This window comes from Mytilus galloprovincialis, chromosome 13 (assembly GCF_965363235.1).
Source record: "Mytilus galloprovincialis chromosome 13, xbMytGall1.hap1.1, whole genome shotgun sequence".
Classification (NCBI taxonomy): Eukaryota; Metazoa; Mollusca; class Bivalvia; order Mytilida; family Mytilidae; genus Mytilus; species Mytilus galloprovincialis.
In genome coordinates, this window is record NC_134850.1 from 47,623,754 (window position 1) to 47,695,842 (window position 72,089).

Consider the following 72,089-nt stretch of genomic DNA (forward strand, 5'->3'; position numbering starts at 1 on the left):
AATACGTTGTGCCTGCTATTTTGCCTTTTATCAGTAGACTCCAGTACTAATTGTTCCACTTTCTCTATCTTCAATTGCGCAATGTAGCTGATTTTAAATCTACCTTTAATATCATGAAATATATCAATTATTATAGAAGGAAGACGCAGACAACCAAAAAGAAATAGAAATTCATAAGCAGAACAAAAATTCACAATGCCATGGCAAACACCAAAAAAAGATCAAAAGACAAAAACCAGTACACAAAGCAAAACACAGAAAATAAACGACTGTATGGAGTTTATGAACTAGACAACCGCTAAATATGTTTTTACGTAACATAACAATGTACTCATGAGATTGTAATACTTATTTGATTATGTAATACACAAACATGATGACATTATAATCTATACATAACAAAAATAAAGGCAACAGTAGTATACCGCTGTTCGAAATTAATAAATCAATGAGAAAAAGGCAAATCGGGGTCACAAACTTAACTTAAACTAAGGGAAACACATCAAATATAAGAGGAGAACTACAGAAACACAACACTAAAATGTAACACACACAGAAAGTTTAAACCCGTCTGTCAAATCAAAAGTTAAGATCAAGCATGAAGACAACAATAAAACATTGTCAAAACCAAAAGACAAATAACGAAGACAGCAAGGCTTGACATCATATAGCTTGTGTTTGACAGAAATAATTGAACTTGTGCAATCCGGATTTTGACATATAAATGAATTTCCAGTACCAAGTGTTAATAATGATTATTTCAAACTAAGCTACATGAAATCCTTTCCTCTGTGTGTCATTTTCTTTATGTAAAAGCTTTAGATCGCAGAGTTGGGGACATTTATAACATTTGTTTTCTGTTTATGAACTTTATTCCTATTTATCAATTACTTATAATGGTAACTGTTGTGTTCCGGTGCCAACTAGAGTGACTGGGGAATAGAAGAATGGTTACCTGGTCTTCTTCCGAACGGCAGTAAAACTCTTACCAAAGTGGGGCATTCGTTTGTCTGTGTGGGATGTACAGGTAACTTGGCCTCGTCCTCAACATGCATGTAATATTTGCCACTGGACGTTAAGCAACAAACAATAAATCAATGTTTGTTTTAGCCTGAATTAAAGCTATAAGCATTTAAGTCATAACATGATTTCAGTTTGAAATAGATATTCTTTTTAAATGAAAACACTTTGTAAGTAAGGTGCATCGGAAACTCTCTCTTATCTATCATCGGTTAGAACACTCTACCGTCCACTCTCGGGCCCCTCAAGCAAAAGATCTCAAATAATTGAGAAGCTATACTACAAACCTTTACCTTAACTACTAGTCAAATCCATCTTTGCTTGGGGGAGCTTGTTTTATTTACAAGTCGCATTCATAGACAATAAACCTTATTAGTTTGGCTTCAAAAAGGGAGAGAAAGATACAAGAGGGACAGTCAAACTCATAGATTGACAGTAGACTGACAACGCCATTGCTAAACAATACAAAGACAAACAGACAAAAAATAGTACACAAGACACAACATAGAAATTTAAAGACTAAGCAACACCAACACCTCCAAAAAATGTTTGATTTAATGATGATTATAAGATAATACTAGAAGCAGTGATATACCAGTGATACTCTCATTTTAAACTTGATATACAGTATATTAAGAAAAAGAAACGTAAATGTAAAGCACAAATTATAAGCTTGTAACCTTAATGAATATAAAGTAAAATAACTATAAAAAAAAAGAATTTTAAATGGAAAGTCCCTCAGCAAATGGCAAATATCAAAAGCTCAACACATCAAACAAATGGATAACAACTGTCATATTTACCTTAACCAGATTACAATATCATTTTTTTTAAATAAATTCCTGCAGAAGGAATTGTAGCACAAACTGATCTTAGGCATACGTGGTCAAAGTGTCAGTTATTTGATAGATCATTTTTATGTGTTTTACAATTTTCCTTATTTTAACCACTGTTTTATTCTACATTATCATAGGATAATTATAATATATATCAGACATATATACCTATCTTCTATCAATTGTATGGATATCTTATTATATCACAAATTGTCGACCGAAAAACAAATATCATACTGCTGACCATTCAGTTATACATAATTGTATACCAGTGCAAAGTTCCGTTGTCGAACATAATTGGTACTAAAATGGTTTTATACGAATGTAAAATAATCTTACAATAAATAACTCACCGTTCTAAAGTCCTTTTACCAAACATTTAAAGTCAGTGTGCGTGTTCAACTTGGCTAAATGTCATTGTTTGCTTCCATGGAAACATTTTCACACGGAATATTAATATAAACAGACAGGTCAAATCGAATTAACACTTTGATTTTTTTGGTATCTTTTATAAAGGCGTGGATTAACTTTTAAGACCTATTAATAGACGTCAAAACAATAACAGTTCATATAATCCATTAGATATTAACCAAAATGACTATCAAAATTAGAGATCTATAATTGATGAAAGACAGAAGTAGTTTCTATATTAAATCTTTTATGAGATATGCACACCTATTTTAGAACTTTGGGTGGCATGATTTCACATCTACTGGTTAAGCACTCCGGCAATTTTAAAATGGAATAGTTTAACAGTTCGAGGTGTTCATGTTCAAAGAAAAAATCATGATCATTTGTTATTAATTTTAATAAGTATAATGTAGTTAACAAATAATTTGATTGTTTCTATTAATTTCAATTACAGTTTTCATCGATTTCACCAAATAACTTACTTTAATATACGATTGAACTTTGTATTTCTTTTATGACGTTATGATATGCTTTGGAACCAAAGCCATGTTTTAATACTAATGAAACCTTAGCTGCACATGTAGGTGATTGTTGTCTCAATTTAAATTGAAAAGACAGATGTATTTTGAACAGTGCCGAATTTCAAAAAAGACATTTGATTGGGGACTGATCACTAGGGAATATAATTAAGAATAAAAAAATTGCATCCATCTGCTTTTTTGATTGTATAGCTGCTGATATTTCATCAAGTGTCGGTTACATTAAATCACAATGGCTTCCTATCAGAATCGAAATAATTATATCATGTCATTCTCTATGTTCATTCGAACATTGATATAGACATAGATAATAGCATCACAGGGTAAATAATATAATTACTCGTATCTTGAATGTCTTGTTCACCATCTTACATGTCTTAGTAGTCAATATTTCTGTGTTGACGTGAATTATCATTGGTAAGGTCATAGTTATAAATAAAGAGTATACACAGCTTTGAATGTTTCTAAATACTAAGGATTTTTTACCTCTCGTATATTTTACCTTCGCTGTATGAGACACTCCTTTCGGAATTTCGGGTCATAAATGCTCTACAAATTTGAACTTTGTATTACCTGTATTTAGCTTTTGATTTTGTCATTTGCTTAGGGATATGTTTTTTGGATTTCAGTATTTTTGTGATGTTACTTTTTTACTGTATAAGTCGCTTATGTATACTCACCACTGTGTTTATAATCAATGGAAATGCATTATGAAATAACATAGGTTTTTTTCTTGCTTGAATCTTCTATAATATGTTTTATAAAACGAAATTTCGTGTTATACGAAGTCTTTTATCCTCCAGTTTCAACATCTTTATGAATTAGAAAAAAAAAAACTGTTTAAATTATGTAACTTCATCACTAAGTCGACGGTATTGTGTTTTTATTTTATTGCTTGTACTTTACTCGGACTCATTCATTTTTTCCCAGCTATGTAACATTCATTGTTAAACCGATAATTATAAGTTCCTCATTCTTTCTAGTATATATCATGGAATCATCATTGCATCGAATTGTTTGAAGCAAAACTAATAAGTTTTATAAGTTTTATAATTTGTGTGGGGATTTATCTGTAAACATTCATGTTAGAAAAACCCGTATATAACATTTGAATACAAAGTGTCTCAGTTGAAAATAGATTTCGCAATACTAAAATTCATCGAGACATTACTGTAGATGTTTGACATAACGGTTAGCAAAAACAAACCTACTTTCAAGCGAGTGAATATCAGTTGTGATAAACAACAATTGTGAAAAAAACACAGACTGAGTTCAATGAAAAACTTTAACTGAGACAACAACAAATAATTTTCTATTTGTTGTCTCCTTGTTGACATTTCTTGAGACTAAGATTAAACTAAAAAAACACTGATTGTGTATACTGGTTTACCGACCTGTATTTGTATGGCGAAAACAACAAGGGTAACGTAGGATTGTGTACACTGCAAGTGATAGAGTCAGCCATGTTGATTTTGGGTTCCGAAATTCAACGTGTTGGGGTGCGTTTTGATATTTTTGTTTATATTAACTATATTCAGGTCAATATAAAAAGTAGACGATATAGTATGATTGCTAAATGAGAAAAATCTCCACTGGAGACCAAATGATGTAGAAGATAGTAACTATAACACAACAAACATGGCATATGGCTGTCGGCAATAAAACTAACCTTCACCGTATTGAAACATTTAAACGGCCATAAAATGAAATTCATCAGTCAGGATTGTACGTCGTCAAAATTATCTCCCCGTACGCCGTCTCAAGATTACAATCGTAAGGATTGAAGCCACTGAAAGGAAACGCGCGGTAAATTTAACTCATAAAACCAGATAAATTTATTCATTTTTATGTCAGTAAACTATGCCTTTTTATGATCTATTGCCGAATATATACCTTTAGTAAAAATTCGTTTTTAGAACTTACTTACTTTGCTGTTGTTATGACTTTTGAGAAAGGTATTTTAATTGACCCACAAATTCCATTTTTTAGTACTATGAATTTTCAATATTGTAGCCTAAGAATCGGAGGCGAAGTGAAGTTTCAAATATTTAGGCTTCCTACATTTTCAAGATATAATAGTCCACTCTAACACGCCTGCACATCACAACGTGTTAAAGACTCTCTTTGCGATGAAACAATAGCCCATTTTTTCGGCAGAATTTATGCTTATGCACAAAAAAAAAAAAAAAAAAAATCCTTATGTATTGGCACTAACCACAATCATTTTTTTAGTGAAAATTGTTAACAAATATTTCGACGATCAAAATAATAATTTAAGTAAAAAGCAATAAAATTAGAAATTTCACACCTTCATGTATCGTTTCAAACCATAGAAACAGATGCGAACAATTCGTATATACCAACTTGGCCTTTTTCACCTTCTCAAATAAAAAATTCCATTTCGTTTGTATAATTTTAACAAGGGAACCGCCTGTTATAAAGCAGTTCGGCGAAAGGATTACCGGTTTAGTTCATGAACAAAACATGTAAAGACAATCAAATAGTGTATACAGACACAAATAACGACCACTGAGTTAACGGCCAGTGAATTGCCGCGAAAAAAAAGTACCTAACCTTGAATTGTAGTGTAACAATATACCTTAATAACAGCAATTTTCAACTAGAGAGGGATAGAACACAGTAGAGTAGATGATATTAAAAAGGTGTGCTGTTGGTAATCATAAACCGTACACAGTCAAACAAGTGGGAGGTATAACCAGTTATAAACCATATTTAAACCACAATTTTCTTCAAAATTACCTGAACCAAGTCAGGACTATGGCAGTTGTTTTACGCTTGTTGATTGTTAGTTTTCATGGCCCCCTAACCTTTTTTTAATTGCCATGGAGTTTGGTATTTTATTTATATTTTGTTCGCTCTCTTCAATACATAATTAGTTATCAAAGGTACCAGGATTAAAATTTAGTACGTCAGACGCGCGTTTCGTCTACATAAGACTCATCAGTGACGCTCATATCAAAATATTTATAAAGCCAAACAAGTACAAAGTTGAAGAGCATTGAGGATCCAAAATTCCAAAAAGTTGTGCCAAATACTGCTAAGGTAATCTAAGCCTGGGATAAGAAAATCCTTAATTTTTCGTAAAATTCAAAGTTTTGTAACAGGAAATTTATTAAAATGACCACATTATTGATATTCATGTCAACACCGAAGTGTTGACTACTGGGCTGGTGATACCCTCGGGGACGAAACGTCCACCAGCAGTGGCATCGACCCAGTGGTGTAAATAGTTATCAAAGGTACCAGGATTATAATTTAGTACGCCAGACGCGCGTTTCGTTGAAAGATAAGAATACTTTTGGCCAACCTATATCATGTATATCCTTCTTTCAACTAAGTATTTTATAAAAGCTTTATAATTTCCATTGAAAAAATTGTACAAACATAACTGATTTCACCTTGACATACTACGTCGGAATAATGACCCAGGGATGGTATTGCCTTTGTTAATTGCATGGTACGAATCAGCTGTCAATATATATAATGTCATACAAATAGATAAATATATTATATTGACCTTTTTGTATTTGATGTGAGATAAAACCAATGTTTTATGATTTATGTACATGATGTAATATGGAATTCTAGAGTATACATTTAAAGATTGCAAACTTCATTTTGCATGTTTTGAAACGAGTTTGAAAACATAAAAACAACCGTGCGACCATTATAAAAATAATCAACGCAAAAGAGTATCTGATCATAGTGCATCTGTCCTTTGTACGATATGTTATAAAACATAAATGTTTTGGAAAAGATCCTGACGTTGTTTTTACGAAAAAGAAGGTTTGATTACCTCGACAGTTTAAATATAAAATGAACATGTTTTGTCTGAATTTGTTATGTATTAGATAAAATGCAAAGGTAACAAAGAAACAGGCCGGTAACAACCGTTGCCGGATAGTTTTTCTGCACGAGTAGTCAGGTCAAGGTCCGAGGCGATAGCCGAGGACCTTGACCTGACTACTCGTGCAGAAAAACTATTCGGCTGGTTGTTACCGGCCTGTTTCTTTTGTTACTTTTGTTTTTTATCTGACTTGTACGACGTTTCAAGAAAGTAATAATATATTTTGCAAGACTAAACATTTGAGAAACTTAGGTAGCCATAAAGCAGTAAATGTAAGTTACAGTATAAACTCCTTTATTTTTTCATTTCCGTTCAACTGAGATTTTTTTTCAAGAAAAAAAATCAGGAATCTTAGAATTTGATAAAAAAAAAAAGAACCATTTCAAGTAAAAGATGAATGTTGTACACATTTAAGACTTTTTAGAATGCAACTTCGTAAAAAAGTAATATATTAAAGAAATATTTTAGTGGTAAGTAGGATAACGTTTAATTTTTATGGATGAAACGGAAAGCGGGGAAAGGGGGGGGGGGGGCTAATTGATTTTAAAATAAACAGGCTGTGATCTTTATTTTTGATGAAAAAATGCAGAATGTGCCATTACATCCCCCCACCCCCCTTAAAAAAAATCGTCAAAATCGCGCATTTGTTGCCAAATACATGAATTTAACATTCAGTGGTGGGGGTTCCCGGGGGTTGGATCCGCAACTGATATAAATTCGATAACAATATAAATGTATCAAAAGAATGAATTTCCTACTTCATTAGTGAATGAAATGTTTATGAAAAAAATGGATTTTGTCTTAATATTATATAAATTCAGGCATATACTTTATTTTTTTTTTAAATTCATGCTCGTCTCTAGATCTGCAAGTTTTGATCGGGATTAAACACGTGTTACATTATGATCCAATCGCAGCTTACCGCCCAAAATTGATGACATAAGTTGAATGATTTTCTTCTAGATTTGCTGCTTATTTGGACGTGTATTACATGAACACCTTTTGTTTATAGGATCAATCGTGCATTGGTGAGTTGATAGGGATTTTATCTTTTGATAAGATTTGATTTTTATTTATTTATTTCCTGTCTTATCTTTATTGAAATATACACGTCAGTATCATCATTTCTTTACTCTCAGTGTTGTCCAAAATACTATTCATGTCCATATATTTGAAGAAAACAGTTATTGACCGAATATTTTGCTTCATAAAGGGGGCGGTATGTTCTTTTTTGAGTATATTAACAATATACTTTTCAACTCCAGCACCCAAATGATTTTGTTTAAATTAGCACTATTTACGGTTTTCGGAAAATCAGGAATCATTCAAAACATTAATTTGTCATCTGCTTGACCATAATAATTTTTTTCTCCTAAAATTTGGGATCAAAATATCATTTTAGGAGAAACCATACCCCCCCCCTTTTTTTGAAGTTAAATGTCTAATAAATCCCTTAGTGTACTGATATGAATAGTATTTTATTGGAAATGTTTGAAAAAAGATATTGATGCTAACGTAAAAAATTTGTTCAATAAAAAGACAGGAAATAAGTCGGTGAACCAAAAAATTCAAATCTAATTGAAAGTTAAAGTGCCCGTGAACTCACTGATCATGCACGAATGATTCTATTCATAAAAAGTGTCCGTGTAACAACTAAAAAGAGTCCGTGTATCATCTTAAAAGAGTCCGTGAAACACCCGTTAATGTACTGTTTTTCTATAGCTCTGCGGGGGGCAAAGTCGTACAACATCACATAAACCAAGCTTAAAACATTGTACGCCAGACGTGAGTTTCGTTTTTAAAACCTCATCAGTTACAGTCGAACAAAAAAAGTTTAAAAGGTGAAATAGAGTACAAAGTTTGAGAGGATTGAGAGTAGGAACTTTGAAAGGTAATATCTTCCTGGGAAATAGATTTTGTCTTCATATTCTGAAAATTATAAATGCTCTGTTGTTTTTACCAAATCTTAACATTCGGAAGTTCCTCCGGTTCCCTTTGATTTCTTCATTTTCAATTATTTCATAAGAAACAGATAAAAGAAAATAATCCATATACAAATATTTAAAAGTTTAAATTTGGTTTCTGCATGCATTATATATTAGCACGTTTAAAATGGAAAAACAAAACATAATAGAGTTAGAAGTTAAGACAAAAAAATTGTATGATTGTCAGTAAGACGACTTTCAACTAGAGAACAATGTGATCACTGTTTTCTGAGTCTAACATATTTTATTAGCATATACCAAACAGTTTGAGTGTCACGTCTAATCTAACACACTGAGAACAGAAGAACTTTTTTATCTATTTTTACTTCTATTTTCTAAGTCCAAGCGACGAAATTCAACCAACATTTTATTAACGGAACAACATTAAAACTCAAACTGGATGCATCCATTGCACGCAAATGTTTCAAAATTCAATATCAGATTGCAGGTACACAATTCATCCGGTTTCGCATCTTTAATGAATATGTCGGTTCAATGATCGCACAACGTAGCGTTAATATTGGTATATATGTATTACACGAATGTCCTCTCCTCTAAATCGTCTTGTAAATAGTACAGGTTGGATGTTAAGTTATGTAGAAAGATTGAGAGCCTTGGGCCTTCCAACACTTGAATACAGAAGAGATCGTTATGATATGATACAAGTATATAAAGCTTTACATGGGATAGATGATATTAAATGGCAAAATATGTTTGAGTTGTCTACAAATTCTACAAGAGGACATACTTGGAAGTTAATTAAAAAGAGGTGTAATTCAACTCAACGTCTTCATTTGTTTTTCCAAAGGATCATTGATCTATTGAATAGTCTTTCAACAGTAACAGTTTGTGCAGAATCTGTTAATATTTTAAAAAATCGTATTAATGATGAACATTGAATTGGGAAGAAGTTTAATCCTACATGACATGAGATGACATAATATAAATGCAGCAATATTTAAATGTAACAAGTATTTAAAATATTGTGGAAACCATCGTACAACATGTATACCAGTACAGGAAAATTAAAATATTCGTTCTATTTATGCGCACAGCTCATAGTTAAATCATAAGTAGTTTAATATAAAGTAAACTACGAGGCGGCAAAAGAAGTTATCAACTTAATGATCGCCGCAATAATCAAGGTAGAATCCAGGTAGGTAGGTAGGATAATAAAATGTAGTAAATGTTCAGCAGGTAGAATTTCTTTGGTCGATAAAGATTTCTTGTACTAAGCAATGGGAACAATTGTGACTGACCAATACGTCATCATTACTTCTTTCCTCTAAAATATAACAAAATAGATAAGCTGTGTTACATGTGTCACGTTATTTTTGGTTCCAGTCAGAGACATTATAAATATTTACCCCTGACATAATTCAGATTTTTACCTTTTTATTGTTTAGTAGCTGTCTAGAGATTTCAATGCAAATAGTATAAAAAAAAACCACGTAGCTACAAACAGACTTCCTTTTGCTTTAATCAATTAGGTGAATAACGTGTAGGTAAAAAGGTCTAAACAAGAGAGATTGGTTTCAATATATGAGTTTTGATTTTCTTTTATTTTCTAAAATGAGCATTTTTAAGTAGAGTTTGACTTTTTTTCTATGTTGAAGTTTAAAAATTTCAACTGAATTTAATTTTCATTTAAAAATGTACGATAAGCTTAATGAAGGTAATATACATTATAATATTTTTTTAGGGGAAAGAATTGTGGTGTTTCCGCCATCTTTCTACTTTTCAAATACCTCTAGCTAAGAAACGAAACTCAATGCAATACTTGTATCTGCATTATCTAAATCTATAGAAGTTATTCAATCCTGGTACCTTTGATAACTATTTAAACCACTGTGTCTATGTCACTGCTGGTGGACGTTTTTCCCTCGAGGGTATCACAAGCCCAGTAGTCAACACTTCGGTGTGGACATGAATATCAATAATGTGGTCATTATGGGATTTTCTTATCCCAGGCGTACTTGTTTGGCTTTATAAATATTTTGATATGAGCGTCACTGATGACTTTTATGTAGACGAAACGCGCGTCTGTCGTACTAAATTATAATCCTGGTACCTTTGATAACTATTCAAACCACTGGGTCGATGCCACTGCTAGTGGACGTTTTGTCCCCGAGGGTATCACCAGCCCAGAAGTCAACACTTCGGTTTTGACATGAATATCAATAATGTGGGAATTTTTATAAATTTTCTGTTTACAAAACTTTGAATTTTCGAAAACCTAAGATTTTTCTTATCCCAGGCATAGATAACCTTAGCCGTATTTGGCACGACTTTTTTGAATTTTGGATCCGCAATGGTCTTCAACTTTGTATTTGTTTGGCTTTATACATAGATTGATATGAGCGTCACTGATGAGTCTTATGTAGACGAAACGCGCGTCTGTCGTACTAAATTATAATCCTGATACCTTTGATAACTATTACTCATAACATAGTTTTACCTTGATTATTATTTCACCTCGATATTCAACCAAGAAGTCTGGATGCTTTTCAAGAGCAAGTTTCGTAGACTGTGAAATGTGAATCATGCATATGCCCGCTGTTACCTGCAAAACAAAAATTCAATTGATGTATAAAAAAGGAAATCAAAATAAAATATTAAATATTTGAGCGTTGGTTTTCTTCTTTTTTAATCGAATGCGTAGGGATCTGTTATAGCGAATATCACAGTTACTGTGTTTCTGTTTACTGTATTTCTATTTGTATCCATCTGATTAGCTACGTTGTTTGTCAACTGATTTCCATAGTTTGTTCTTACGTTGTACTGTTAAGTCACTGTCCTCGGTTAGGAGAGGTTTGGAACCTTCTAACTAGTTTAACCTCGCCACATTATGTATGTGCCTGTCCCATGTCAAGAACCTGTACTTTAGTTTATTGCTGTATAAAATATTTGTTTTTCGCCAGTAATTGTGTACATAAATTAGGCCGTTAGTTTTCTCGTTTGAATTGTTTCACATTTGTCCTTTATGGGCAATTTGTAACTGACTATGCGGTATGAACTTTATTCTTTGTAATAGGTCGTACGGTGAACTATAGTTGTTAATATCCGTGTCATTTGGTCTCCCGTGGACTCCTTTGTCATTTGCAACCACACGACGTTTTTTTTATATAAACATAAAAGGGTTTGTTCATCATTGCATTCCCTGTGGTAACCTATATTTGCGTACATCCATATATATAACATTAAGAAGATGCGGTAGGATTGCCAATGTGTATATGTTCCTTCTATAGTGCATGGTCTTATATTTTTCTCTTTCTTTCACTCACGGCTTATAGGGGTGATATTGGTATCGTTTGTTTACTTAAAAAAATCAAGTTTGATTATTCAGTACGTATTAGGTCCTTATGGTACAAATATTTATCTCCCAGTCATTAATTTCAAACAATTAACTGTATCTTGAATGATATTTTGAATGACTTACTTAATGTTATATGACATTCTTATTTCGCTTTGTAATCAAAGCCGTGTTGTGATAAACATAAGATATTGTATAATTGCAAACTCTCCACAAGGGACCAAATGATACAAAATAAACAACTATAGGTCATCGTACGGTCTTCAACAATGAGCAAAACCTATACCACATAGTCAGCTATAAAAGGCCCCGAAATGACAAATGTAAAACAATTCCTGGCTCCTGACTTGGAACAGGCACATACACACAGAATGTGACGGGGTTAAACATGTAAGCGGAATGCCAACCCTCGCTCTAACCTTGGACAGTGAAAGAACATTACAACATAAAAACGAACTATAAAAATCAGTTGAAAAAAGGCTTAACTCATCAGATGGAAACACATAGATATTAATCTAACAAAAACACAGAGTGAACATGGCCAGGTACTTGCATATCCCAACAACAAAACGACACTAATGTACTAATCTTAGAGTAGTCGCAGCTACGGACAGCTAGTTCTAAGCCACTAACAGTAAAGAAAAAAATTGTATACCTGTATTAACCCTGCTTTTAGGTTCTAATATTTAAAAATGAAGATGTAACGTATATAATTCATACACGGAAGGAGGAAACGATAACAGCAACACATTTCTAATGTATTGTCGTACGATTCGACCTACACAAAACCCGTATATGTACTATCTTTGGTCGGATTGTTGCCTCTCATATAAATTCCCCGTTTCCATTCTCTGTTTAATAAAGATTAAAATAATTCTTTCAGGTCATGCTCTATGCTCATTTTGACATGGGAAGGCATTATACGTGACCTTTTCACACCTTTTTATGTTAGGTGTAATATATGATCTAATTTAATGCCATGTAAACATGACCATAGAGCATATCATGATGGATTTATTCCTTAAGTCTTTACATATAATATTTATCAAATTTCCGAAACTGTTTAAAACATCTACTAATGAAAACAACACGTATAATTATGTTTCTATGTTGTCAAACAGTGACAACCCCTGGATATTAGGTACATATGTAAGTATTGCAAATCATTGAGCGGTAATACTTATTAATCTATAACTTTGTATAATGGTCTTTGACTACCTCAATAAAAGCATAGTCTTCATTTAGACTTAGTGATCACGAATGCAAACAATATCCAATATATAAAAAAAATGTAGACTAATTTCTCAATGGAATTTTTGTTTAATTGGATACTTAATCCGGCTTAATTTTAAGTTGATGTTTACTTTGATGGTGTGACACGTTGTAACAAAAATAGTATATCAATATATTTTCAAGTTCAAAAGATTTAGTTTATTAAACGCAACGTATTATGTTTACAACGACTCCATTCGGATGTATTTTTTTATCGCAAATTTTCTTTATTAATCCAATATACATGTCGACCTTTTTATGAGATATGAAAGTTAGACATCGATGACACAGATGATAAAAATTGGCTTAATCTGTTCTAATCCAACTTGCAACAAAATAACAGTTTGTTTAAATCTTTTTTAAATATATTATTACAACACGATGCGTTAAAGATAACCGGAAAAATGTTGGTGATTTCGTGATGAAAAATACCTATCCGTACTTGGGAATTCTTAAAGACAATGGGAAAGCCATTTTATGTCTGGATCTTATATAAAAATTCGCAAGGATGCATTTAAGTTGCGACGTCTTTTTGGAAATGTGTAATTTCTGACTGACGTTAACTCTAAAATAATGAAGCTCATTCAGGGAAAACTGATCTCAAATAATAGTACCAAACCTTCACCCTTATATTTAACATCACAACATAGAACGACAAACCATAACATATCATTGAAATTGCTTAACAAAATCAAAGGACATATTAACAACGTATAGTAAGCAGTGTGGCTTGCAAAAATGAAAAAAAATATTGCTCTTACTGTTTTGTTGGTTATAACAGATCCCGACATGAAAAGTGAAACAATTCAAATGAGCAAATTAAAGGAGAGTTCTATTACAAATAACGAAACACAAACTCGATTGATATGAACAAATGATAACCATTACACTACAGGTTATTATCTCGGAATAGGCTCATAAAGAATATGGCAGGGTTTAACCCTTTGACTTGAAATTTGAACACCGGTAAACTTGTGTACACATTTTTGTAAAACGAATATTTGATAAATGTATACGAAGAAAAATTTCCGTCAAATCGGTTTGATAGGTATTAATGATTTTTTATATAATAACTTATTAAAACTATCGAAGTTGTACATATATCAATGCAAGTTTCGTATGTTTTAAGGTACACGTGTTTAAGGTATTTATAAATAGGTTTGTTTGTTGGATTTCTAATTAAATACGGGTCGAAGTTCATGCACGGGTTGTTTGTTCGTAGTTTAAGTAATTCAGGCAAAGAATGGTAAATTAATTATATACATGTATTGAATATTTATTCTTGTACAGGTTAATTGTCCGAAATGAGTAGAAAATATTTGAGTGCTTTTTTGATACCGACATTGTTTCATTGAGAGTTTCGTATTCTACTGATAAATAAATAAAGTATGCTTACGCATCAAAGACTTATGATAAGACTTCAAATTGACAAAACTATTAAAAAAATTGCTGATCGAACACAACAATACTTTACGAATGAGCGACGAGCATAAACTAATTCTCAGTGTAAGTTGGTCACAAGTTTGTCAATTCTATGATTAATTTTATTTATTACATTAAACATGAAAGTAACAAGAATACCGAAATCCGAGAAAATTCATAACGGAAAGGTATTTATTACTTGTATAGTATGATGTCAAAGAAGTGAAATTATGAGAAAGCATTGTTTTTTATACTGACACCAATGCAATCAAACTTACTATATATTATCAAAAATATTGGTAACTAAGTATAATCAGAAGAATTTGATTTTGGCAAACGAGTTCATATTAAATTATTATGCATTTGGATGACTTATGACAAGTGACAGGCTGCTAATCGTTGTCCCGTTAACTAGTTAAAATGATCATAACTTACGTGTACTCGTCGATTCCATCCGCGATGCAACATTAACTGTATTGCCAAACAGACAATATCGAGGCATTTTAGTTCCAACAACACCTGCGGCCACAGAACCCGCAAAAAGAAAGCAAGAAACAAGTGAAACGTCAACACACAGTACTTTATTGTATTCAGAAAATTTTAAAATAAAAACAACCAACACAAAATCCAATATAGGTCCGAGGTAAAAAAGGGAAATCCTATGATAGCTCCTAATCTCATCAACAGCAAACCATGCGTTTTAGTATTCATTAAACCAGTCATTGCAAAGCCAGTGTTAAGAAACACGATCGTATGCCCCAATTATGCAATGTGAATGCATTCCAGCAAATATCAAGCTTGAAGCAGTAACTCAAAAACTAACACGTTCGGTATAGTCTGCTACTTTACTTGTGACGTAGTTAAATCATTGCTTTTCTTTAACAATTTTGTTTCGACAGTATACAAATCTTTTCACAAGTTGAATGTATTTATGGTTTTAATTATCCATTAAAGGGTCATAAGCTACACATTGGAATAAGAAATAAACACGGTTCTTTTTGTTTCAAGTACCAATAACAGAGGAATTTTGAAAACAATTATGTTATTTGTATGCAGTTTGACCAAGATTTGTCAAAATATGCTCAAACATGTGACGCAGTTATAATTTAATAAAATATATTATAAATTTATACAGAGTTTTGCAACCATTGAACACGTTGAAAGGACTATGTATTTAGTAACTGAATGAAAATGTAACTTCAATGTATCATAGGGAAAGGCATTGCAATGATAAACAGTTTGGAATTTAAAGAAGCATTCATTAATCTAGATTGCTTCTTCTATCTGGATAATAAAAAGAGTTTTCAATGTTTCACAGTAAAATGGGTTTTTATCACCGGTACCGTTTAATCTACTTATTAAATTATAGTATTCCTGATGAAGGTAAATCTATTAAAACGCTTCGAATGAATAAAATGTATAAACAAAATATTTATATTTCGTATATCCGTAGTAAATATTGGTAAAAGTCTTTCCATATTTCAATAATCAATTGTACAATATAGTCAAAGATAAGTGATCCGTAGTTTATTCATTATATGATTTTCTTGTGGTCTCTCTTCTCTTGGGTGTTTGTATTTAAATCTTATTTGTCTATTATTTGAAATACCTGTATTTATTCCAATCCTTATTTGCCATTTCTCCCCTGGTATATGAGGTATTTGCGATTGACTTCTTATGAAAAAAGCACGTGACGTTATGTTTCTATGTTGTTAAACAGTGAAAACCCCTGAATATTAGGTACATATGTAAGTATTGCAAATCATTGAATGGTATCACTAATTAATCTATCATGTTGCTTGACTACATCAATAAAAGCATGAATAGATCTAAGTACTGATATTCTTCATTTGGACTTGGTGATCACGAATGCAAACAATATTTAATATATAAAATTAACTGTAGACTAATTTCTCAATGTAATTTTTGTTTAATTGGATACTTAATCAGTCATAACTTTTAGTTGATTTTTTGCTTTGATGTTGTGACATGTTGTGGCAAAAAAGGAATATCAATATATTTTTAATTTCAACGGATTTAGTTTCTTAAACGTATTATGTTTACAACGATTCAATACCGATGTATTTTTACCGCAAATTGTCTTTATTAATCCAATATACATGTCGAACTATTTAATGAGACATAAAATTTAAACATTCCCAGCTATGGATAAATAGTCGGCCAGATGAGGGTCGTTAACCTTGGTTGGTAACTCATCTATGAGAGTAAACTTTAACTAAACCGGGTAGATCACAACTCGATAGCCATTTTAGACAACTGATCTATAGGACGGGAACCTAGATGAAAAACCCCAGGTCCACCTAGGTTGGGGTTAAGCATGAGGCTAATAACTTCATCTTGTAAAAAGACTATTATTACAGAAATCAACGCACAAAAACGTGTTGACCTTATGCTCAGACAGGAGCGAAAAGGATAAGTAAGTAAGTAAGTAAGTAGAATTTAGACATTGATGACACAGATGATAAAAATTGGCTTAATCTGTACTAATCCAACTTTCAACAAAAAAAACCAGTTTGTTCAAATCTTTTTTAAATATATAATTACAACACGATGCGTTAAAGATAACAGGGATTATGTTGATGATTTCGTGATGCAAAATACCTATCCGTACTTGGTAATACTTAAAGACGATGGGAAAGCCATTTTATTTCTGGACCTTATCTAAAATTCGCAAGGATGCATTCACCATGGACACCTCATATCTCAATTTATTATTATCTCTATTTAAGTTACGACGGTCTTTTTTTAAATGTGTAATGTCTGACTGACGTGAACTCTAAAATAGTGAAGCTCATTCAGGGAAAACTGATCTCGAATAATGGTACCAAACCTTCACCCTTATCTGTAACATCACAATATAGAACGACACACTATAAAATATAGATTGAAATTGCTTAACTCAATCAAAAGACATATTAACAACGTATGGCCTGCAAAAATGATAAAAATTATTGCTCTTACTGTTTAGTTGGCTATAACAGATCCCGACATGAAAAGTGAAAAATTCAAATGAGCAAATTAATTTGATAGTTCTATTACAAATAACGAAACACGAACTCGACTGATATGAACAACTGATAACCATTAAACTACAGGTTATTATCTTGGGATAGGATCAGAAAGAATGTGGTAGGGTTTAACCCTTTGACTTGCGATTCGAACACCGGTAAACTCGTGTACCCATTTTTGATCAATGTATTCGAAGAAAATTTTTCGTCAAATCTGTTTAATAGGTACTAATGATTTTTTTATATAATAACTGATTAAAATTATCGAAGCTATACATATATCAATGCAAGTTTTGTATGTTTTAAAGAACACATGTGTAAGGTATTTATTAATGGGTTTGTTTGTTGGATTTCTAATTAAAAACGGGTAGAAGTTCAAACACGGGTTGTTTGTTCGTAGTTTAAGTAATTCGAGCAAAGAATGGTAAATTATATATATACATGTATTGAATATTTATTCTTTTATAGGTTAATTGTCCAAAATGAGTAGAAAATATTTGAGACCGACATTTTTTGATTGAGAGTTTTGTATTCTACTGATAATTAAAGTATGCTCAATTGAGCTTACGCATCCAAGACTTATTATAGAACTTCAAATTGACAAAACTATTCAAAAAGTTGCAGACCGAACACAACAATACTTTACGAATGAACGACGAGCATAAACTAAATTTCAGTGTAAGTTGGTCACAAGTTTATCAATTCTATGATTAATTTTATTTATTACATTAAACATGAAAAAAACAAGAATACCGAAATCCGAGAAAAATACATAACGGAAAGGTATCTATTACTAGTATCGTATGACGTCAAAGAAGTGAATTATGAGAAAGCATTGTTTTTTATACTGACACCAATGCAATCATACTAACTATATATTATCAAAAATATTAGTAGCTAAGTATAATCAGAAGAATCTGATTTTGGCAAACGAGTTCATATTAAATAATTATACATTTGGATGACTTATGACAAGTGACAGGCTGCTAATCGTTGTTCCGTTAACTAGTTGAAATGATCATAACTTACGTTCACTCGTCGATTCCATCCGCGATGCAACATTAACTGTATTGCCAAACAAACAATATCGAAGCATTTTGGTTCCAACAACACCTGCCACCACAGAACCTGCAAAAAGAAAGCAAGAAACAATTGAAACATCAACACACAGTACTTTATTCATCATATTGTATTCAGAAAATTTTAAAATAAAAACAACCAACACAAAATCAAATATAGGTCCGAGGTAAAAAAAAGGGAAATCCTATGATAGCTCCTAATCTCATCAACAGCAAACCAGGCGTTTTAGTATTCATTAAACCAGTCATTGTAAAGCCAGTTTTAAGAAACACGATCGTATGCCCCAATTATGCAATGTGAATGCATTCCAGCAAATATCAAGCTTGAAGCAGTAACTCAAAAACTAACACGTTCGGTATAGTCTGCTATTTTACTTGTGACGTAGTTAAATCATTGCTTTTCCTTAACAATTTTGGTTCGAAATTATACAAATTTTTTCACAAGTTGAATATAGTTATGGTTTTAATTGTCCATTAAAGGGTCATAAGCTACACATTGGAATAAGAAATAAAAACGATTCTTTTTGTTTCAAGTACCAATAACAGAGGAAATTTGAAATAAATTATGTTATTTGTATGCAGTTTGGCAAAGATTTGTCAACATATGCTCAAACATGTTACGCAGTTGTAATTTACATAAAATATATTATAAATTTATACAGAGTTTTGCAACCATTGAATACGTTGAAAGGACTATGTGATTAGTAACTGAAATTAGTAACTGAATGAAAATGTAACTTCAATGTATCATAGGGAAAGGCAATGATAAACAGTTTGGAATTTAAAGAAGCATTCATTAATTTAGATTGCTTCTTCTAACTGGATAACAAAAAGAACTTCCAATGTTTCACAGTAAAATGGTTTTTTTTATCACCGGTACCGTTTAATATACTTATTAAAATTGTAGTGTATCGATGAAGGTAAATCTACGAAAGCCGAGAAGGCTCATCTATAATTCAGAATTCAGCATTCAGAATTCAGAATTCGGAATTCAGAATTCGGAATTCAGAATTAGGAAATCATTTTTATCAAATGTTATAACATACATATTGTAGTAATTGATATATGTTTTAGTTGTGATATGAAAATTGTATGCCTGTCTTTATGTTACTTACTCCACCTTGTATAAATAGTTTATATCTATTTTGTTGTCCATAATATAATCGATAGTGGGGGTTGCTTTTCGTCATATCTTTGTGCTTTTACCTTTTTGGAATCTACCCCTGTAAGTCTCTGGTTCAAAATGTCCCCCTCATCACCGTCCTAACATACACCCCACGTTGTTTTTCAATTCATAGTCTATTAACTCTCTCAAAATATGTCCATTACACTATAATACAAATACTACCTATCCCCACCCCGAATGTATCATGTTCGAAAAAAAGAAGAAGCAAACAACCGTTTAACGTAATATCAATCAGTTCTTCTTCACTATACGTGCGAATCCAGGTGGATATATTCACTGTAAAACGAAAAAGATGCGAATCAGATAAAGATATTTTTTACAGTACTGACCTTAGATCAAGCATCACTTTATCGGACTCGTATCTAAAAATATCCATCTGTATTTTGTTGCAGATTCCATACTCCCCAAGTAATTAACCCTCTTCAAAAGTCAACACATTGATGTTGACTCGAATTCATCAACAAAATTTCCAGCAATTGTAAGACTAAGGTAGCTCTTAAGTCATAATCGAAGATAATAAAAAGTTTTTGTAAAGATGACAAGAGGTGTTAATTACAATGGGATCTACTGAACATATAAAAAGAAGAGATGACAAAGTTTGGTTTAATTTGTCCCTGAAGTTTCTAAAAGGGCTATAATTCTGAAACCGTGCAAGTTGCACTACAGCCTCAAAGAGTTGCTAACTTTCAATTTAATTTATATTCAAAAACCACAAATTTCATGTTTGCATGAAGTTTGAGTAGACCTTCAAATAGCTATTGGGATTGTGCTGCTGGCTTGCTGTCTCATTAAAGTTTATCCCAATGCTCATATTTGAAATACATAATGAAGAAAAAAATAGATTTATTTCAATTTCAAGTGAAATGTTTATTAAAATGATGACTCTCATTCTTTTTTCACTGCTGTTTCTACATGTCTGCATGTCATCTACATGATCTGAAAAAACACAAAATACCAAAAAATAAAATTGTTGAAATTAGTGTGTGCTGTTGGAGTTTCCATATTTAAATATATAAAGCTTACTGGTAGTTAAAAATCAAGACAACAAATATCAAAAGGATTAAAAAAATGTTATGAGTAGCTGTTAGCTGTTTTCATAGATTTTATGTTTTTTTTTCAACTGTGACTCTTCCATAATTGCTATCTTGCAATTTGTCTAGTCTGTTTTGTAAAACCTGAAATATTGATCATTTTTTTTGCCAGTCAAATGAACTAGTAAATTACTTACAGTATAATTCTACAACATATATGTATACATCTACTTATAAGTAATTGTTAAGGCCATTTAAAGTAATTTTTTAAAATATTACTATCAAATTGTTTTTAATTTTGATTATATGAACATGTTGTTTGGTTACTGTCTCAACAGCATACATGTATGACTAATTTCAATGTTTTCTCGATGACATATTTGTTTCATGATATGTATGAATAACCACCTACCTGATACATTTCCCAACCTAATCTAGATCTCCATGTTAGACATCGGCATATCTATCATATCAGTAGAGCCTGGTCAACTAGGTAAGAATAATTCTCCATTCTACTTAAAAAATAAAAAAAAAAATACTCAATTGAAATAATTTATATATATCAAATGACTTTCAAAAATGTATATGAGGTTTTTTTTATGTGCATGATTGAGTGTGTTCTCATATATATGCAGATCACAAAAATAACCATATAAAAATAGAAGAAAAAAATCAATGATGGGTTAAATGATATAATACACCAGTAATTAAACAATACAAATCTAACAAGAATGTGTCAATAAGTACATGGATACCTCACTCACACTATCATTTTCTATATGTATGTTCAGTGACCGTAAAATTGGGGGTCAAACATCTAATATGGCTTTAAAATTAGAAAGGTCATATCATAGGGAACATTTGAACTATATATTTCAAATTGCTTGGACCTCAATTTCATCAAAAACTACCTTGACCAAAAACTTAAACATGAAAAGGGACACACAGACAATCTATCAAACGGACGATCAGATCAGAAAGCATAATACCCCTTTACTATCGTAAGTGGGGCATATAAATTCTTGATTTTTTTTTTCTTAGTCAAAAAAAATTATTTATTTTTTTGACACGATTAATCAGATTATTTTTATTTTTATTCTATATACTACTACTCTATTGTAATGGAAATGGGGAAAAAAGAAAAAAATCTGAGCATTGAGAATAGTTTTTTTTCAAATTGGGGATCAGTATACATTGTAAACAAAACACCCCCGCTTTCTTCAATCTAGTCAATTGTTCAAATTAATTTAAAGTTGATTTAGAAAAATATATTGAAGGCGATTTCAGAGGTTTTTCTATACTAGGCTGTTCTTGTAAATGAACATGGTTTAATAAATTGAGAATGTGTTTTGGGGCTGCAAATACCCGGCCTGTAACAATATGCACCAGAGGCAGTCAACTTTCAAATACAGATGCAGGATTAATTTCATTAAGGCTCTTATGTAATTATAAGCATTGTGTATAAATTTCATAACATTTAGTTGAAGCAAACAAGAGGAAGAGAATTAAAGCAACAGATTAAGTAATTGCTTCATTTAAAAAAGAACATAAGTTATGAATGGTAAAAGTGACGCCACCCAATTTTGAACATGATCTGGTTTTTGTGGTAATAGGCATTGTATACCTAACATTTGTTTGCGGCAAAGTAAAGTAAGAAAACGGAAACTAAGCAATTTTTTATTTAACTTGTGCTATGGACTGCATGTTTTTCCTTGACACATTGTTGTGTAACTATTTCATTGCAATTGGTTTCAGTAGCCAAATGGTCTTAAGTAAATAACTTTTCTATCACTATCCTGTCAACACAAAGGTTGTGAACCCCTCTTTGTTTGACGATCAATGCATTTGAATTGGAGCATATAGTTGGATTCATCCCCTCCCTTTACTCTGGGTTTGGAACCCCCTCCCCTTTTTAAAATGGCTGGATCCGCCCCTAATTATATAGCAAAAAATTGAAGGTGGCATATTTAACTGTAGTGTGTTGTAGTATGAGGTCCAACAGTCACGGTCTCAACTCTTTTGTGATTCTCGTAAAAATAACACACATCTCCGATAAAGACTCGTAAAGTGAAAGTTAAATAAGAAATAGACTATAGTTTCTCGGGATGTAAATAGACAGACCCTAAATAGACAGTCTGACAAATAACTCGGCCGTTGATGCAGTCAAAAGATTTTATTACACGACTCTGAAGTATAAAAACTAGTGATATTTGTTTATGATTCAATATTTAGGATCAAGGGGAGGGGGTCCAGGGGTTAGAACCCCCCCCATTTTTTTTTAACATCAATGCATTTGAATGGGAGCATATAGTTGGACCCCCCCAGCCTTTTAAAAATGGCTGGATCTGCCCCTGGATGCTGGCACTATAAATTGATGCGAACAAAATTTTTTTCCAAAATTGCTGTAACTTGTATATTACAGTCCCTCTAGACCTAATAAAATTAAAACTGAAGTACTGTGCAGCTATATAGATTTGCAGAAAGAAAAAGCAAATAATGGCAGTTTAGATTGATGCGGTCAAAAGATTTTTGTTAAACAGGTCGTCCAAGGTATGAAAATTACTCGTAAACTGATATTATATTGGTTAATGAGGTCCGATAATTTTGTTATGTGATAACGAGCCATCCTGACTCCCGGAATAACAAATGTAAAACAATTCAAATAATAATCCCCCCCCCCCCTAATACTAACGGCCTAATTTATGTCTGACACTACTATAACGTGTTAAAGTAATCTCAGTTTATGTACAAAAAATGAAAGAAAAACAAATAATTTATGTGACACATCAACAAAAGAAAATCACTGAATTGCATGCTTGGAACAGGCACATACATGCAGAATATGGCGTGGTTAACAGGTTAAACATGTTCTTTTGCCGATTATAAATCTGAAATAAAACCGGCAAAATAGCAAAACTCTATATAATTTAAATCACTTTTTTACCCAAGCCTTTATATTAAGGCAAAGAGTTCTTAAAACTTATAAATCAACTCTAGACGTAGAATTTATAAATCAATTTTAGCCGTAGAACTTATAAATCAATTCTGGCCGTAGAATTTTTAAAAATTAATTCTAGCCGTAGAATTAGAAATCAATTCTAACCGTAGAACTGTTCTAGAAGTAGAACTGACCAAATATTTGGTCAGTTCTAGCTAGAAGTTCTGAACTGTCTAAAACTGTTCTAGGGTAGAACTGTCAGGATCAGTTCTAGGTAGAACTGTCCAAATCAGTTCTAGGTAGAACAGACCAAATCAGTTCTAGCTAGAACAGTTCTAACCTAGAACTGACTAAAAGGTGTCAGGCTGACAGTTCTACGTACTGTTCTAGAACAGTTCTCCTGACAGATTTAATGAGAGGTTAGAAGTGATCTCCGATGTATATAGGTTATTCTCATCGGATTTTGTCTAACGCTTAGTCCGTTGCTGTGTGTGTTACATTTTAATGTTGTGTCGTTGTTCTCCTCTAATATTTAATTCGTTTCCTTCAGTTTTAGTTTGTTACCCCGATTTTGTTTTTTGTCCATAGATTTATGAGTTTTGAACAGCGTTATACTACTGTTGCCTTTATTTGTGCCTCTTAAAAATATAAATTACATGGAAATGTTCATTGTATTATCTAACATGATGGTATATTTTTTACAGATTTTGAAAACTGTACCATACACAAGTTTTTAACAGCAATGCTACCCATAGATATAGGAAGATGTGGTATGAGTGCCAATGAGACAACTCGCCATCAAAATAACAATTTATAAAAGTAAACCATTATAAGTCAATGTACGGCCTTTTTTCATCTTCATAATATGCTATGCTAAAACAATTTTCTGCTAATCAAGCTTATTAAGTAAGGTAAAAATATAGAGAAGGTTAAACCGAAGAACTTATATCGTTATACTTTTCATTTTTTATCAAAAAGGAAATAAAATACCTATGTTATGAGCATAATCTTTAAATTACTAGTACGTTTACACTGAATTTTAATATAAGTTGTTGCAAATTTAGGAAAAAAATGAACTACAGAGAGACAGTTTTACTCGATTATGCGTAACAAACAATATATACTACCTCTGGTATAAAAGGTACTCCCAAGAGCTCTTTCTACTCCTGCCTCTTCCTTGCTGAGTAACAACATATGATAAGCAGTCAATAACTGCCACAAGATTTCACTGCTGGATTCCTGTACAGTAGAAAATACCCATCCAATAATGAGTGTATTGTCATTTGAGTAAAATTTGATGGCAGCTTTGATCGTTGTATTGAGATGATCAAGACTCTCTCTGTAACTTTGAAGATGGATACGATAAGCATCACGAGACCGGAAATGGGATGGAGAAGAAATCGATATCCATTCGTTTAATGCGTCCAGAGAGGATTCAGTATCACGTCGTTTAGTTTTTAAACTTGCATAAGCTAGTAGATTCCCACCTGAACTGATATACAAGGCAGTTGTCCCTCTTTCGATTTGTAAAAAGTGAACAAGTATACCAATATCGACACTAAAAGATATTTTCTCGCACACTTTCTTTTTTTGATTCAATGTTTCTTCATCTTTTGATATTTAAAAGGCATTTTCTATAACCATTGCTATTATTGGGATTATAACAAGCGCAATAATCTTCAACATTTGACAATTTTATCCTCGTTTTGTAGATACATTTGCACTAAAACACTGAATCGTTCGACAAACTGCCACCAACTGTGTCTTTTGATGTGTCCGTAATGCTTATTGAACTTCTCCAATACGCCATTGTTAATAAACACAGTATGCTTCACATTAATAATTACTTGTAGAAATTAGTTTACTCAAAGATGTTCATGCATCAGTATAAGATAATACGTTGTGCCTGCTAATTTACCTTTTAGAAGTAGACATCAGTATTCATTCTTCCACTGTCTTCTTCTGCAATGGCGCAATTTGGTTGATTTCAAAACTACCTATAATATCATGAAACACATTAATTATTATAGAAAAATACACAGACAACCAATGGGATATTCAAATTCATAAGTAGAACAAAAATTCATAATTCCATGGCAAACACCAAAAAAGATCACAAGACAAAAACCAGTACACAAAGCACAACACAGAAAATAAACGACTGTATCGAGTTTATGAACTAGACAATTATATAATAATGTTGTGTTTAACATTGACTATGCGAAAATAGTAGCCAGGGTGAGAGACAATAGTGCACGACCCGAAGTGGAGTGCACTATTGCCTCAAACCCTGGCTACTATTTTCCATAGTCAATGTTAAACACAACATTAATATCATTATTATACTGACTGTTTACTATTTTGAATAGTGACAATAGTGTATTTCAATGTAAAAAAAATGCCTTTTATGTAATCTTATCAACATATATTTGCTCTCTTAAAAAGACTTTGACTTTGTCTTTATAGCTGCAAGAAAGATTATCAAAGGGATTGATTCAATAGTATGTTTTGAGGTGAAATGATTGATTTTAACTCTGTATCTGAATATAAATCATTACTGACATACAATAGAATACTGGTTGGCCTGGTGTTAGAAGTTGTGTTAAACTTGCTATAAGGTTCCAGCGGTTTGCTCATTGTTGAAAGCTTAAACTCTTGTTCACTTCAAGATGAAGAAGTACAATTAAAGCAGTATGTCCTAGATTTGTCTCTGTATTATCTTGGATATTTCTCAAGAAGGTGTACTCTAAACCTCTTCCATTTCATTTATTAACCTTCTCCACAGTACTCTATAACTTTAAAAAAAAAGTAATATTAACAGTAAATGCCATTTATTACAATTTATCTGTAACAAATGACTATTTTGGTTTCAATAGCAGTGAACATATGTTAACAAATATAAAATAAAGTTTTAACAGAAACTACAGTATCTTAAAGTCTCTTAAATGTCCTTATAATTCTACTACAATGTATTTTCCATTATTGTTCAAATTCAATTATTGTAATAGTTGATATTAACAGTACAATTTGAAATATTCATCAATGGCATCATCTTCATTTGCTTTGGGGCACTTATTTGGTGGTCAGAATTCTCGACTGATTGGCAATAGTCCACCAAAACATCATCAGGTAGTCCCAAAAAGTCAATGATATCTGGATCATATGGTGCAGTTTCAACTGAAATAATTTAAATAAAATCAGCTTTTGAGTGTGAACAAAGTACCTATACTATTAGGTAACAAATTATTCTAGTTGAACATAAAAAAAAGTTGCACAAATAGTTCTTGGCCATATTTACACATATAGCGGTACATCATTTGTACTATCAAAAACAAGTAAAAGCGTACTTTCATTTTTAAAATGTATTGGTGAATGTTGAGACATAAATGTATTTACATGTGTTAAATATGCAATTAATTCACCTGAATGCCATTTTGTTCATGAACTCCATTATATGTAACGGGACATGTAGGAGAGTGACTTTAAGGAAGATCTCATTGTTGAAGACTATGTGACAAACCTTTTGTCATTTATTTCATGTTGTTGACCCAAAATATATGTTGAATAGTTAATACTATTTCAATAGTACCTGAATACAAAAAGAAAAAATACATTGTCTCTTACTATTTCTAACAGCAGAAACAGTCTCTATTACTGGTAGAGGTATTGGCTGTTCATTCTCATCCGACGTGAAGGTAGAAACAGTCTTTTCCTGGGACAAGCTAACTGTTATAAAAAGAATTCAGTTTGTTTTTACACTATCTTGCATGTAAGGAGAACTATTTATATATTATATAGACTATATGTACAAAAGGAGCCATATGAACAGTTGTCTTATCAGTATCTTTAAACAGTACAACCCAAGTTTAGTGGCAAATATTAGAATACAATTATCGATGTGATTTTATTGTGCTATAATATTTGAGGGGAGTCAATGCTACAATGTAGTGTGCTATATTTCATGGTACCAACAAAACAAATAAATACATGCATTTCTCCTAGGTTATTTTTTCTTTGCATTTCTTTGATTATTTTGTTTAATTTGATAGTTTACATGATTATACTTACTTATATGATGTGTTTTTTGTTATATCTACTTTACGTGAGTCTGCATTTATGTATGCCGTCATACAACAAAATTATTTTTGTGTCTACCTGTGCGAATTTCAAACGCGCAATTTTACACCAGTAATGAAAACCTTCTTTCATTAATGGGTAGACTTTACATAGATAAATTCAGCCGTATAAGAAAAGCAAAATGAGAATGTTAAATTTGATGTTTGTCTTTTTGTGCTACTTTGTTACATTTGTTGTTTATGTAGTGATATTAAGATGATAACACAATATTGACTGTTGTACCCCTATTTTTGACATTTTTACTCTTTGAGTATGTTTGTTTTGTTCATGCATCGTTGACAATGTAATGGAATTTGATGCGACTGTCATACAAGTGAGAGGTTTGGCTAGCTATAAAACCAGGTTCAATCCACCATTTTCTACATTAGAAAATGCCTGTACCAAGTCAGGAATATGAAGTTGTTATCCATTCGTTTGATGTGTTTGGACTTTTGATTTTGCCTTTTGATTTTTGATTTTCCTTTTTGAATTTTCCTCAGAGTTCAGTATTTTTGTGTTTTTACTTTTTACTAGTTACACTCCTACTTTCTGTCTGTTGTAATGTTCCATAGGTACATTTACTTAATGCATCAGACATACTCTTTTTCTGTTTATCTGAAATGTATTTATAAAAAAACAATGAAAGCATTTATATGAGTTCAGAAAATGATTGACAGACAGTAAAATTAATTTATAAACATGCACAATTAAATAAAGAAATGTACAAGTATAGTCATTAGAATAAAGAATATATAAATATTGTACTCAGTCATTTCACACATTAAACCCAATACCTTTTTGAGATTTTTCATAAAATTTTTGGATAAACTCAATTATGATATTAAAAGCAGAAATATTCTTACAATATTGTTGTAATTCAATGTATATTTTTGTTATTTTATGTACAAATGATGTACTGCATAAGATATATAGATATAGTTTAATTTTGGATGTAACGCGTCTTCTGATTGGCTGACGTTATTTTGTTATCAGCCCATAGACATAATTTAGTCATGTGACCGTGACGTCATCAACCTTTTTTCATGGTTTTCTACTGTTTGAAATGAAATTTAGAATTAAATTATAAGAAATGACTGTAACATTTTTTCTGTCTATTCGAAATAACATAAAAAATGTGGTGCACACTGTTAAATAACCCGCTACGCGCGTTATTCAGTGTGCACCACATTTTTTATGTTATTTCTTCATAGACAGAAAAAATATTACAGTCATTCCTTAAATAACTGTATTAAAATTTTAGCAATTGCACAATGAATATTAAATATTTGTGTAACATTTACCTGAAGTATCATAACAATAGCTTGATAAAGATGCCTCATTTCTGTGTCCACTGATAGTCTTGATGTGACGGGATTGGAAGCCACTATAGTCCAGCAAGGTTATGCATGTTGACCGGATACAGTGGTTGGTGTATTCTCTAGATAATTTTGCTGACTTCGACAAATTCTTCATAAACACTTTGATGGTGTTTTGTCCAATTGGTTCATTTCTGAACCAAATATCATCTTGTTCACTGAATGAATTCTTTGGATGCAAGAATAATCTATTGTTTGCATTATTGTGTTTCTTTAGATATTTAACAAAAGACTTAACACGACATCTATCTGTGCCAGTAGCATACATCATTCCCCCTGAACCCTCTGTCTCATTTGTAGTACCTTGGTGTTTTTTTGTTAGTTCTGTTGTAAGTTTACGGACATACATCTGCCCTTTTTGATCCGAGTCAACTTTAAATTCATCAACCTTCAATTGTGAGAGATTTTCTTGACCCCTTCTGCAGAAATATAAGATTGTTTCGAATATAGTTTTATTTAGGAGGCCCTGAGGAGCTGACGTGTTAAAAACTAGTGGGTGTTCATAAAGCATTCTCAAATCCTCCAGTGAGATAGCCTCATGGTGGGTGACAGTTCCTTTTCCCTCTTCTCTCGTTTTCCTGAGTAGGGAAGTAAAGTTGTCGTTCGCTCGGGTAAATTCGGGGTCGGTAATGATGTCAAAAAACCTGTCGTTCTCCTTCAGATATCTATTTATGCTCTGTCGTATGGCTAGAAGAGTATTTTTCTTGTAAAAGAGGGACGAAAGATACCAAAGGGACAGTCAAATTCATAAATCTAAAACAAACTGACAACGCCATGGCTAAAAATAAAAAAGACAAACAGAAAAACAATAGTACACACGACACAACATAGAAAACTAAAGAATAAACAACACGAACCCCACCAAAAACTGGGGTGATCTCAGGTGCTCCGGAAGGGTAAGCAGATCCTGCTCCACATGTGGCACCCGTCGTGTTGCTTAAGTGATTACAAATCCGGTAAATAGTCTAATTCGGTAGGTCATATTCATGAAAGGGAAGGAGATTGTAGTTACGACGTAAGGAACATATCCGATATCATTTGTGAAACGGTTATTCCATAACGGTCAACCAACTCGTGATGGCGTCCGTAAAATTTACGAAGGGATGATTTCAACTTCACCATTTGGAACTCTTGGTTTAATAGCTTCCTTGTGAGCAGCAAACCTCTATCAAGAAAATCATGATAGGAAAGGCAAGCACGGGAGATATATACCCCGTATGCAGGTGCTGCTGGAATGTTGCTACTTATAAATGGAAAGTTCACAATTGGAAAGCTGAAATCATCTCTTTTGTCGTAAAGTTTTGTTTTCAACCGACCCTCATTGTCAATTTCTAGATGTTAGTCAAGATATGAAGCCGACTTAACTGTATCTGTAGTATCCTTTATCTCTAGTTCGATTGGATAGATGCGTTCCACATAGTCACCAAATTTTGAATTGTTTAGTGAAAGAACATCATCTATATAGCGGAAAGTAGAGTTAAAGGATATTGCTAACTTCTTATCTTTCTTCCTAAGAAGTTCCTGCATGAAGTCAGCCTCATAATAATAAAGAAACAAGTCGGCGAGTAGAGGGGCACAGTTTGTTCCCATTGGAATGCCGACAGTCTGTTGAAAAACACGTCCTCCGAACGTAACAAATATGTTGTCAATCAAGAAATCAAGCATCTTGATAATATCAGTTTCAGAGAATTTTTTGTTTGAATCAGAGTGATTCTTTACAAAGTAGGATTTATCCCTCCCTAAGACAAGATACTTGTATCTACGTTGGCCATTCTTTTTTATGAAGCAAAGTAATATCAACTCTTTCAATTTGTCTTTTAGTTTGGAATGTGGAATACTTGTGTACAGGGTAGACAAGTCAAATGTTTTAATACTGTTACAAAATGAAAGAGAGTTAGATTGTATGTACTCTAAAAGATCTTTTGAATTTTTAAGTATCCACATCTGATTCACGCCACCTCTAGAATAGGTAGTTTCACAATAACTTTGAAGCCCGTCTTTGATTGCTGATAAAATAGATGTTAATAATTTAGAAAGAGGTTTCGTGGAGCACTTGGAAGACCCAGCAATATACCGTTGTTTGTAAGGACACTTATGTAGTTTAGGTATCCAATACAGTGATGGAAGATCCAGTTCTTCATCTTTGGTTGAAATTCCAAAGGAACATAGAACAGACCTATGATTATCCAGGATTTCCTCTTTGGTAAGTGTCGTGAGGGTATATGTTGAGTTACCAAGTGAATTGTCAATACCTAATTCGTTTATCAAGCAGTTGATGTAGTGACTTTTACACACAAAAACGATGTTATTTGGGGCTTTATCTGCAGGGACAACAACATATTTGTCATGGAGGTCGGATAGGTGTTTTGCAACATTTGGGTCTTTAAAGATTGACGTAGCATGGGCATTGATGGACCCATTCAGTTTCTTAATTCTGATTTGTATCAACGACCTCACTGCCTTAATCCATTCGGAAAGAGTGTCTACGTCTTCCTTCTCGCGCTTAGCCCATTGCCTGGCATAATCCTCGACTGAATCCATCAAAATTTTAAAGTTGTATTTCCAATTGATGGATTTAGGCTCACGATATTTGAGACCTTCTTGACTTTTATTTCGGATGTTGGCATAAAAATCTTGCAATAAATTTGCGATTTCATCTTTTGTGGCTTCCAAAATGTCAATTTCCATACCTCTTTCAACAATGAAATCTGACAAAACTTTAACAGCAAAATGTGTTTGTTGACCAGTTTTCTTGGACTTAAAGTTCTCTTTTCTAAATGTTGTAAGGTCGTCTTGACCAAACCGCGACATCTTGCTTGTTTTGTTTTTTTGCAGACAACAGTATAGTCATTAAGCGACTTTAATTAGTGGTTTATAACATCGTTATTTTAAGCGCACATATGATCAGGCTAATAAGTCCATCCCACTTGTCTGTCAATGCCATTTAGCTCCACCTTCTCGCGTGAAATCAAACAATGATTGACGTTAAAATCAATAGTCTATTGCAACAGCAAGACATACTATTTTCGCATAGTGCAGTTAACGCTATATATTTCTTTTAAAAACTATGCAAAAATAGAGTAATTTAACTATAGAAGGACATTCTTACAGGAAGTATAATAATCGCTAATATATGTTTTTACGTAACTTAACAATGTACTTATAATATTGTAATAAGTATGTGATTATGTTATGCACAACAAGGATGACATTATCTATACATAACTTAAATAAAGGCAATAGTAGTATACCGTTGTTCGAAATTTATAAATCGATTGAGAAAAACACCAATCGGGGTTACAAACTAAATCTGACAGAAACAAATCAAAGATAACCGGAGATATACGACATAACAGAAACACAACACTAAAATGTAACACACATAGAAAGTTAAAAACCCGTCTGTCAATCTAAAGGTACGACCAAGAAAGAAGACAACAAAAAACATTGTCAAAACCAAAAGACAAATAAGGAAGACAGAAAGGCTTGACATCATATAGCTTGTGTTTGACAAAATTAATTGAACTTGTGCAATCCAGATTTGGACATATAAATGACTTTCAAGTACCAAATGTTGATTGTGAGTATTTTAAACTAAGCTATTTGAAATACTTTCCTCTAAGTGTCATTTTCTTTATGAAAAAGCTTTAGATCTGAGTGTTGGGGACATTTATAACATTTTTTTGTGTTAATGAACTTTATTCCTATTTGTCAATTACTTATAATGGAAACTTTTTTTCGTTCCAGTGCCTACTAGAGTGAGGAATAGAAGAATGATCGCTTGATCTTCATCCGACCGGCAGTAAAACGCTTACCAAAGTGAGGCATTCGTTTTGGCTGTGCGGGATGTACAGGTAACTTGATCTCGTCCTCAACATGCATGAAACATTTGCAACTGGACCATAAGCAACATTATGTGACAAATAAGAGTACACAAGACACAATATAGAAAACTTAAACCTAAGCAACACGAACTCCACCTAAAATTGTTCGATTTAATGATGGTTACAAGATAAATACTAGAAGCAGTGATCTATATACCAACGATAATCTCATTTTAAACTTGATATAGAGTATATTTAGAAAAAGAAACATAAATGTAAAGCACAAATTATAAATTTGTTATCTTTATGAATAAAAAGTAAAAGAACTTAAAAAAAATCTAAACAGAAATTCCTTCAGCAAATTGCAAACTTAAAAGCTCAACCTATCACACGAATGGAATACCAACTGTCATATTTACCTTAAACAGATTGCAATATCATTTTTTAAAAATAAATTCCTACAGACGGAATTGTAGCACAAACTGATCTTAGGCGTACGTGATCAAAATGTCAGTTATTTGATAGATCAGTTTTATGTGTTTTACAATTATCATGTATTTATAAAAGTTACTCGGGAACACGTGTATTTGTTTACTTTTAGCACGTGTGTTTAAATCAAAACATGTTTATGTTTTATTTGATTGGACAATCAGTAGGTTATTACAGGTTTAAGTTATATCAATCATGATAACTTCATGCTAGAATTTTAGCGCTAAAATTATAATAAGAAAGCCTAGAATTGTCATTCGAGGTTCGCCTATCCGACAGTAAAGGTTCGTTTTTCGTAAATCGCCATTTGGTAAAATGTCCGAATCTTCCCCACGTCTGGAATTGAATGAAGACATACTACTTGATGGAGATAATAGTATACCGCCACCTAATATTCATAAAGCAGTGATAAGTCGTCTGATTTGGTAGATACTGTGGAGCTTTTTAAGACAATTTTAGACAGCAAATTAGATGAGTTGAAATCTGAACTCATACAAGAACAAGATTGCCTTAAGAGAAAAAAATTAAGGAGGACATTACTCTAAAATTTAAGGGGGAAGGAAACAGATTTCAGTACACCTTTAACGAAGAATTATTAGACACTGTTAACAAACTTTCAAAATTCATCCCTAACTCCAATACACAAGCCTATAAATTAGTTCTTGACATAACTGATAAGATCAAAAGCCGTAATAAGAAAATTCGCATAGCTGATTCTTCCCCTGCTGGTTGGGGAACCGTTAGGGAATACGAAACCAATACCGTGGATTCAGATTCTGAAGATGAGATAAATATACGACAAGCTGAGACCAGAGCTATCCGTACCTCCAAGGAGAAGTCTAAATCACGCTAGCAACCTTACCCCAAAAATCCACCACGTCAACAACCTGCGGAATCATATGGTAACCCTGGTTATGCTCAGCATTATCAACGTAATCAGCAACAACCCTTTCGTGGGAGTTTCGCAAAGCGTGAGCCATGCTCAATCGACATGTGCCACTACTGCAAGCAACGGGGCCACTGGAGAAAAAAACTGTCCTCTTCTCGCCAGCCTCAGGTTATCCAACAGCAACTCCACAACCTCCCAGAAGTAGTAAAGTAGAGCCTGAACTTCACTCTTCAGTCATTGTGAATGATAAGTATTTAGACACTATTAATGACCAATTTTCTACATGTTTTCTTGATAACGATCATATTGAATCTTTTTTAGAACAATATTTTGAGAATTGTCGTTCATATGACAAATTTAAAGGGGTGAACGGTAGATTAGCTTGTCATGTAAAGTATTGGGAAAATATAGGTGCTTGTCCCTTTGTGCTTGATACAATAAAAAATGGTTATGTTATCCCATTTATAGATACACCTTTTAAAATGTACCACAGAAATAATAGATCAGCACGGCAGAATACCGAAGTTGTCACAAAGTCAATTGAAGATTTAGTTCAAATAGGTTGCGTAATTAAGGGACCGTTCAATATTTATCAGATGGATGGGCCGGTGCAAACTGGGGCGGGGCAAGCACTTTTTTTGTGGAAATGTTTGGATGGGCAAGAACTTTTCTTAAAATATTTAGTGGATGGGCCAGAACATATTTTATAGGAAAAATTTTGTTATCAATTTTATTGGTTTGTAGGATATTTCTTTTGCGGGCACTCAAAACATGTCTCAACAAACTGGTAGCTTGGCTCATTTCTGTCAATTTTAAGGATTTAATTAAGGAATAAAAAGCTAGAATTTTCTGTTCTGACTATCTTTTAGATTATTTTGACCTTATAGAATACCAAATTGTTTAATAGTTTGGTGTATTGCTGTAAAATTTATGGATTTAATTAATAGGTAAGAAAAAAAAGCTCAAATTTTTAGATAAGGCTAAATTCAGATAGTAAACTTTAAATTTTTTTCTAACTTTTTCAAATCAACTTCGATGTTCCAAAAACTCTACAGCTATCTCATTTATATATTGATCTTATAGAAAGCCAAGTTGTTTGGTAGTTAGATGTATTGCTGTTAAATTTACAGATTTAATTAATAGGTAAGAAAAAAAACCTCATATTTTAAGTTTAGGCTGAATCTAGATAGTCATTTTTAATTTTTTTTTTAACTTTTTTAAATCAACATTGATTTTCATAAAACTCTACAGCTATTTTATTTATATATTGATCTTATAGAATGCCAGATTGATTGGTAGTTTGGTGTATTGTTGTCATTCTTATGGATTTAATAAAAAGGTTAAACAAAGCTCAAATTTTCAGTTTAGGCTAAATCCAGATAATCATCTTTAATTTTTTTTAAAACTTTTTTAAATCAACATGGATTTTCATAAAACTTAACAGCTATTTCATTTATATATTGATCTTACAGAATGCCAAGTTGTTTGGTAGTTTGGTGTGATACTGTCTTTCTGATGGATTTAATAAAAAGGTTTAAGAAAAAACTTAAATTTTCAGTTTTTTGTTATTTCAAGATAGTCATCTTTAATTTTTTTCATAACTTTTTCATATCAACTTGCATTTTCATAAAACTCTACTGCTATATCATTTGTATATTGATCTTACTGAATGCCATGCTGTTTAGTACTTTGTTTTTTTGCTGTCATTTAAAGGATTTAGTTAATAGGTTGAAAAAAGCTACAATTTTAAGTTTCGACTAAGTTCAGATGGTCACCTTTCATTTTTTTTATAACTTTTTCAAATCAACTTAGATTTTCATATAACTGTACAGCTATCTCATTTATATATTCATCTTAAAGAATGCCAGGTTGTTTTATAGTTTGGTGTTAAGCTGTCAAATTTAGGGAATTAATTAATAGGCGAAAAAGGCTGCATCAAAGTCAAAAACATGTCTGCCTATATTTGCTTAAAAAGACCATAATAAATTTCTTTTTTGAAAAGTAGAATAGATAAAGGGACATTAATATTTGAACTATAAACATGTTCTGTTTTTAGGACAATAATTAGTAATTCAGTATATGATAATATGTTTACTAGTCCAAGAGTTATTGTCCCTTAATTTGAATTATTTCCTTTATTTTAAATCAATATTGTATTTGAGGCTGCACATATAAAATCAAATCTGTATATGTATATTCATACTGGTTTTAAAAATCAATAAAATGTAAAAAGTTGTGAGATTTAACTCCTTATTTTGGCAACCTGATCCTGAAGCAGTTGATGCATTTTCTCAAGTTTGATCCACCAATTAATCTTGTGATTAGATCGATTAAACATATTATAGCTTGTAAAGCTCGGGCACGTCAGTTGTGACTAAGTGGACTTCGGCTGCGTTTCGGCCTTTGATATTCGATAAACATTTGATTTATCAAGATTACGTAAAAGATGTTATTGTGTTTAAAAATACTGATGGTATTTATAAACAAGGTTCGATTAAGAATACGATATTCGGAGATGAACCGTTTGGTTCGCCAGTTTTGGCTGTTTTACTAGATGCATCGTAGACATGGCTCTAGTATATGTTACTCTATTTTAGCAAGCATGGTCTGTTTGTGATATGGCCCTAGTATATATATATATACTATATATTTGATGCAGCCTTTTTTTAAATATATACACAGGCAGACATATACATATATTTATTTACAGTGATTGTATGCTTCTAAAAATAGATTAGCATCCTGCAATTATACTGAAGAGATGAGAAGATGCACATTTCTGTACATTAAAAATAAATACTTCGTGTATTGTATCAGAGATCCTTGTTTAATTCCTACAAGAAGGTAACACCTCCCGAAACGAAAGCTTATTTTTTTATAAGCTAGAGTTAGAGGAGGGGATAAGGTCTCTGCGCAATGCTAGGCGGTGTTGTCGTAGAAGTTAGAAAATGAAGTACAGGTTCCAGCCCCGGCGCCGGGGAGGAAGTTACGAATCAAATCTACTCTAACATCGTTAGGTTGATTTTCTAGGCACTTTATACATATTCTAAGGCCTGGTATTTTTTTAATCATAAGAAATCCGATGGACAAGGTATAATTTGCAGTTGTCACTACACACAGGCAGACATATACATATATTTATTTACAGTGATTGTATGCTTCTAAAAATAGATTAGCACCCTGCAATTATACTGAAGAGATGAGTAGATGATCATTTCTGTACACTAAAAATAAATACTTCGTGTATTGTATCAGAGATCCTTGTTTAATTCCTACAAGAAGGTAACACCTCCCGAAACGAAAGCTTATTTTTTTATAAGCTAGAGTTAGAGGAGGGGATAAGGTCTCTGCGCAATGCTAGGTGGTGTTGTCGTAGAAGTTAGAAAATGAAGTACAGGTTCCAGCCCCGGCGCCGGGGAGGAAGTTACGAATCAAATCTACTCTAACATCGTTAGGTTGATTTTCTAGGCACTTTATATATATATATACAACTCGTCTAAACATCAACCCAACAATGTTAGATCTGTAAATTTGCTTTCGCAAATTTTTGGTTCTTCCCTCGCCGGGATTCGAACCCATGCTACTGTGATATCGTGACACCAAATCGCCTGCACTGCAGCCGTCCCGCTATATATATATATATATATATATTGTAGCAGGCATGGTTGTTTATGTTGATATGGCCCTAGTATCTATAATGATATTGTAGCAGGCATGGTCATTTGTTTTACAAGTATATGGCCCTAGTATCTATAAAGATATTGTAGCTGGCGTAGAAATATTTGAATATATATTATATTTTACTCTGTGTATAGATATATGAAATATGCGAATAATTCGTCCTCTGTATATATGTATATAAAATGTTATTGCAATTTTACGTTTATCAGATATTTTTTCAGTAGGACAGTGGTCAGACTTTAATTCACAAGTTGCCTCTAATAATGATCTCAGCAGTTTGTTCAACCAGTTACCAGAATTCCTTCTTTCATCCAAGGCAGAGAATACTCAGACGAAATATAGATATGCCTTCAATTCATGGTGTAAGTAGACTAGTCAATATTCTTTTTCACCATTGCCGGCATCTCATTTACATATTTCTTTATATTTAATTCATTTGTTTGAAATTGCAAAATCTGTTTCAAAATTAAATGATGCTTTTTACGCCATAAAATGGGCACACAAATTAGCTGGCGTTGCTGATCCCAGTGAAAATAATCTAGTGGCATCTGTTCTTGAAGGGGCTCATAGAATATTCATTCAGTTGTCAAAAAAGAACCTATCACACCGCATATTTTGAAAAATATTGTATGTAAATATGCTAATAATACTTGTAATTTAAAAGATGTAAGAATAGCATGCATGTGTTTATTAGCCTATGCTGGCTTTTTAAGATTCTCCGAGTTAGCTTAAGAAGGTCTGATATACAGTTTTCCCCTACTTACCTTACACTTTATTTAGCCAAGAGTAAAACTGATGTATATAGGGAAGGGAGAGATGTTTTCATTTCAAAAACAGGGAATATTACATGCCCGGTAGATGTACTTCAGCGTTATCTAAAGTTAGCTAACATTTCGGAAGAATCGAATGAGTTCATCGTTAGATCTATTTGTTATTGTAAATCTTTGAACATATACAAACTTAGAAAGAGTAGTCATATTTTTTACACCAGAGCCAGAGAGTTATTGTTGTCTGCACTTGACAGTTTAGGTCTTGATAAAAAACAGTTTGACTTACATAGATTGAGGTCAGGAGAAGCTACTGCCGCGGCAGAAGCTGGAATAGATGACCAGTTGTTTTAAAAACACGGGAGATGGAAAAGTGATAAAGCCAAAGATGGTTATGTTAAAGAGAGTATACTTAACAGATTGTCAGTCTCTAAGAATTTAGGCTTGTAATGTATATATTGTTTGTCCCGCCCCCTTTTTCTTTATGTCCATTTCTTTATCAATCGAAGCTTTCTGTGCTGTCGGGGCGAGCTGATAACCAAATAAAGGTGTCGAGTTTTACTTTATAAATGCTTTATGTTCGTTTGAAGTATTGAATAAGAACATGACATATTATCCACGGTTTTATTCTCAATTAGTATAGGGTAATTATAATATATATCAGACATATATACCTATCATCTATCAATTGTATGGATATCTTATTTTATAATAATTTTCGACCGAAAACAAAAAGCATACTGCTGAACAGTCAGTCATGCATGATTGTATAACAGTGAAAAGTTCCGTTGTCGAACATAATCGGGACTAAAATGGTTGTATAAGCATGTAAAATAGTCTGATGATAAACAACTCACCGTTTTAACGTCCTTTTACCAAACATTCAGCGTGCGTGTTCAACTTGGCTAAATATCGTTATTTGCTTCCATGGAAACATTTCCACACGGAATATTAATATAAACAGACAAGTCAAATTGAAGTAACACATTGATTTTTTAGTACCTTTTATTAGGGGGTGGATTAATTTTTTTAACCTATTTTCAAACAGAGGTCAAAACAATTACACTTCATATAATTCATTAGATTGTAATAAAAAAAAACAGAGATCTATAATTGATGATAGACAGAAGTTGTTTCTATATTAAATATTTTATAAAATATGCACACCGATTTTGGATTTTGGAACTTTGGATGGCATGATTGCACATATAATGGTTAAGTACTCCGTACATTTTATTGATAGACATAGATCATAGCATTACAGGGTAAATCACATTATCCATCGTATCGTGAATGTCTTGTTCGCAAGGTTGTCACCATCTCCTTGGTCAACACTTCTTCTGTGGTGACGTGAATTATCATTGCTAAGGTAATAGTTATAAATAAAGAGTTTTCAAAACTCTGAATTTTTCGAAATGATAAGGATTTTGTACCCCTCGAGTATATAACCTTAGCTATTTGAGGCAAAACCTTTCGGAAATTCGGATCCTGATTGCTCTCAAATTTGAAGTGTATGTTTCCAGTAGAACTTTCATGTTATTCAATCCTCTCCATTGAGTCTTTGTAAATGAAACTGCCGTCTGTCATACATAATTTTAATTCTTATTTATGATTTGCTTTTATCGAAGACAAATGATCAATGAGAAAGATTTTTTAATGTCAACGTGTAAACAGGTGACAGTTTGATCGGTTTTATGTGTAATGTCAAGTATTAATATATCATCTTGATTTTATGAAATAGAATATCATTGAAGTTTGTCGTTGTCAATATAATGGAACTGCATGCGATTTTAATACAAGTGAGAAGTTTAGTGAGCCATGAAACCAGGTTTGATCAACCATTTTCTATACATAAAAAATGCCTGTACCAAGTCAGGAATATGACAGTGGTTATCTATTCGTATGATGTTTTTTTTTAGTTTTTGATTTTGTCATTTGCTTAGGGATTTTTTTTTTGGATTTCAGTATTTTTTTTACTTTATATTGTATTGGTCGCATATGTATATCCAATACTGTGCGTATTATCATGAAAAATGCATTTTGAAATAAAATAGGGTTTTCCTTGCTTGTATCTGTTTTTCTGTATTTTATAAAAACGAATGTTCCTCTTATATTAAGTGTATTATCCTCCAGATTCAACATCTTTATGAATTAGAAAAGAATGTTTAAATTATGTTTTTATCACTAAGTCGACGGTATTACTTATATTTGACTGCTTGTCCTTTACTCCTTTCTCGGACTCAATCCCTTTTTCCAGTCATGTAACATTGTGAAACCGATGATTATAAGTTCCTCATCCTTTAGTGGTATATTACAGCGTCTAGTATATATCTTGTAATCATCATTAAATCGAATAGTTTGAAACGAAACATATTCTAATTAGTTTTATTGTTTATGTGTGGATTTATCTGTATATCACATCATAGTACAAAGTGTCTAAGTTGAAAGTGGATTACGCATTACTAAAATATTTTATCAAATGTTCTGAAATTCACCCAGACATTTATGAAGATGTTTGACATAACAGTTAACAAAACGTACTTGCAAGGGAGTGAAAACCAGTTGTGATTAACAAGAATTGTGAAAAACACACAAAATCAGTTAAATGATAAACTTTAACTGAGACAACAATAAAAGTTCAATTTTCTGTTTGTTGTCTCCTTGTTGACATTTAGTGAGGCTAGATTAAACTGGAATTAATTTTGTATACTGGTTTAGCGTCCTGCATTTGCATGTCGATAACAAGGGTAACCTAGAATTGTGTACACTGCAAGTGATAGAGCCAGCCAAGTTGATTTTGGGCTCCGAAATTCAACGTGCTGGCATTCGTTTTGACTTTTGTTATATAAACTATATCCAGGTCAATATAAAAAAGTAGACAATGTAGTATGATTGCTAATGAGAAAAATCTCACTGGAGACCAAATGACGTACAAAATCGTAACTATAAGACATCAAACATGACATATGTGTGTCGACAATAAAAATAACCCTCACCGTATTGAAATCTATAAACAGCCATCAAATGAAATTTATCTGTGAGGATTGTACGTCGTCAAAATTATTTCCCCGTTACGTTATCTAAAATTTACAATCGTAAGGATTGAAGACACTGAAAAGACGCGCGTTAAATTTAACTCTTAAAAGCAGACAAATTTATTCCTTTTTATGTACGAAATTCTGCCTTTTTAAGATCGATTGCCGAATACCATTAGTAAAAATTAGTTTTTCGAACACTACTTCTCTGCTGTTGCTATGGCTTTTGAGAAAGGTATTTTAATTGACACAAATATTCCATTTTTAGTACTATGCATTTTTAATGTTGTAGCCTAAATGTATGAAAATCGGAAGCGAAGTGATGTATCAAATATTTAAGATTCATACATTTTCAAGATAGAATAGTCCACTCTAACACGCCTGCTCATAACAACGTATTATAGACTCTCTTTTCGATGAAACATATGCCCATTTTTTTCGGCAGAATTTATGCACTTGCACAAAAAGAATCCTTATGTATTGGCACTTATCACAATTAATTTTTTTTTTAAATTGACATTTTTTTTAAAGTTTACAAATATTTCGACGATTCAAAAAAAAAAATTGAAGTCAAAAACTATATAAAAAAATCAATGAAATCCGAGATTTTGCTCCTTTGTGTAACTTTTCAAACCCATAGAAACAGATGCAAACAATTCGTTTATACCAACTTGGCCCTTTTCACCTTCTCTTACAAAAAGTTCCATTTCGTTTTTATAATTTCAACCGGGTAACCGCCTGTTATAAAGCAGTTCGACGAAAGGATTAAAGGTCTAGTTCATGAACAAAACAAGTACTAGTAAAGAAAATCAAATGTGTATACAGACGCAAATAACGACCACTGAGGTAAACCAATGACTTGGCCTCCCCAAAAAAAAAAAAACAAAAAAAAAAAAAACTGTATCTAACCTTGGAATGTAGTGTAACAAAACAGCACAATAACAGTAATTTTCAACAAGAGAGGTATACAACAACTGACATACCATCATCGGGCAAATGATATCAAACACTGTGTGTTGTTGTTCATCATTAACCGTACACAATCATACATTGTCAAGTATGTGGTATAACCAGTTATAAACCATATTCATATCACATTTTCTTCAAAATTACCTACACTAAGTCAGGAATGTGGCAGTTGTTCTACGCTTGTCGATTGTTAGTTTGCATTGTCCCCTTACCCTTTTTAAATGCCATGAAGTTCGGTAATTTTGTTATATTTTATTCGCTCACTTCGAAGCATAACAGCTGAAGATAAGAATACCTTTGGTCAACCTATATCCTTCTCTCAACTAACTATTTTATAAAAACTTTATAATTTCCATTGAAAAAAATGTACAAAACTGATTTCACCTTGACATACTACGTCGGAACAATGACAAAGATATGATATTGCCTGTGTTAATAAAATTGTACGAATCAGCTGCCCATATAAAGTCACACAAATGGATAAATACATTAAATTGACCCTTTTTTTTGATAGGATATTGGGTTGATACCGATGTTTTATGATTTACGTACAATGTTTAATATTGAATTCTAGAGTATATGTGAAGCATAAAATATTTCAAAAGTCATTTTAAAACGAGTCTGAAAACATAAAAACAATCAACACAAAAGAGTATCTGGTCATTGTTTATCCCTTTTTATAGATTGATGCACTGTATATTCAGGTTATGTTGGAGTGATACATTGCCCTCCGAACGTCAATTTTTTATCTGCACTTTGAACGACATGTTATGAAACATGAATGTTGTCCAAATATTCATGACGTTGCATTTACGACAAGGAATGTTGATCTCTCTACAATAATAACTACACATTCACCACATTATGAAATGAACAAATTTTGTCTGAATTCGTATTGGTAAACTCATCATAGATAACCAAGTTTAAAAATATGTACGCCAGACTCAAGATCTGTCTTTAAAAGATTTTTCAGTGAAGTTTAAAAAAAAGTCAAATAGTGTGTAGTTGAAGAGAATTGAGAACAGGACATTTGAAAAGTATTGAAAGAGTTTGCCAAATACAGATGAGGTAATATCTTACTACGGTATCAATACTCAAATTTCCTTACCAATCTTAACATTTTGAAGTTTTTCAACACAATCTTTTCATTGTTAATATATGTAGAAAGAATTTAAACTTTCTGATAAGTGTATGTTGAATAAACTATTTTAAACATACATGTAGTACTAATGCTTTTGGAATCTATCTTCTATACTATACTGTCATAATTTTGATACACATGCCACAATTCATCTTTAGGGTAGCAGGGTAAGGGCATAGTAATATTTTCAAATAATTATGTATCGATTGTTTCCATAAATATTCATTTGATACAATTTTTTCTGGTTCCCTTTGATTTCTTTATTTTCAATTATTTTACAGGAACAATAAGAAAAAAATAATAATCCATATACAAATATTTAAAATTTTAGATTTGGTTTATTCATGCATTATGTTAGCACGTTTAAAATGGAAAAACAAAACATATTAGAGTTAGAAGTTAAGACAGAAAGTTGTATAACATATAAATTAATATACATCCAACAGTTTAAGTGTTCTTAGCAAACACACTGCGAACAGAATGACTGTTGATCTACTTTTTTACTTCTATTTTTTAAAGTCCAAGTGATGAAAGTCCACCAACATTCCATTAACCGGAACAAAATTAAAAGTCAAACTTAATGCATTCAGTGTACACAAATGTTTCAAAATTCAATACCAGATTGCAGGTAAAAAATTCATCCGATCTCTTGCATCTTTAATGAATGTTTCGGTTCAATGAGCGTTAATATTGATGTATATGTATTACACGAATGTCCTCTCCTCTAGTCCTCTAGTTAATAGTATATGTTGAGAACTTTTCAAGCATTGTAAATTATCCAACTAAAATACATTAGCCGAAACAAATCAAACACGCAATCAGAAATGTGCCACAGATCTGCAGTTGTTTAAATATTATATCTTATAACAAGAAAAACGTGCATGCAAAATAAACTATCCCAATGTGTCACAAATAAGTTTTGCCAATGTAACTGACAACTGATTTATTCACTTATTTGTTCGGGATCATAAAATGTAGTAAATGTTCAGCAGGTAGAATGTTTTTGGTCGATAAAGATTTCTTGGACTAAGCAATAGGAACAATTGCTTCTCTTCTTGTTGTCCAATAACCAATACGTCAACATTACTCCTTTTCCCTAAAATATATCAACAAAATAGGTTAGGTGTGTTACATGTGTCATCTTATATTTGGTCCAAATTAGAAATATTGTTAATATTCACCCCTGAAATAATTCAGGTTTTTACCTTTTTATTGTAAAGTTACTGTCTAGGTATTTCAATGCAAATAGTAAAAAATAACCACGTAGATGCAAACAGACTTCATTTTGCTTTAACCAATTTAGATGAATAAAGTATAGGTAAAAGGGCCTAAACAAGAGAGATTGGGTTAAATAAATCAGTTTTTCTTTTCTTTTTTTTTCTAAAATGAAGGGCATTTTAAAGTAGAATTTTCTTTTTTGGAACATTAAGTTTTAAAAGTTTCCTTCGAATTCTTAATTTTCATTTAAACATGTACGTTAAGCTGAATGAAGGCAATATTAATTATAATAGCTTTGTTAATAAACATATGCCGCTTGCAAAGAAACGAATCTCAATGCAATACTTTTATCTGCAATATCTTAATCTATAGAAATTGTTCATTATGCGTTCTTACCTTGATTATTGTTTCACCTCGTAGTTCCACCATGAAGTCTGGATGTTTTTCAAGAGCAATTTTTGTAGACTGCGAAATGTGAATCATGCCCGCTATTAAATGCAAAACAAAGTTTGATTGATGTATAAAATACACACCATTCTCTAACTTAAAAGGAGTTTAGAAATCAAATTTAAATATTACATACTTAAGCGTTGGTTTCTTCTTTTTTATTGAATGAATAGGGATCTTTTAAAGCGAACTATACTGTGTTTCTGTTAGATATACACATGCATTTCTATTTGTTTCTATCTGATCAGCTACGATTTTTGCAACTGATTTTCATAGTTTGTTCTGATGTTGTACTGTAACATCACTGTCCTAGGTCAGGGGAAGTTTTGCACCTTGTACAAATGTAACTAGTTTAACCACGCCACCTTATGCATGTGTCTGTCCCATGTCATGAGCCTGTAATTAAGTTGTTGAAGTATATTTGCTTACATCCATATATAAAATATATAAGAAATTGCGGTATGATTGACAATGTGTAAAATTTGTTCTTTCTGTTGTGCTTTGTCTTATATAGACTCTCCTTCTTTCACTTCCGGCTTTTAGGGGTCAAATTGGCATCGCTTGATTACTTAAAAGAAAAAAGTGTGATTGCTTAGTGCGTTATAGGTTTTTCTGATGCATTTATGTTCCAATAATTAATTTCATACAATTAATTGTATTTTGAATGATATGTTGAATGACTCAATCCAATATGACATATTTATTTCGCTTTGTAACCAAAGCCGTGTTCTAATCTAATATGAACGACCCATGCGCACAAACGTACTATTTATATTCTTGGCATTTTCATTTTTCATCCTCACCCTAACCTTGGACAGTCGTGTAACGGTATAACATAAGAACGAACTATAAAAAAATCAGCTGAAATAGGCTAAACTCATCAGATGGATAAAAATGAATATAAATCTTACAAAAACACAGAGTGGACGTGGGCGGGTACTTGCATATCCCAACAACAACAAAAGAACTATATACTGATCTGGGAGTACTCGCAGCTACTGCCGGCTTGTTTAAAGCCACTAATTACACTAACAAAAAATGTATACGTGTATTAACCCTGATAATATGTTCTAATGTTTGAAAATGAAAATCTAATGTACATAATTCATACAAGAAAGGAGGAAACGATAACAGCCACACATATCTAATGTACTGTCGTACTTTTTGAACTACACAAAATCCGTATATATCCTAATTTTGGTCGGGTTGCTGTCTCTTTATACAAATTCACAATTTCCATTCTTTTGTGTTTTGCTCTATGATCATTTTAACATGGGTATGCATCATACGTGACCCTTATATACACATAACTTAAATTGGGTGCAACATATAGTCAAATATAATGCCTACACATGTTAGAATGAGCATAGAGTATGACACTAAGAAATTTTTGTTTATATCATATTAGCTGCGTCGAACAGAAATCAACCTTATATAAGTTCACGTATGCATGTACATGTATAAAGATGAACTTTGGCTTATTTTGTAGGGTTCATATAACAACTAAATTTTCAAATAGTAACAGACTTTCATACAGATTTTGTCAATTGTCAACCCGACATCAAAGTTAACATATACATGTATTGATTTTCATTTGCATAAGGTCGATTTCTATACGACGCAGCTCAATTATATCAAATTTCTGGAACTCTTTGAACAATCTAATAAGGAAATTATGTTCTATGTTGTTTTATAGTGACAACCCGTGGATATTAGGTACATTTGTAAGCATTGCAAATCATTGAGCGGAAATACTAAGTAATCTACAACTTTGTATAATGGTCTTTGAATACATCAATAAAAGCATGAATAGATTAAAGTTCTGATGGTCTTCATTTAGAATTAGTGATCAGGAATTCACACAATATTTAATATAAAAAAAATACTGTAGACTAATTTCTCAATGTCATTGTTGGTTAATTGAATATTTAATCCGGCTTAATTTGAAGTTGCTGTTTTACTTTGATGTTGTGACACGTTGTGGCAAAAAAGGAGTATCAATATATTTCTAATTCGAAGGATTTAGTTTATTAAACGCAACGTATTATGTTAACATCGATTACATTCCGATGTATTTGATTGCAAATGTCTTTATTAATCCAATATAAATGTCGAGCTATTTAATGAGACATGAAATTTAAACATTGATGACACGGGATTAAAAATTTGCTTAATCTGTTCTAATCCTACTTGCAAAAAAACCCACTTTATTCAGATCGTTTTTAAATGTATATTTACAACATGATGTGTTAAAGATAAGAGGGCTTATGGTGATGATTTGTGATGCAAAATTTGATATATGTATACGATGAAAAACTTTTCGTCAGATCGGTTTAATAGGTCTGTATGATTTTTTATATAACAACTTATTAAAACTATCGAAGTATATATATCAATGCAAGTTTCGTATGTTTTAAGGTACACGTGTTTATGGTATTTATAAATGGGTTTGTTTGTTGGATTTCTAATTAAAAACGGGTAGAAGTTCATGCACGGGTTGTTTGTTCGTAGTTTATGTAATTCAGGCAAATGGTAAATTAAATGCATAATGTATAGCATATTTATTCACTGATAGATTCATTGTCCGAAATGGATTGGCAAATTTAATATATGAGTGATTTTTCTAGACCGACATATCGAAGTTGTACAGATATCAATACAAGTTTCGTATGTTTTAAGGTACACGTGTTTATGGTATTTATAAATGGGTTTGTTTGTTGGATTTCTAATTAAAAACGGATAGAAGTTCATGCACGGGTTGTTTGCTCGTAGTTTAAGTAATTCAGGCAAAGAATAGTAAATCAAATGCATAATGTATAGATTATTTATTAACTGATTGATTCATTGTCCGAAATGGGTAGACAAATTTAATATATAAGTGATTTTTCTTGGCCGTTCAAATTGACACAACTATTCAAAACATGACCAAACATGACAATATTTTACGAAGGAACGACGAGCATAAGCTCATCATCAGTGTTGGTCAGTCAAAAAGATATGAATTGTAGGATAAGTGTTTCATTTATTACATTAAACATGAAAATAACAAAAAATACCGATTTCTATGAAAATTCATAACGTAAAGTTACCTATTACAGTATGACGTCAAGGAAGTAATGTTGAAATTATTTCACATGTGAAAGCTTCGTCGTTTTTTTACTGAGACATCACGGTATGTCTTGGCAACCAATGCAATCCCACTTATTGTTAAAAAAATTGGTAGCTTAGTATAATCAGAAAAATTTAATTTTACAAAACGAGTTCATATGAAATTATTAGACATCTGAATGACTTATAACAAGTGGTGGACTGTTAATCGTTGTTCCGTAAATCAGTTGAAATGTTCATAACTTACGTTCACTCGTCGATTCCATCCGCGATGCAACATTAACTGTATTGCCAAACAGACAATATCGAGGCATTTTGGTTCCAACAACACCTGCAACCACAGAACCTGCAAAACAAACCTAACCCAATAGCTACTACTAAATTAAATCTAAACTTCAACACGAAGAATTGTGGTTATATAATTCAACAAGTTTATTGTATGAATTGTATTTTTACACATTATATGTCTTTAGGGAAATTTTGAAAACAGCCAACATAGGACTGAGAAAAGTCCTAATATCATCTAAGGACACGTCTTAATCCTAGCTGATACATTTAAAAAAACAGGACATTTAAATATTTATTTTACTACGTAACCCATGGCTAGTGTTGAGTGGTTCAAGCTACGAGTTAGAAAAAAAAAATAAAATACGATTCTTTTTGTTTCAAGTATAAGTAAAAAAGGCATTTAAAAATACATGTTGTTATTAACAGGCAGTTTGACCCAAATGTATTAAAATAAGTTCAAAAACATCGCTGATGTAATATTATATCATAAGTTTAATTTATACACAGATTTTTAACAACAATGTATCATAGCGAAAGACATTGTAATGACTATTAGTTTGAAATTTATCAAAGTTAAGAATGGTTCTTCTTTCTGGATGAAAAGAAAAAAGCTTTCAATTTTTCACGGTAAAATGCGTTTGTATCACGAATACCATTCTATCTTCTGATAAAATTGTTAATATTTGGCTTCGTGCGTTCCCGATGCAGGTTAATCTATGAAAGCGCTACGAATGGATTGATTGGTTGATGATTGCTTAACATCTTGTGGAAAGTATGCCATGCATACTCAGGACGATGCTTCGAATGAATAAAATTTACAAAAAAAAAATATTTATATTTTTGTATTCGTTGTTAGTATTGGTAAAGGTCTGTTCACATTTCCATAATCAATTCTACAATATTTTCATTGATAACTGATCCGTAGTTTATCTAATATTTGGTTGTTTTATGGTCTTCCTTCTCTTAAGTGTCGTTATCTAAATACTATCTGTCAATTAATTGAAATACCTGTGTTTATTCCAATCCTTATTTGCCATTTCTCCCCTGGTATGTGAGGTATTTGCGATTGACTAACTATTTCTAATATGTCTAATGACATCAAAGCTATTTCAGATGCATGTTGATCGGTATTCCTTACTGGCAGACCAGAAACCATCATGTAGGCATCACCTTAAGTAGATATTTATATTTTCAGGAAGTAAGATTTAAATCAAGTATTCAAGCATCAGAATAGAGACAAGTTCAATGACAAATATTGCATATAATGCGCAATTAATTTCGTTTCGATATACACGTATTATTAGCAATATCAAATACCAGATAACATAACATTATGGAAACCCCCAAAAAGAAAAGACAACAAACATTGATTTAAAGCATGTAAACCCACAATTATGAGGTTTTAACTCAGGATTTAGTTACATCTACATGGCAATAAGTCACTCATGTTAGATTGCTTAGCATATTCAACGCTTATGCCTATTAATAAAATCCACTTCCTAAAAATCTTTGGACCAAACAATTTATTTGAAATTGCCTTAACATATTAATAAAATTGAGAATGGAAATGGGGAATGTGTCAAAGAGACAACAACCCGACCATAGAGAAGACAACAGCAGAAGGTCACCAACAGGTCTTCAATGCAGCGAGAAATTCCCGCACCAGGAGGCGTCCTTCAGCTGTCCCCTAAACAAATATATATACATTCATTTAGCATTTTTTAGTGCTTGGTGTTGATCGCAGATATTTGTTCTGATAATTTTTTTTTAATTTGTTCATTTGAGTTAGACTCGGATAGGGTGTACATATTGTATAGCCAATTATATAGTACTAAACAATAGGGTCTGTCAAATCTAAATTTTGTTTGGCTACACTTTAACTATATATACCTATTGTTTCAACTTTATAAACATCAAACTTTTCTATTCGTTCATCTATCACACTGTACAAGTCATTCAGCATATAAATGACTTGCATTGGTGAACTTTTAGAGCAGATAGTCGTAAATCCAACTATATCGGAGAAGTACACCGTTACTGATTCAAAATATTCTGGTTCTATAGGCGTATTGTTCATCATTCGCTTGGCTATTGAAACAGGCAACATTTGGTAGAGTAACTGTTCTGTTCTTTTTCGCTCTTGTTCTAAATCATATGTTTTATTTGTCAATGAGTTCGCAAACGACTGTAACTTTTTGTTAAGACGGTACACAAGCAGCACAATCACAGGAAACATGACTATTGCCCCGACCACCAGAAATATACTAATTCTCACATCCATCTCATGTAGACTCAAATTGTTGTTGAGGGACACAATAATTTCCTGCACATAAAAATAAATGCTGTATGAGAAATTGAAATTCTGATAACAGTTTATTCGTGAAGACGATAAAACAGTTAATTGGTGATTCTTCTTATATTGCACACGGATCAACTGTTGTATTGGTTCTAAACGAATTTTACTAAATTCCATGGTTACAGTAGTTTGCTAAAGTTCAAATCTCCTTAATCCACCAAAAACGTTATAGAGGTAAAAAAAAAAGAAAAACATAAGACATCATATGACCTCCACAAGGAGTAATGTGGTTCAAGAACACACTAACTAAAACTTCGAAGTGCATTTCTTTTAAACAATAAAATTGAAATTATCAAAATCGCACCTGCTCTGTACCATAGTGAGTTTTAAAGTGTTGAACTATTTTTTTGGACAAATAATATCATATTACAGATACAGATAATAGCGTTAACTCAAAATATGAACAAATCTATGTTTATAGCTATAATTCGACAACTGTGTTCTTGGACCCTGTGGATTGACCATGTTGCTTTGCATACAAAGTAAAATAACAGAAATAAGGAGCTCAAAGGCAAAAGCAAATCGGAATGTCCCGTATCTAATGGCAAATAAAAAAAACTCAAACGCATCAAACGAATTGAAAACAAATGTCATATTCCTGACTTAGTACAGGCTTTCTCTATATAAAAAATGTTGAATCAAAACTGAGTGTTATAGATAGCTTTACCTCACACTTGTATGCCAGTTGCATTAAATTCCATTATTTTTATACAAAAAAAATCATTATAGCACAACACCACAGATGTATAAGTACAGAGCCACGTTAAATGGACAAAACCGTCAAACTAATATTCACAAAGACAAAGAAAATAACACTATAAAACGTTAATATTAAGATGATAAACAACGTCCGAACACCAGCTGGTGTATGTTCCAAGCCAAGAACCTGTCGTTCATGGGTTGTCGTGGTGTTGCTATGGTTTATAGTAGTGTCTCGTTTTACATATAGATTTCCTCGTACTAGTCATTTTGTGACTCTTTATACATTGTAGCTTGCTGTTGGGTGTAAGCCAAAATGACAATGCTCCTTGTTAAAAGCTGTACTTCGACATATTATTGTTAATTTTTTATACATTGTGACTTGGATGGACACTCATACCACATCCTTTTATTTCTATCTACTAACTTTTTCTAATATAATGTTTACCTTTACTAAGGTGTCTTGTATGGTCTTCAGTATATTGATATATGACGTCATATTATCAAACCAGACTAGACCAGCAACGACAGAGCCGCTTGTTGCGTTGTTGACGGATATTTGTTTGCGCATACTATCCAGTTCAGTTGCCAGTGATGTATATGTGTATCGTTCATCTAACAAAGTCATTACTGTATCTGAATATTGCATACTTCGAAGTAAGTATGTTTCACCCAGTGTTTTCTTTTCTGTATACCATAGTAAATCTTCCAATGGAAAACTACCTTCAAGAAGTAACAATATAAGGATTAATGTCAATGTGAAAAGCAAAGGATAAAAATGATGATGATGTGTACTTTTAGAGACCCTGTGATACTTTTATTCCATTAAAACAAATTGTATGTTTATATCTATATACATGTATATAGGTCAGCATATTGAATGATTTAATGCAAGAACTATTTATCAGCTTTGAGTAAAACTTATGCTAATATTGCATTAAGAAAATGCAGATTGCCTCTAAATATTCACATTGTATAATATGTAAAATGCTATTGTGTAAATATTATAAAGGAGTTCCTATTAAGAACCATTTCTATTCAGTCAAAGTGAGATAATTGCATACATATTAAAACGTAAACTTATTGACTATCAGTCCGTGTTGCATTTCTTTCCACAATCTATCACCATGGGTTTCTTTTAAAAATACAAATCATTTGAAATCTCGTGTGAATGTTCGATATTGATTTGTATCAGTACAACCAAGCTTAATATATTAAATCGGAAGTCTTTGAATACAATTTGTATTACTGAAGTTTTAGTCGTTCTTGTGACTTGGTTTACTATTGAATATCAGTATAATTTGTTTTTGCCATGCACAGTATTTACAATCTGTTCTCCTTTTTCCTTGTGAAATAGTATTACAAACCACGACTGGCTGACGAATCAACCATGGTGAAAAGGGCTTAACATTTATGAACCGAGAAGATTTGTGCTCGCATTTGTTTTTATTAATTTGTGTGACATTGGACTACCCATATTTGCTTCTCTATTAGTGTGTTTATGCGTTCTCATTTCACTTCAGCAAATGTTTCAATGCAATTAAAAATAATTACATTAGATGTATGTTTCATTATAATACTTTATTCTGATTGGCTAACTGCACATCACGTGTTATTCCGTAAGCAGTTGCATTGCTCAATACAACTTTTCATTCATGATAACACGTGGTCCAACAATAAAGTGCACAGGTGAATTAAAAAAAAAATATATAAAATTCGTGTTTTCATGATCATAGCTAAACAATGTAATTATAAGTATTGAATGCTTCTTTTTGTAACTTTATAGGGTTGTAAAAGCGTTGACCGTGCGCACATTTTTAGAATTCCGCGCTTCATACAAAATGTACTTCGGTCAACGCTTTTACACCCCAATAAATTTACAAAAAGAAGCATTCAATTCTAAATTGAAAACCAGATGCATGCCTTTTATCCTTATGTACTTTGTCCTTGATAGCGTCTGTCCTTCTTTGATTGATCATTTCTTAACAAATCGTGTTCTTATTTTTCTCTTTAATTTCTACAGCGTTATCGATTGCAGATGAAAGGTTGTAGTGATCTGAACGCAAAACTGAGAACATTAACCAAAGAACAAACACATGATCAACATTAATTAAGTCTTTCCACTTTTCTGTGGAAAAACTTATTGTTTTTCTTCTGATTATCAGGTCTTTCCACTTTTCTGTGGAAAGACCTATTGTTTTTCTTCTGATTATTTTTTTTTTCTTCCGCCTAATTTTGTTCTTGCGATAAATATTTGTTTCGCAATATGTCGCTTAGATATTTGGTATCTGATATCGAACAGTTTATGCGCTTTTGAAATTTACCCTGTGTAACCGAATACTTTTCTTTGTAGGAGTTATCTCCCAAAACACTGTTTTCCTTGTGTCCACGACTCCTTCTCAACCGTAAAAGATTACGACAAATTTATTTTATAAAATTGCTCGTTATATCCTTCCCATGATTTGTCCAATTTCGACCGAAGCAATATGAACGCTCCATATGAGAGTTATTTCCCCTTTTGTATTTGAAATTTTGAAATATATTTTAAACTGGAACACCATAAGTGATAGAGACGTAGGATCTTTTGATTTGAGGTCCTTGGTCCAAAAAAAATGAAAATTAGGTCAAGGTCAAAGGTCAAGGTCATATTCTAATTTTTGAATTAGGCTTATTTCCACTCATTTCCAGAAACCGTATAAGATATCGACAAATTATTTTGACTAAATTGTTAGTTGCGACATGTCGTAAGTTAATAATTTTAGTTGAAAGGGTGCGTAGACAATGAATGGGAGTTTTTGCCCCTAACATATCTAAAATTATGTGTAAAGTGATATAAATTATAAACCATACATATTATAGACCTAGGATCTTTTGATTTGAGGTCCTTGGTCCAAAAAAATGAAAATTAGGTCAAGGTCAAAGGTCAAGGTCATATTCTAATTTTTGAATTAGGCTTATTTCCACTCATTTCCAGAAACCGTATAAGATATCGACAAATTATTTTGACTAAATTGTTAGTTGCGACATGTTGTAACTTAATAATTTTAGTTGAAAGGGTGCGTAGACTATGAATGGGAGTTTTTGCCCCTATCATATCTAAAATTATGTGTAAAGTGATATAAATTATTAACCATACATATTAGAGACCTAGGGTCTTTTGATTTGAGATCCTCAGTTTTAGACCTTGAAATTGAGGTCAAGGTCATAGGTTAATTTGACGTTCTAGATTTTGACCTTTGCTTTAAATTCATATCTATACATCATAAAGCCATATGAACTGACATTTTAGACTGATTTTTAATATTTTTAATATCAAAATAGATATTAACTGGTGGAAAGACCTTCAATTGTTCTCTGAACAATTGGTTTTTAATTTTTTTTTTTTTCTTCCGCCAAATTTTGTTCTTGCGATAAATGTTTGTTTTGCAATATGTCGCTTAGTTATTTCTCATATGGTATCGTATAGTTTATGAGCTTTTAAATTTCACCCTGCTTAGGAAAACCATTTTCTTTGTAAGAGTTATCTCCCTATTCACTGTTTATCATGTGTGTTCATCTCCTTCGTAACAAAAAAAGAAAGCGACAAAATTCCTTTTACAAATTGTTCGTTACATCCTCAGTAATTTTTGGCTACTTTGGATCGAAGCGATTCGATGACATTTTATAGGAGTTATCTACCTTTACATAATAAATTTGTCGGTATGTTTTTTTAACTCATAAACAGTTACAGTATAACCCTGTAATGTTTTTGTTTGATGCCCCTAGGTCCTAACTTAGAAAATGAGGTCAAGGTCAAAGGTCAAGGTCAAGTTCTCAATTGTGACTTTTGCTTGTTTTTGCATTTTCTCCGACACTCTGAAAGATACATATAAAAGAACAAGTGCAAAATGTCTGCTTTATTGTAATGAAGATATGCTACATTTAGCCTGCTACAATTAAATGGCATCTTATAGGAGTTGGTGCCCCTGAAATGTCTTGATATGAGGTTATTTGATTATAACTTCAACTAAGTTCATTATAAAGGCATTTGACCTTGTATAAAAGGTTAGGTGACAAATGACCTTAAAAAATGACTACCGGAAGTGACCTTGAGAAAACCGGAAGTAGCCTTTTTTGCAATTTTTTCATATAAAAGTACTCAGAATCCATATATTTTGTTATATAGATACATAAACTGATTATTGAAGACTAAAAATGAATGACTTCCATCAAACCGGAAGTGGCCAATTATCTCCCATTCTACATGCAAAAGTATATAGAAACTATATATTTTTGGAATCAGTGTGAAAGAAGCTATCATATGAGACCGGAAGTGACATTCATTTCACCGGAGGTAGCATATTATCTCCCTTATTTCACTCAAAATTATAATTACACCTTTGTTTATAGCATCAGTAAGAAGAAACTATCTTATCAAAATTTCTTTGATGTGGAAACGCTTTCAATTGTTCAAATTGTTCTTTGAACAATTGGTTTTTAATTTAATATAAGTTTTGTTAATTAGATTTTAAGAATTTTGTGTTATTAATTACCACACTTTAAAAAATACCCTAATTTCAGTTTAGAAAAAAGCTATGGCCAATTTGCATTACCATAATTCTGAATACAAATATTTTCTACACTTTTATTATTGATAAGTTGTGCACAAATGAATATATTTTCAAATTAATCAATAGTTGAACCGATAAATAGCCATTGTGTTTAATATAATGCTGCAAGGAGTATTACTGTATTTAGGCCACTTTTCATATTGATATATCTTCTGGGAGCCTTGATGTATTTACGGCAATTGATTAAATCTTTTAAGCTTCGTTGAGAACAAAATACTGATAATCACCAAACACAATGGATTTAAAGTTATATGAGATTGTTTGACGATACAACTGAACTGAAGACATTCAAATAAAAACGAAAACATTAATATACTAGTGTATTAAGGTATTTTTTCTATTAAATAAACCATAAGTGACAAAGAGACAAACATCAAAATCTTAAAATTATATGATAAGTTGAAATACTCATAGATGTATAGGTCCCCCTTAAAGAAATTGTCTAAACGTATTAACTGTGCCATACAGTGAAAACACATTATAGATATCCGGCCTAACAACAAACTCCTGAAACTAGAATAAATCGTACTGCAATACATAAACAACCACACTAGTTCCACTTCTACAGCTGGATTGAGAAAAGTAAAAGATAAAAAAGGGAAATTTAGAAAATAGACTGACAACTCCATGCACAAAAATAAAAAAGAACAAAAAGACAAACATCAATTTACCAAACATCTATAATACTAAAATTACGAGGTCCAATTTGTCAGTCGTCATCACGTAAAAACGACGAATCACAGAATTCAACTTTATATATAACTAATATAGTACAAAGGTGTAGATTAAAAATTACACCACTCCAGGCCCTTTTGTTTTCCACGTAATTAATATTGCCAATAATTAAGAAGTTCCGGGTCGAGTCCGCTACCGATACCAATAGTATATTCACCTGTTACCTATTACCTTATCTGTACGTTCTGCATCTGACAGGCGCACCACCAAACGTTGTATTCAGGATTAATATGCTATATACACAGGTCATAACCACAGGGACTAAATTGTTAAATTGTTACCTATTGTAGTATTTTAATCAGTAAGACTTTCTAAGATAACAATACGAATACTAAAAGTCTGGACTAAAAATAAGGCGTATAGGTACAGTTTTCAATTTGTTAGTGGGCATGACGTAAAACAGCGAAGCAAAGAATTCAACTTTATTTATAACTTATATAGGACAATGCTGTTGATTAAAAAATATTCCATTCCAGGACCTTTTGTTTTCCAAATAATTAATATTATTGTTTCAGTTCGACGGGTTCAAACAGAAAGACTTGAAAGCAGAGAAAAACTGTGTATCTTATAATCGGCATGACTTTATCAGATGACAATACTAATACTAAAATAAGGCTTGCGCATAGTTATATACTTTAATTCAGTCACGGACCCGTGATATCACGGGTGTGTTCTAGTAACTTAGAAAACTACAGAATAAGCAACCGAAATCTGGGGTTATAGATCTCATGCGTTTCAGACAAGTATGTGAATCCCGTTCCACGTGTGTTACCCGTCGTATTGCTCATGTAAGAACACACCTTGTGGGAAATCTTATTTGGTCACACTCATGGAAAGGAGGACGGGATTGTAGTTTTGACGAAGCCAACATATTATCTGGTAAGAATATAAACTAGAATATATCTAAAACAGCAAAGTTTTTTAAGCTTACTTTTGTCACTATTTTGACTTAACGACTAGCAGTTAAAAACAGTTTCTTATCCAATTTTCCCTTGTAAAGCACGACAACAGTATTGAAAAGTTATCTTGTAGGTATTGCTGCTGTCGGACTGTGACACCCTTGGGATATCATCTTTAAGGGAGTACAAGGGCTTATGCTTGGAAGCATTTTGTACAGTTTAAAATTGAGAAAGGAAATGGGGAATGTGGCAAAGCGACAACAACCCCACCATAGAGCAGACAACAGCCGAAGGCCACCAATGAGTCTTCAATGTAGCGAGAAACTTGGTTTTTAATAAATAAATAGAAAAGCAACCCCCACACCCAACATCCCGAAAAACTTCTCCTGGTTAAAATATAAGTGTAAGTAAAACCTACTACAATCTACTTAATAACAATGTTTTGCTGGCCTATTAATATTAAATCTGATATAAATAGGAAGATTTAGTATGCTTCCAAAGAGACAACATTCCATCCACGTCATAATGTATAAACAAGTTCACAATAACAGGTCGTATAAACAAGTTCACAATAACAGGACAAAATACGCCGACCTTTGACTGAAATCGAACAGCCCAAAAATGACTAGTGTGTACAATTTAAACAGGTAACCTAAAGGTCTATTCTTTCTAAAAAAAAAACCACAAAAAAAAAAACGAAATGAGGAACACCTATGAACCACGCTTACAAACGACAACCCCTTAACAACAGCCTCCTGACTAAGGATAGGTACATATGAATGCAACGGATTTAAACGTTTTAACAGGCTTCTATCGTCAACCTAACCTGAGACAGTAGTGTAACATTATAACATAAAAAGACACACTAGTTCTAGTGCTGTTCAGAGTTAATGCATTTCCCATGGGTTTTTTTTTTTTTTATGCTCGAAGTAGATAAACGTGACTGTTTTGAACATAACTGCTACATTTTATGTACTTCATATGACTACTGTCATAGTCGATGACTTATCTTGAGTCAAACAACTTTTTGATTCAGTTGTATTCTCAATGTGTTCATCGTACTTATTAGGGTAGTATAAACATATATATATCGCTGACTGATCCCAAAACCGGGATTAAAAGGTAATTGCCGTTTATTTACCTTAGAGGTCACGATTGTTTTCAAGGTGGAATATATAATGAATTCAATTGTGGAAAGACACAGACATGAGCAGAAAATTACTACTCTACTGGGGCAAATTATTTCATTTATGTTTCCTTGATAATTTATAAAATCGTTTATTTTCAATGTTGTCCGCAGTTTATTAAGTGTTCGTGCACTGTAATATGAATCACAGACATGCCAGTTTGTGTGTATTAATCTCATTGCAATTGTTCCTTACGATATTGACATGATTAAAGAAATGTTTACCTGTAATTATCCGTTGGTTTATTTAAAAAACTATTATAAAAGCACTTAGCTTTTTACTTCCAAATGCACGATTTACTTCAGATAAATTTGGCTATTTTTGAAGAAAAAAAACACCATCTGGTTAAGTAAGCTCCATAGGTTCTCAGCATGTTTATATAGTACCAGCTGGCTCCCGCGGGACGCATTGCGACGGACATAGAAATACCAGGCGTCTATCTGTTCGTTCGTTCATCCTTCTGTCCTTCTAACAGGTATATATATATATATATATATATATATATATATATATATATATATATATATATATATATATATATATATATATATATATATATATATATATATCAGTCTAAAGATTTGCACAACGGTACTGATATAAGGTGTTATTAAACGAAAATGTTGTTATAAAATCGTGTTGACAAATATTTCGGCTCAACAAATGGCCTTCTTCTAGTGTCACAAGTTTTAACAATACTGATACATAATGTATAAGGTGTGAAAATAGATCAGGTGATAATACAGGTAAGTTTTGGTCGATTGATTTTAATCCTGAATATCATAATTTAAACAAAACACTATAAATCAATATACGTGACTGTGTATATTAACAATAAAAATAAGTGAAAACAAAACTGTTAGTATTTCTTATTGATGCCGTTTGGGTGATGTACATTAAGTTCCTTTATCCAAAAGCTTTCCCGAACCTGTCGCTGTGCATCACTCCAGTGAATGTTCTGTTCAATCACTAGAATTTTCATGCGGTTAAAGTCATCAAGTTTGTGATCTGACTGTCTGAAGTGCTGAGAGACTGGAAGAAGTGGCTTCTTAGATATATCACTCCTATGGCCATTGAGGCGTTTGTGGAAAGGCTGCTTTGATTCACCAACATATTGGAGGCCACAAACCGAACATTCTAGTATGTAAATAACATTCATACTTTTGCAGGTAACATTGCAAAATATCTTATAGTTATTTTCGGTTGCCTTACTGTGAAATGTTGACGAATGCTGCATCTGTAAACAGCATTTGCAGCGTTTTTCTCCACACGAACGACATTCTCCAGAAGTACTTCTATTATCAGACACTTCAGCCCGCACTAGTAGGTTCCGTAGACTACTAGGTTGCCTAAAAGCTATCATTGGAGGCTCAGGGAAAATCTTGGACAGTTTGGAATTCTTTTCAACTGATTTCCAATGCTCACGAATGACACCAAAGCTGTTTTTAAGAGATGGGTGATAAGTTAGAACACATGGAGTCCTTTTGCTTTTCTTTTTAACTTTGTATTCCAATAGTTCACTCCTCGGAATTGACTCCGCTTTCTGAAAGCTTTTTTTGATATTTCTGTGTTTGTAGCCCCTTTTCTTCAAGCGAGTTTCAAGCTTACTGCATAGTATCGCCTATTCTAGACGATCCGGTACATAGTAAATTTGCTGGTTGGTCCTTTTTATAGACTTTTATATATATATATATATATATATATATATATATATAAGTCTAAAAGGGTACAACATCACCAAAAACACGATAAAACGAACAATATGTTAGATATTTCGGATAACAGATATCCTTCCTCGGTAATAGCACGATGACAAATGAATCACGTCAATTCAAATTAAGACTCTATCAAAATCTTGAAATTAATACAATTTAAGCGAACGCTGGAACAATTTTAAAATTTCCAAACACGGCGCAAAGACTACAGAGATATGCCAAAATAATAATAGTTATTTACGATGTGAACTGGCACAACTCTAAATTCCCAAAGGTGGTGATAGTTGAGACTATTGTCTATTGTCTAGTTGCACTGAATTTTGAACTCGATCGAGACATTGCTGATATAAATCTATGATAAATATTGCCAATTTTTTTTATAAAACTTTCATACTTGGTTTATATCAGCAATCATAAATGTTTCGGAAGAGTTCAAAAATTATCGCCGATTATCTTTAATTAAGTTATGCCCTAAGAAATAAAAAAAAAATATATAGAAATTTTCATTATAAGCGCTCTCATAAAAACATTTTGATCTACTATGTAGATTTTTAACAAATTCATATAAAAAATATACAAACTGCTCCAGAAACAACCTTTTTCACACCAATGCACCCATATTTGTTTTCTTCAAAATTCATGTTCACGGTACTCTATGCTTTACAATTTTCTGAGAGGTTTAAACTGGAGAACTTTGTTTAAGCCAACTACATTTTATTTGTTTAGTTATACTTTTTACTAAAAATGGAAGAAAATAACTGCAATGAGTTTAGACTTGAAAAGGCAAGTGCATTATAATATATAATTTTGCAAATCTTGGGAGAAAAATTGATTACAGACGGATTGTATTACTCGATAATGCATAACAAACTATATATATACTACCTCTAGCATAAAAGGTACTCCCAAGAGCTCTTTCTATTCCTGCTTCTTCCTTGCTGAGTAACAACATATGATAAGCAGTCAATAACTGCCACGAGGTTTCACTGTTCGATTCCTGTACAGTCGAACCTACCCATCCAATTATAAGTTCATTGTCATTCGAATAAAATTTGATAGCTGCGTTTATCGTTGTGTTGATTGGGTCAAGATTGTCTCGATAAGTCCGAAGATGGGCGCGATACGCCTCACGAGACTGAAATTGAGATGGAGATGAAAGGGTTATCCATCCATTTAATGCTTCAAGAGTGGAGTCGGTGTCAAGTCGTTTAGTCTTTAAACTGGCAAAAACTAGAGGACTTCCTCCGGAACTGATATATAAAGCAGTAGTTCCTCTTTCTATTTGTAAAAAGTGAACAAGAAGACCAATCTCGACACTAAACAATATCTTTTCTCGTACTTTCTTTGCTTGACACAATATTGCTTCATCTTTTGATATCTTGATTGCATTTTCTACAACCATAGCAATTATTGGGATTATAACAAGTCCAATTATTTTTAACATTTGACAATTTTGTCCACGTTTAGTAGATAAATTTTCACTGAAGAGACTCATACGCTTGACTCGAGATAACATATTGCCATTAGATGTTTCCACGTCATGTAAAGATTTTTTTCCATACGCCATTGTCAACACGCACAGGGCGAAATTCTGTTATTTAAAATCAAAAATAATTTTCAAACATAATATGTGTAAAACACAAATTTCAACCAAAATGTCCATGCATCAGTATTCGCACTTTTCAAATATCAGACTGTTATTTGTTTTCAAAAGTAGATTTCTGGATACAGAATATTGTCCAGGTGCAATTAAACTGATTCATTCCTTAACTGTCATCTAGATCATGTATTGCTCTGAGCGTAGTAATTTAAAAGTTTATCGTTAATAAGATGATCAATAGCATTATGATACTTTACGTAGCAATACGTGATACTTACTTCGCACAAGCTTCTTTATTATACTTCACGTTAAAATGCCATACTTTGATTGGCAAATAAGGGTGTTAATTTACTCTATCAAAATGGCTGAGCGGGTGACCATTTTTTTTAATGTTACCCTCTCGTCTAGACCAATCAAAAATCGATTTTTTAAATGACAATTAATTGAATTTACACCAAGTACATGTAATTAAAACAACTTGAAGACTTAAGTTCTACGTCTTTGCTCAGATTTAATTATTTGACTGTCAAAGTAAAAAAATAAAACATCTTGCTTAACTTTTGTTGTTTTGTCGAATACCTGTAACGTTGTTACATGTATGTACGTGACGCCATAGAAAATACTTTTAAAATAAAATTAATCTGTAAAACACAATAATGTTTGGACATTCAGTATAATAAATTAAATAACACATAGCTGAGAGGGTGACAGAGCAGATTGGTACCCCTTCGCCGCGGTTGACAATGTTTTCTCGGGTAACAATCTGCTCTATCACCCTCTCAGCTATGTGATATTTATATAATGTTGTATACATCGCTATAAATGAATGTACATACATTTATTAATGGCGCCCTTCTTATTCCTAAAGATAAAGCAATTCATATCATATACAAACGATATATATATTGTAAAATGTGTGTTATATTGTACAACTGTTAAAGGTAATAACAGTTTTTAGATGTTTATAATAAATTGTTAAATTTTTCAAAGTAGTTAATTTGTTGATTGGTGTTTAATGCCACTTTCAGCACTTGTGCAATATCGTGGTTGTTACATTTGTAGTTTGTATGGGTATAGGAATCACAGGTGCACACAGAGAACAAATATGTAGCGTTGCAACCTTTAAAGTTGTTTTGTCATACAGCCTCAATAAGAGGGATGATATGTTGTGAAATTAACACTGATATATAGCTATCATTTTTTGTTTTCTTTTGAGTAGACTGTTGTTCATATTTTTTTTTCGATTTCCTTTTTTTGTCATTCTATTCAGTGGCGTAGCTTGCAAGTATGCTCGGATGCTCAAGCATCCACATCATTTTGACAAAAAAAAATAAACAATAGCAGCAGTTTAGCTTCGAAGTATCCAAATGTAACAAGGCTGAGGATATGAGGGTAACGTCCAATTATTTTCGAAGCAGTAAGCCTGGCCTTTCATTTGGGATAATTTAGTTTATGTAAAAAAGATAGTTGAATCGCACAATAGTGATTAAAGTTAGCTTTTGTTCGTTAAAAAGTCTACGTCATCGACTAAGGCAAGCGGAGAGGACTGATACGCAGACCCGTGGACATGTTTCATCTGAAATTGAACCTAGTTGAGTGATGGCTTCTCATTTGACTAATGCAACTAACAACTAAAACATAATATCCTGATATTGTGTCTTGCGACATGGTAAACGACGTGATAAAAAAAAAACAATTTGTAAAAGATCGTGATACGTCCTAGGCTTATGAATTCCCGTTTCTATCTAAGTTCAAATACTACATTTTATTTTCAATCAGTAAAGAACAAAGATCCAAAGTTCCCCGCCATGCGCATTACATGTCATATTTTATCTATCAAAGGAAACAGAACAAAAAGCACCTTTTTTCTTTTTCTTTTTTATTTTCAATATCTTCAGGATGTACTTAGGTGAGGTTAGTTGAAAATTAATAAATTAAGAATTTAAAATAGATAGTTTAAGCCGGTAGAGCATTCATTAAGGATAAAAATAAGCTAAACATATTGATAAGTCTTGGACCTCCTTATCGAGATATTTGAAATTTAAAAATGGCGGGAAAAGGCTGACTCGGACTTTTACCTTATATTAGCGTTGGTATTATTTGGGTCTCAAAACAACAGAAAGAAAATCAAGAATCTTCTTAAATTTTGATAAATGACCTTGTATGACCTATTTAGTCTTATATGAAAAAAATAAATGGGTGTTATGGGGCAAAATATTTTACATTGTATTGTATGGAAAAACACAAAGGAGTCCGAACATTTGGCACAAATTCCAAAACCTCACCAAAGTACATCCTTAAGAGAAATAAAAGCTTCACAGCAAATGAAATGGGATTTCCATTACAATTTATATTTTAAAGGATCATAACTGGTTAAAAAAATTAATTTCGACTTATTTTCAAAATTGTCAAAGACATTGGTTATGAAATGATTTTTACTTAATCTGACAACAATTGTACACATGAGACTGCTAACAAGACCGTACTATCGGACGCCCGGTATTTTCATGTCTCCTGCAAAGCGTTTAGAGCTCTCAGTAATCAAAAATATAAAAAAAGTTGTAGACTCAAATTCCTGGAAAGAGAAGTCACTTCAGTTCCTATATTCCGAAGTTCCTATATTCCGAAGTTCCTATATTCCGAAGTTCCTAAATTATACAGAAGTGCTTCTGTAATGGGGTCCGTTTTTGATATGTCAAATATAAGATTGGGTGGGAAACTTTACATCAAATATTTATGAATTGAATGATGGTAGTCTCGAGGAAACAATAAATATAAATATATGAATTGGTGGGTATTTTGATTTTAAACAAAAGTCTAACTAGTGTCAGATTCTGGGGGAGTAAATGTGCTTTAATAAAAAATTATTTTCTGCATAAAAAGGTCCAATTTTTTTTTCATTTCAACCCTGGCTACGCCACTGGCATTGTCAGTTTGTTGACGACTTTTAACTATCCCTTTAGTAAAACTGTATCTGCCGTCTTTCTTTTATTCTGTGTACTCGTATACAACTCGTTTTCATAATATTAAAAGCTTTCTTCTTATTAAAAAATTATCAGGTATAAAATTATTTCGGGAGGTATTAATGATTATTTAGAATTATATTTGAATAATTAATAATTTTGGATGTAACGCGTCTTCTGATTGGCTGACGTTATTTTGTTATGAACCCATAAACATAATTGAGTCATGTGACTGTGACGTCATCAACGTTTTTTCATGGTTTGCTACGGTTTAAAATGGAATTTACAGTTGGAAAGCAGGTCACGGTTTGACCCCAAGTTTATCAGAAACGTGACCGTGAAAATTGAGTAAAACAAAAACGGACGAGACAAACCTCATGTTTACTCACTAAATACTATTGTCGTAATAAAAAATTATTGACCCAACTAATCTTGAATACACATAGTTTTCACTCGTCAAAACTTACACATCAAAATTAAGTCCGTTATTCTGTATTTTATCTTCAAACTTGGAGTTTGGGTTAAAATTGTCAAGTCTCCTGATCGAAAAATCTAAATATTTACGAGGAAACTAAAAATGATTGGCTGAATTTAAATCTAATAAAGCGTCTCATTAAGACAAACACTCAATATAAATATCTCGGCAATAGAATGTTGGATACGCAAACGTCAAGTTATTTTCGATACGAAGCGGTGGTTTTTATGCCGATTTGTGCAAGTGGTTATCTCCCCTTAATATCACCAGTCAAATATTAAAACCCAGCAACATGCATATAAGAAATTTACTTTACAAAAATAAAACATAAAATAAAAGAAACTCGATTTACAACTATGTTATAATAATATAAAGAAGAAATACTTCCCTATTTTTCAGAGAAGGACTAAATGTAATAATTAAAAGACAAAATATTAGTAAAAGAACATCAGAAATGTGGATAATGGCACCTACATGTATAAAAAGCTAAAAACCTAGCTATATTGATATAAATTAGATCTGGCTGATGAAATATACTCTGTAATATTTATAATTGTATATGGGATCAAACCTAGAAGATTTTTTTTTAAACACTTCTGATAATATTTAATGCAATAAAACATATTTTATACAATTTGGTTAATCTTTCTGAAAATTGATAGAATAATTATAGAACTGATCATTTATATTTTATATTCTATAAAGTGTGACCAAGGGTCACAATAACTTTCTTCAAAGTAAGAGAGCCATTAAACTGAAGCCTAACGTTATGTAACTGTTTCTTAGTCGAACAGTAAAATACTGCCTTGAAAATATCCTACAAAAAAGGGATAAGTTTTACATGTTTTATACCAAAAATATTGACAGAAAATTCTGTAAAAAAATAATGCTTAAAATTATAAGTGAAAGTGACACAATTTTGAATTTCAAAATCATTATTATTGTAGAAATAAACTATTAGATTAGCTTGCACAGTAGCCCTTTGTCTTATTTCTCATTATATAGATTATGAAAGTAAACTTTTTGAAAAAAAATGGGGTTTCTTCTCTTCAGGTTGCTGTATCAGCTGCTGTATTGTATATATACACATGTATTTTACCTGAATAATTGCATATTAATCTCAGAAATGAAATGAAATTAGTGGGACAAATCATGTGCATTTTACTTAAATAATGTTCAATGATGATTAAATTTGACAAGAATTTGCCAAATAAATTCAATTTATAGTTTTATTAATTTTAATTAGGCGCCACCTAATTAAAATGTTACTCTAATCATAAACTATTGACATACTTTGGTAGGATTTCTACGGATGATTCCGACAACGAATGTAGGCATGTTATACACCATTGTAAAGATAAATCAATTTAGATTTACGATATAACAAGTTTTAGCGGGGTTGACAGCCTATAAAGCGGCATATAACGGAACTTCGTCACCACCTGACATTTTTCTAAAATGCAAGTTAAGTACCTTGTGTTATAATAAGATATATAGGAATTTTTTTTCTGAGACAAGTGCCTGTGACAAATTGACATGGCTGGTGGTCACTAAAATTGATGTATAATAGTAAAAAATGATGGCTTCAAAATTGTGCAGAAATTTGAAATAGGTTTCCCGGTTTCATTTAAAATTATAACCGTTCTTTTGTGTATTTGGATACGCAAACGTCAAGTTAGGAAAAATCATTTTTTTTGGCGAACAAAAAAGATGGCTATTTTTTTTTTAGAACGGACAGGATAAACGAATAGCAATAACAATCATTTTTCTTATAATGTGTGTATGTCGTAAAGAAATAATATTGGTAAAAAAACCTACAGATTTTAAAATTTTATTATAATAAAAGCATGACAAGTTGAAGAAAATACTTTAAACGTCAATCTTTTAGCCGATTGATTTGGCGGACTTTTTGACGTTACGGACGACTGTAGCGCCACCTAATTAATTCCCCCTGCTATTGTTGCTGATAGAGCTTGACGACAACGGACGTTTCCAAGAACTTGCTTTCCAACTGTAGAATTAAATTATAAGAAATGACTGTAATATTTTGTTCTGTCCATTCGAAATAACATAAAAAAATGTGGTGCACACTGTTAAATAACCCGCTACGCGCGTTATTTAGTGTGCGCCAATTTTTTGATGTTATTTCTTCATAAACAGAAAAAATATTACAGTCATTCCTTAAATATGTTTTGACAAATTGTACGAAGTGAAAATGTTACTCTAATCATCAGCAACCGCATGTATAAAACATCTTAATTTAAGTGTCCCTTAAACTTAAATTTCAAGAAGAATTCCCTTAGTTCAGTAAAATTCGTACGAACCTGTCACTAATTACCGTATGGTATATGGTAGCTCATTGCATGTAATCATCCGTGTATAAGTTTATTGTGATTATTTACATTGGACCAACTATAACCTTCAAATAAATGACAGATGAGCTCATTAGAGAAAAGTTTGTTTTGATGGACGAGCGTGAAAAAAAATATATTTGTCATGCAAAATTGAAACATCCTACCATTATTACTACAGGAGACATGAAAAGGCTTGGAAGGAAACTGATTCATTTATTGATGACTGATTAACGTCCAGTGGCAAATATGTCATGCATGTTCAGGACGAGAACAATGTAACAATACATGCAATAGGTATAAAATTGAGCATGGAAATGGGGAATGTGCCAAAGAGACAACAACCCGACCATAGAAAAAACAACAGCAGAAGGTCACCAACAGGTCTTCAATGTAGCGAGAAATTCCTGCACCCGGAGGCGTCCTTCAGCTGGCCCCTAAACAGTACATCCTTAAGAGAAATAAAAGCTTCACAGCAAATGAAATGGGATTTCCATTACAATTTATATTTTAAAGGATCATAACTGGTTAAAAAAATTAATTTCGACTTATTTTCAAAATTGTCAAAGACATTGGTTATGAAATGATTTTTACTTAATCTGACAACAATTGTACACATGAAACTGCTAACAAGACCGTACTATCGGACGCCCGGTATTTTCATGTCTCCTGCAAAGCGTTTAGAGCTCTCAGTAATCAAAAATATAAAAAAAGTTGTAGACTCAAATTCCTGGAAAGAGAAGTCACTTCAGTTCCTATATTCCGAAGTTCCTATATTCCGAAGTTCCTAAATTATACAGAAGTGCTTCTGTAATGGGGTCCGTTTTTGATATGTCAAATATAAGATTGGGTGGGAAACTTTACATCAAATATTTATGAATTGAATGATGGTAGTCTCGAGGAAACAATAAAATTTGGTTAAAAATATAAATATATGAATTGGTGGGTATTTTGATTTTAAACAAAAGTCTAACTAGTGTCAGATTCTGGGGGAGTAAATGTGCTTAAATAAAAAATTATTTTCTGCATAAAAAGGTCCAATTTTTTTTCATTTCAACCCTGGCTACGCCACTGGCATTGTCAGTTTGTTGACGACTTTTAACTATCCCTTTAGTAAAACTGTATCTGCCGTCTTTCTTTTATTCTGTGTACTCGTATACAACTCGTTTTCATAATATTAAAAGCTTTCTTCTTATTAAAAAATTATCAGGTATAAAATTATTTCGGGAGGTATTAATGTTTATTTAGAATTATATTTGAATAATTAATAATTTTGGATGTAACGCGTCTTCTGATTGGCTGACGTTATTTTGTTATGAACCCATAAACATAATTGAGTCATGTGACTGTGACGTCATCAACATTTTTTCATGGTTTGCTACGGTTTAAAATGGAATTTACAGTTGGAAAGCAGGTCACGGTTTGACCCCAAGTTTATCAGAAACGTGACCGTGAAAATTGAGTAAAAAAAAAACGGACGAGACAAACCTCATGTTTACTCACTAAATACTATTGTCGTAATAAAAAATTATTGACCCAACTAATCTTGAATACACATAGTTTTCACTCGTCAAAACTTACACATCAAAATTAAGTCCGTTATTCTGTATTTTATCTTCAAACTTGGAGTTTGGGTTAAAATTGTCAAGTCTCCAGATCGAAAAATCTAAATATTTACGAGGAAACTAAAAATGATTGGCTGAATTTAAATCTAATAAAGCGTCTCATTAAGACAAACACTCAATATAAATATCTCGGCAATAGAATGTTGGATACGCAAACGTCAAGTTATTTTCGATACGAAGCGGTGGTTTTTATGCCGATTTGTGCAAGTGGTTATCTCCCCTTAATATCACCAGTCAAATATTAAAACCCAGCAACATGCATATAAGGAATTTACTTTACAAAAATAAAACATAAAATAAAAGAAACTCGATTTACAACTATGTTATAATAATATAAAGAAGAAATACTTCCCTATTTTTCAGACAAGGACTAAATGTAATAATTAAAAGACAAAATATTAGTAAAAAAACATCAGAAATGTGGATAATGGCACCTACATGTATAAAAAGCTAAAAACCTAGCTATATTGATATAAATTAGATCTGGCTGATGAAATATACTCTGTAATATTTATAATTGTATATGGGATCAAACCTAGAAGATTTTTTTTTAAACACTTCTGATAATATTTAATGCAATAAAACATATTTTATACAATTTGGTTAATCTTTCTGAAAATTGATAGAATAATTATAGAACTGATCATTTATATTTTATATTCTATAAAGTGTGACCAAGGGTCACAATAACTTTCTTCAAAGTAAGAGAGCCATTAAACTGAAGCCTAACGTTATGTAACTGTTTCTTAGTCGAACAGTAAAATACTGCCTTGAAAATATCCTACAAAAAAGGGATAAGTTTTACATGTTTTATACCAAAAATATTGACAGAAAATTCTGTAAAAAAATAATGCTTAAAATTATAAGTGAAAGTGACACAATTTTGAATTTCAAAATCATTATTATTGTAGAAATAAACTATTAGATTAGCTTGCACAGTAGCCCTTTGTCTTATTTATCATTATATAGATTATGAAAGTAAACTTTTTGAAAAAAAAATGGGGTTTCTTCTCTTCAGGTTGCTGTATCAGCTGCTGTTTTGTTTATATACACATGTATTTTACCTGAATAATTGGATATTAATCTCAGAAATGAAATGAAATTAGTGGGACAAATCATGTGCATTTTACTTAAATAATGTTCAATGATGATTAAATTTGACAAGAATTTGCCAAATAAATTCAATTTATAGTTTTATTAATTTTAATTAGGCGCCACCTAATTAAAATGTTACTCTAATCATAAACGATTGACATACTTTGGTAGGATTGCTACGGATGATTCCGACAACGAATGTAGGCATGTTATACACCATTGTAAAGATAAATCAATTTAGATTTACGATATAACAAGTTTTAGCGGGGTTGACAGCCTATAAAGCGGCATATAACGGAACTTCGTCACCACCTGACATTTTTCTAAAATGCAAGTTAAGTACCTTGTGTTATAATAAGATATATAGGAATTTTTTTTCTGAGACAAGTGCCTGTGACAAATTGACATGGCTGGTGGTCACTAAAATTGATGTATAATAGTAAAAAATGATGGCTTCAAAATTGTGTAGAAATTTGAAATAGGTTTCCCGGTTTCATTTAAA

The 72,089-nt window shown here is 32.0% G+C and overlaps 2 protein-coding genes across 3 annotated transcripts; both read right to left on the reverse strand.

Annotated features, from left to right (window-relative positions):
• Positions 1-26,894: 26,894 nt before the first annotated feature.
• Positions 26,895-30,084, reverse strand: LOC143055989 (uncharacterized). Of its 2 annotated transcripts, none has more exons than XM_076229060.1 (4): positions 29,347-30,084; positions 28,577-28,660; positions 27,554-27,655; positions 26,895-27,106 (listed from the first exon to the last, which is right to left on the reverse strand). In XM_076229060.1, exons 1-4 carry the CDS (start codon positions 29,930-29,932, stop codon positions 26,922-26,924), a joined length of 957 nt encoding a protein of 318 aa, XP_076085175.1. In that variant the 5' UTR covers positions 29,933-30,084; the 3' UTR covers positions 26,895-26,921. The 2 variants fall into 2 exon arrangements, with proteins under 2 accessions (XP_076085175.1, XP_076085174.1); XM_076229059.1 differs by having other exon boundaries at positions 27,542-27,655.
• Positions 30,085-45,179: 15,095 nt separating this feature from the next.
• Positions 45,180-53,049, reverse strand: LOC143056527 (receptor-type guanylate cyclase gcy-13-like). Its single transcript, XM_076229612.1, has 6 exons — positions 52,781-53,049; positions 51,168-51,600; positions 50,286-50,447; positions 49,237-49,335; positions 45,831-45,922; positions 45,180-45,312 (listed from the first exon to the last, which is right to left on the reverse strand). The coding sequence occupies exons 1-6, from the start codon at positions 52,979-52,981 to the stop codon at positions 45,202-45,204; spliced, it is 1,098 nt and encodes a 365-aa protein (XP_076085727.1). The 5' UTR covers positions 52,982-53,049; the 3' UTR covers positions 45,180-45,201.
• Positions 53,050-72,089: the final 19,040 nt, after the last annotated feature.

Bases quoted from the DNA above. Each gene is read 5' to 3' on its own strand.
- LOC143056527 (XM_076229612.1), bottom strand. From the start codon at position 52,981: ATGCAATATTCAGATACAGTAATGACTTTGTTAGATGAACGATACACA. The intron at 51,601-52,780 runs GTAAACATTATA...TTTTATGTGCAG, and splicing joins TACAAGACACCTTAGTAAAG to GAAATTATTGTGTCCCTCAA. The intron at 45,313-45,830 runs GTAAGAACGCAT...GATATATTTTAG, and splicing joins GAGGTGAAACAATAATCAAG to GGAAAAGGAGTAATGTTGAC.
- LOC143055989 (XM_076229059.1), bottom strand. From the start codon at position 29,932: ATGCTTTATGAACACCCACTAGTTTTTAACACGTCAGCTCCTCAGGGC. The intron at 28,661-29,346 runs GTAAATGTTACA...AATACATTTCAG, and splicing joins CTATTGTTATGATACTTCAG to ATAAACAGAAAAAGAGTATG. The intron at 27,107-27,541 runs GTATTTTTTCTT...AAATTATTTCAG, and splicing joins TAGAAATAGTAAGAGACAAT to TTGAAACTGCACCATATGAT.